The 72,089-nt window shown below is 39.9% G+C and overlaps 1 long non-coding RNA gene and 1 pseudogene across 1 annotated transcript; both read right to left on the bottom strand.

Annotated features, from left to right (window-relative positions):
* Nucleotides 1-4,794: 4,794 nt before the first annotated feature.
* LOC123596396 lies at nucleotides 4,795-14,850 on the bottom strand (annotated as a pseudogene).
* An 18,968-nt stretch (nucleotides 14,851-33,818) lies between these two features.
* On the bottom strand, nucleotides 33,819-43,000 carry LOC123582973. Its single transcript, XR_006704678.1, has 2 exons — nucleotides 42,725-43,000; nucleotides 33,819-34,360 (listed from the first exon to the last, which is right to left on the bottom strand). It is a non-coding gene; the product is annotated as an uncharacterized LOC123582973 (long non-coding RNA).
* Nucleotides 43,001-72,089: the final 29,089 nt, after the last annotated feature.

The raw sequence follows: 72,089 nt of genomic DNA, 5'->3' as shown, positions 1-72,089 counted from the left end.
TGTATCATGTGAAGGCAATGCCTGACAGCAGGTGTTAGTCACCATCATTTAGACAGTGTCTAATAGAGCCTTAGGTATGGAAGCAGGATTGCTGGCATTTCCTTTTGTCATTTTCTCTTAAGGTGTCAAACATACTTTTTTAACAGCATTTTTAATGATTTCAGGGGACAGTTTACCAGCTCTCATCTCTGAGCTGCTGACAGACTCAAAATAGAACATTCTTTCCATGTCTTTATAAACCAAGTGTTTCAAGGAAAAGAATATCAGGTATGTCATTCTTTTCAAATTATAAGATTTAAGTGAACTATGGGTCTTGTTTGCTATTTATTACAAGGGATAGAATTGAGGTTAAATCATCTAATTGGCAAAGCAGGGCTCCAGGGATCTAGCCCCAGCTGTCCAGCTGAAATAGCAGTGAGAACCAGATAAAGTCATTTTCGTTTTCTTGGAACCTCACTTTTTCATTGGAAAAGAGAGTCCTTAAAAAAGAAAGTTTAAACAGTGAGGGGGAGGAGAGCACTCAGTGGAAGAACATTTTAGAAGAACTTTGCTCGTCCAACAGTCTTACCAGTTAATTCTATTGAGTATCTCATTGAAGACCTGCAAAAAAATGTTTGTATAAGAATAAAGAAACAAACTGAATGAAGAGTAGGGAAGGGAAAGAAGAAAGAAAAAAGCAATTAGAGGAATATTGAGGGAGGATCTTACCCCCCCCCCCCCCCCCCCCGCACATACAAACACTCAACAAGTATAAAACAACCCAAGGAAGCAGTGGATTGGGCTCATTGAGGAAAAAAGGACAGAATCAAATAGGGTAAATTCAGGAACAAAAGTTCTAAGGATAAGTCCTTAGGAAGCAATTATCAAATACCCACTTAAGATTTATGGGGTTGGGGAGCTGATTGCAAAATGAGTTGGATGAATCAAAACATATGTTTCTGGTGTTTTATCTACCCATGAAGGAGCTTTAGGAATAGAAATAGAACATGGTTTCAAAATAAATATCTGAAAAGAAATTCAGGGCCCTTCTTGGCTTAGTTTTTGCTAATGACTCTAAGCAATTCAATTGGTTTCTATGTGTGTAGCAATTACTGAGAAATTAAATTGTTGCTGGAAAAATATAATCCTTAATTAAGGAGATACTGCAAATTTCTAAGTGAAATATTGGTGAAAAATAAAATAAGTAGCAACCTTTTCCTAATTATATACCTAAATGCAAAAGCACATGCTTCTGATAAAATATTGGTGGTGAGTGCTTTTTAAAAATTTAATAAGCACTTGTGAGCCTCTACTATGAGTACTAACTTAAGTACCTAGAATAGTACTCAAAATATTTACTGAAATAAATACTAAAAATTGCAGGAATATTTCCAGAAATATTCCCCATCTCTGTTATTATGGCATGTCACATGTTACTCCTTTATAAGACTAAGATAGCCTCAATGTACCTAATTTTACAATCAAAGCATTTTTTTCTCCTTTACTATCACACAATCATGTCCCCACCTAAATATTTCGGTCTTTCTTTTCTTTAGACACTGAATTTAATAACACTTGAACACTTTATTTTTGCATTTTTATATAGAAGAGATAACAGAATACAGAGTTAAGGATTGGGATGTGGAATTCATCTTTAGTAATTGTGACCTCTTCTATGGTCAGGCCACAACTATTGAATAATATTTGAGAACATTGAACAAATTAATCAGAGAATATTAGAGTTGGACAGAGTTATGGAGCTTATTTATCTTAAATAGATTATTTTACAGACTTAATAAGAACTTTTTGACTCTTGTTCAGCACTGGGTTGGCTTCTGGGATCCAAAAATGGAAAAATGTAGGCCTGAAGAGGTCCTGTGACATAGCCAAGGTCACATCCTATACCAGATACCTCCTTTTTGATCCACTTTCCACCTTCTCTGCTCTGTACTCCTGGATGCTGACCTTCATATTATATCATTATATCAGTAGGATTTCTAGTCTTCTGTCTTCTAGTTGAGATTAGAACACCTATGGAGAACACTGCCCAAAGATCAGAGAATAAAAAGAGTTATGTAAGGGTATTTATCCTCTTGTTCCTTCCCTTTGTGGTTGCCTTGAGCTGGTTGCACCCTTGGAATATCACAGAGCCCTCTCCACACAATTCACCCCCTCTGGATTCCGATAACTGCTCCCCTTTGTGTTTTCCTCAGGCTACAGGTGGCAGAAGCAATTTACAGTTATCAACCCCTGGTTCTACATTTTCCCATGTGGCTTCCCTATACTCTGCCCACATCTTTGTAAATAATTGTTTAATTAAATTTTCCTTAAACTGCCCAGTTTTAGCATGCCATCTGTTTTCTGTTGGGACCATGAGGGATATACAACTTATAGAATGATTTTGAGTTTACTTGATTTGTTATGTGCTCTGGGATGTTTATAAACCAATTTTTACTTAAAGTTGACAAATTTCTGATTGTTGACAGAGCTTTTTTTTTAAATTTTTTTTTTTTAAACATTTATTCACCTTTGAGAGACAGAGTGAGCAGGGGAGGGACAGAGAGAGAGAGGGAGACAAAGAATCAGAATCAGGCTCCAGGCTCTGAGCTGTCAGCACAGAGCCTAATGCGGGACTTGAACCCACGAACTGCGAAACCATGACCTGAGCCGAAGTCAGACACTTAACTGACTGAACCACCCAGATGCCCCTAGAGCTTATCTATTTTTAAGTCATTGACACATGCAGGAGTTGAGGTTGGGACCACGGCAGAGTCAATATGGCGGCACTGGAATTTTACTTTCAATTTGCCTAAGTTGATACTTAAATAGATGGTTGGCTCAATCATATTCTTTGATTCTGAATGCTGTCAAGTGGGGTTTCCATTTGGTGAGAGATACCTGTCCTGTCCCTCTTCTCTAAACTCACAGGAGAGGGTAAGTCATTTTGTTTTGACTGAATTGTTACCAAGTTGGATTATCAAAGCAACAAAATTGAGACCGTGTTGGCCTAGACTTGTGGAAGAGGGGTGCCTTCAGAAGTCTCAGGAAAGGCTGCTGTTTGTCTTTCCTACCCTCAGCTCTCTAAAATTCTATTTAACTGCTGGCTTATGATTTAAATCTTCCAAGAGGAGTGCCCATTCTTGAGCTTAAAGCTTTGATTCTTATTCAAACTGTATTCTCCTTGAGAGTAATACCGTGTTAAACTACTGGTGATTAAAAATGATCTCAAGTAACAGTGTTTTAGATCTTTCTGAGAAATTTGGGAACAGAGAGAAATCCGAGGGGTTTGGATACTACAATTAATGTGTAAGTGGGAGAGGAGGCCAGTGGGGAGAATAAAAAGGAGACGCTTTCATGTCAGAAAATATATATCATAAATTTGCCAGACTTAGAAATGAGGTATGATTTAAGAAAAAGTTGAGAAAACTCTTTCTCAATTATAGAACTGGGTATAATGAATGTCCATTGGGAAAATGATGAAAAGCAATTTGACTGAACTGCCTGCCTTGTTTTACTGGTCCCAGCCTTCGAAGCATTACACGTGAATATATGTTACAGTCATGTTGAATGGGATGACGTAAATAATTAATACCAGTATTTATTGACTTACCATATGCTAGGCAGTGTTCTTTTTTTTTAATATGAAATTTATTGTCAAATTGGTTTCCATACAACACCCAGTGCTCATCCCAACAGGTGCCCTCCTCAATGCCCATCACCCACCCTCCCCTCCCTTCCACCCCCCTAACAACCCTCAGTTTATTCTGTTTTTAAGAGTCTCTTATGGTTTGCCTCCCTCCCTCTCTAACGTTTTTTCCCCCTTCCCCTCCCCCATGGTCTTTTGTTAAGTTTCTCAGGATCCACATAAGAGTGAAAACATATGGTATCTGTCTTTCTCTGTATGACCTCTTTCATTTGGCATAACACTCTCCAGTTCCATCCACGTTGCTACAAAAGGCCATATTTCATCCTTTCTCATTGCCAAGTAGTATTACATTGTATACATAAACCACAACTTCTTTATCCATTCATCAATTGATGGTCATTTAGGCTCTTTCCATAGTTTGACTATTGTTGAAAGTGCTGCTATAAACATTGGGGTCAAGTGCCCCTATACATCAGCACTCCTGTATCCCTTGGGTAAATTCCTAGCAGTGCTATTGCTGGGTCATAGGGTAGATCTATTTTTAATTTTTTAAGGAACTCCCACACTGTTTTCCAGAGTGGCTGCACCAGTTTGCATTCCCACCAACAGTGCAAGAGGATTCCCATTTCTCCACATCCTCTCCAGCATCTCCTGATTTGTTCATTTTTGCCACTCTGACTGGCATGAGGTTATATCTAAGTGTGGTTTTGATTTGTATTTCCCTGATGAAGAGTGACGTTGAGCATCTTTCCATGTGCCTGTTGGCCATGTGGATGTCTTCTTTAGAGAAGTATCTATTCATGTCTTCTGCCCATTTCTTCACTTGATTATTTGTTTTTCGGGTGTGGAGTTTGGTGAGCTCTTTATAGATTTTGGATACTAGCCCTTTGTCCTATATGTCATTTGCAAATATCTTTTCCCATTACGTTGGTTGCCTTTTAGTTTTGTTGATCATTTCCTTTGCGGTGTGGAAGCTTTTTATCTTCATGAGGTCCCAATAGTTCATTTTTTGCTAGGCACTGTTCTAAGTATATTATACTTATTAACACATTTGGTTCTCTAAACAGTTTTGTGAGGAGAATATATTATTGGTCTCTGTATTGGTTTCCTAGGGCTGTCATAACAAAGTACCACCAACCGGCTGCCTGAAACAACAGGAATTTATTGTCTTAGTCTAGTGGCTGGAAGTCCCAAATCCAGATGTTAGCTGGGTTGGTTCCTTCTGAGGGCTCTGAAGGAGAATCTGTTCTAGGCCTTGCTCCCAGTTCTGGTAGCCTTCGACATTCCTTGACTCGTAGATGGTCTTCTCCCAATGTCACACTGTCTTCTCTCTGTACGTATCTAACTGTGTTCAAATTTCCTATTTTTATAAGGACGCCACTCATACTGGATGGATTAAGGCCCACCTCATCTTCTCTTGATCATCTGCAAAGATCCTACTTACAAATAAGGTCACATTCACAGGTGCTGGAGGTTATGACCTCAGCATCTATTTGGGAGACGTAATTCAATCCATACTGGTCCCCATTTTAAAGATGAAGAAGTTGATGCACAGAGCAGCCCTCTAAACTGCCCATGTCACTGAGAAAGTAAGTGGCGGCAGCAGAGTCAGGGCTCTAACCATCCCACTATATTACCTCTCATAAAGGAAGCCAGGTGCAGAAAGACTGGATTACAATACAGCCGGATGTTTGCTAGGGTGGTATGTGACTGAAAGGTTTTGCCACCTCACAGCTTAGGGTGGTGGACATAATCTAAACTGCATGAAATAATTTTAAATTGAGATTTACATCAGCACTATCTGAAGATGTGTCTGGTTAAGAACATTACAATTCCTGGGGTGCTTGGGTGGCTCCGTCGGTTAAGCGTCCGACTCTTGATTTCGGCTCAGGTCTTGATCTCAGGGTCGTGAGTTCGAGTCCTGCATCGGGTTCCACACTGGGTGTGGAGCCTACTTAAAAAAAAAACAAAAAGGAAGAACATTACAATTCCTTTTACTAGATAATCTGCTCTTTGTGTTGAAACTTCTGATGAAGACAAAAGGAAAGAAAATTGTTTTTTCACGTCTACTGGATTATTATTGAATCATACTTTTCAAATAGTAAAACGTACATGCCCTAAATATAATTTGGTGTGGATCGATAAATGTATGTACCTGTATGTTAACTATGGGACTGAAGGTGTTTCACATTAGTTTGCATCCTAACTACTTTTTATTGGGCTTTGTCTTTAACTGGACATGGTTTCTTCAGCACCTGCTTTGGTACATTCAATCCACAGCTTGTAAGTGTGTTTGAGGGATTATCATGGCCGATATTTTTTCCTCCATTGACATGAAATAAAAAGCAGGACTTGGAAAGCTAGAGAGGCACTTAACGCAAGATGAAGAGAGGAAGAAAGGTAGTGGCAGCCTGTGTGTAGGGCACCATGGCAACACCTGCTGTTTTACCCACCCTCTGCCCGGCACCTTTCTCCTCTCTCATGTCACAACCCGGTGCGGAGGAAAAGGCACCTGCCTCTGACCTTATCAGCACCTTCTTGCCCTCTGGGGACAGTCTGAAGCCGTCCTTACTGGAATGTGATGTTAGCGCTAGTGGTTCATGTGGGGAGTGAGTTTAGTGACTTCCCTGCATTCTTACAAGAATAATGGATTTCCAGGGGTGCCTGGGTGGCTCAGTCGGTTAAGCGTCCGACTTCAGCTCAGGTCACGATCTCGCGGTCCGTGAGTTCGCGCCCCGCGTCGGGCTCTGGGCTGATGGCTCAGAGCCTGGAGCCTGCTTCCAATTCTGTGCCTCCCTCTCTCTCTGCCCCTCCCCTGCTCTCCCTGCCCCCTCTCTCTCTCAAAAATAAATAAACACCGGGGTGCCTGGGTGGCTCAGTTGGTTAAGCGTCCGACTTCAGCTCAGGTCACGATCTCGCGGTCCATGAGTTCGGGCCCCACGTCGGGCTCTGGGCTGATGGCTCAGAGCCTGGAACCTGCTTCAGATTCTGTGTCTCCCTCTCTCTCTGCCCCTCCCCCGTTCATGTTCTGTCTCTCTCTGTCTCAAAAATAAATAAAAATGTTAAAAAAAATTAAAAAAAAAATAACAATGTAATTCCAGAAAGACATAGGGTAGAGAAACATCTGAGGTCATGTAGAAATCCTCCACAGAGACAATTGAACTAATGGTCCCTTAAGGTTGCTTCCAACTCTGTGATGCTAGAATTTATTTTTCAAATAAAGAAGTTAAGGCCCTGAGAAGTAAGTGATGTAAAAAATACCATGTGAACAGTTAGTGCCAAGGTACAACTGTGGGGCTGGTGAGGAAAACTTTGGTATACCCATCATCAGATCCATGAGACTCTCATGTCAGTCCTGGGTCAGAATCTGCATTCCTTCTGCCCCACTTTAAGACTTTTGTTTCCTACTCAGACTCCATGACCTTTCAAGCTCTTGTTAAGAGGCCCATTCACCAAGTAGGGGGAAACCCATAGAGGGTGGGGGTAAATGTGCCAACGTACGGCACACTGCTCCCCCTTCACTGGCATGGCCACTGCAGTCCTATTGAAATAATGGCTCACAAGGCCCACAGCCCACAGGGACCACCACCTGATGCCCCTTAGGACGCTGACTGCTGTCTTAGAAACAACTTTCCCGCTGATAACTTTGTTGTTGTCACTATAAATTTGGGAACAAGAAGAGAAACAGTATTTCATTAAAAGTTCTGATTTGTTTTGCATACCAAGCAAGAACGGAGGTATCTCAGATTTTATAAGTTGCTCTGTCAGTCAGAGAGAGACCTGTGGAATTTGCAGTGCTTTGCACTGGGGAGTAGATTGTAATTGGATAGGCGAGCTCCCCTCCCCCTTTTCCCCCCTCCCCTCCTCGGGAAGTCAGCCAGCCATAGGAGGCTCTGGAATGATGCATGTCTAATCACAGTGTGCAGTTTGCTCCTCTGTCTTAGTTCCTGTCATCAGAGTGTATATTTACCAAAAGAAGAGCGTTCCTGTAGTAAGTGTCAGCCTTGTGAAAAGTATGGCAAAGAAAGCAAGGGTGGCTGTGAAGTAAACCCGGGACAGCATGGGACAAAACTGAGAGGCAGCGTCATTTGCTGTCACTGCCTGCAGCCATTCCCTGAGGTCAAGCACCCCTGTATGGCCTCGTCCTTTCCTTCCTTCCCACAGCACCTACCAGAGAGCTCTGTACTTCTTAGTCCCTCTGTAAGCACCTGCTGCTAACTGACCTACCTTCCAGACTAGCTCCCCACCGTAGTGCAAGCTTGTATCAGACAGAGAAGGAGCAATTCTCCCATCAGACACCCTGCCAAGCTCTTAGGAGCATTTTGTCCTGGGGCTGCTACAGAGAGATCAAGGAGGAGACAGCACACTTAATCAATTTCTGAGCTTTATCCTCTAAGTATGTGTAAGTATACAGTAACTAGTAATGATTTATCCTAACACATCTTCCTCTGAATTCTAGAACATTTTCTAAGCAATACTCCATCAATCCTCTAAGCAGCTTTTAACATGGATAGGAAAATGAACATGTTTTCTACGACTCATAAACAGTATGGATGCTCTTAATAAACCCAGTTTTATAGAGACTGTGGTGATGATTTCTCAGCCCTAGCTAAGTCAGAGATATGAGTTCCCTTTGGGGCAGGCGCGCGCTGAATCGAAAGTTGTGTGCAAGTGGAAACATGACTGGATCTGTCTGATACCTGGTGCCTTGTAAACATTAAATATGTGTTGAGTGACGTGTGACTCCACAGAAAATACCTTCCTTATTTTTCAAAAGGTCCTTCTTATTTTTGAAAGGACAAACACACTACATATAACTGTAAAAATATTCCCAAGCACATACAAGAAAATGTGAAAGTCATTCTCATTATCACGTGCTTTCTGACTCTCTCTGCTGGTAATAGCTGTTAATAGTTTGTGCATGCTTGCAAACAGTTTTTCCTACATGTATATTTGTGAAATATAAAATATAAAGATCTATATAATGTGAATTATTAAGGTCTATATATCATTCTGTAACTCATTTTCATCACTGAGTAATACATGTTGTGGTATTGTAAAATCTATAAATCTAAGTTACGCTTTTTAATTGCAACATACCTTCTTGTTAGCCTAAAAGATTTTTAACCCATCTCCTGTTGATGATCATTTATGATGTTTCCAAATGTTTTCATATTCCAAAAAATGCTACAGTAAATGTTCTTGTGAGCAGAAATGTCACAATAAATATTCCTGTGGCATTCTTTGCAATAAGAAAAGAAATGTTACAATTTTTCTTGGAGAGGGAAGTGTTTTTAATGTAAATTCTTTCCTCAAGAAAGAATCCCTTTCAAAAGGTAATTCCATATATCAGTTACTTTCATATAAATGTTTAAGACCATCATTTATTACTATTCACAAGATGACACGTTGGCTTAGTGGTTCTTCTCAGATTCAGTCACATGCCTGCACAGTCAGCCTGGAGTTGTCTAGGCAGACCCATTGATCTTGGGAGGGCTCTCTCACATGTCTGGGGTTTGCTAGCTATTGTCTGGTCTGATAGCCACAGTGTTTCTCCTAGAAGCTTAGCCTGGGCCTGTTCTCTTATGACAAGACACAGGTCAATGAGGAGAGTGGAAACATGTAAGCATTTCTTCAAGTTTCTTATGTCAAGCTTGCTATTATCCCACTGGCCAAAGCAGGCTACATGGCTGAGTATGGAGTATGAGTGGGAGGGCATTGGCAAAGGTGTGAAAAATTAAGATAATTTTTCCAGTTGATTTATATACATATTCAAAAAAGTTTCCAGATACTGCCAAATTGCCCTCCCCCACAATTTGCTTTTACCACAACAAATGGTATATAAGAGGGTTTTGGAAACAAAATTCAGTCTCCCAGGGTGAAATATTAGGAACATAGTACAATTTTACTTTAATGACCTTTGTCCCTTCCTTTTGATTTCTGCTGTTATATTCTAAGACTACTAAGTTTATTATAGTTATTGCTTTTTTCCATTGTATAGTTTTCCTAAAGATTTATAACATTTTACTTTCTTTTTTATACCTTTAATTTTTAACTTTAATTAAAGCGACTTTAATCATTTTTTTTGCCTTAGTCATAATTAAAAGGGAATTAATATGTACTGTTAGTCTTTTCATAAAGCAGTTTCTACATTCCTAAGCATGTATAGTTTGAACTACAGCTTAGTTTGATGAAATTTTGTTATTAGATAAGTTTGCAAAACGTGGGCATGGGTGCTATATTTTCTGAGATCATTTACATCTAACAATCCCATTTTGTTAAAGCTTTTATACATAAACTATTTCTCCTTACTTATCTACTATCTTTTAGAATTGAATGTTCCTATGAGATCTTTGAAATATGTGATTTTTTCCCCTCTCACTCATTCATTTAATACAGATTTGTTGAGCTCCTACCATTGGGCAGGCACTATTCTAGATACTGAGAATATAGAAATAAACAACATACACACAAATATCTTTGCTCTCCTGGAGCTTAAATTCTATGGGAGAACATATATAATAAGCAAAATGAATAAATAACTAATGACCTATATCGTATAGATAAATAAGTAAATATAATTTAAGCAAGAAAAGGAGGGATATGGAGAGCCACAGTGAGGGTTATCTTTAAATGGGGCAGTCAGGAAAAGAATCCATGAGAAGATGACATGTGAAGGAGATGAGTGAAAAAGACTTACATATTTGCATCAGGAACATTCCAGGCAGCATGAGCAGCAAGTGCAAAGGCCCTGAGGTGAACATGTCTGGCATATTTGAGGAACAACATGGAGGCCTGTTTACCTGGAGCAAAGGAAGTGAGGTGAAGAATAGAAAGATGAGGTCAGAATGCTAACTGAAGTTAAGATCAGGTTGGGCCTTACAGATCATTTAAGAAATAAGGTTTATATCCTGATGAGAGGTGAAAACCTGGATGGGTTCTAAGAGAGAAGGGACAAAGTCTGACTTAATGCTTTAACAAAAATATTCTGGCTACTCTTGGGTGACTTTCAATTTGTTGTCGTTTGTTTTCCCCTCGTGGATACTCTGAGAAAACTTAAAATTTTTTTTATATTTAAAGTAGGAAAACTTTCTTAGCATATCCATATTAGTTGTGGTGGTTTCATTAATATTTCCTGTAACATACTGTATAGCTTCTGATTAACAAATTTTTGAATTTCATTTGCTGTTTAATATTTCAGGGGCACCCATTATCTGTTTGTTGAAATGCTTGTGTTTGCCCTCCTGCTGTCAGTTTTCTGTTAAATACTTCCCTATCTTTGCTTCCTATATATTTGGTATATACTTTTCTCAAAACTATCCCCCACATCTCAGTTATTTTTCTCTCATTTTCATTTCTTCCTGCTCCATATTTATTTATCGTTTCTTAGCTGTCTGTGATCTTTGACTTTTTTCATTACCTTACCCTTGAACATTTTGTATTCTGTCATTTTCTTTCCCCATCTGACATCTCATTTCGTAGATAATTTTCTTTATTTTCTGTCATAATGCAAAGTCTAAAAGTCTAATTTCTTGGGACTGTGCTCATTCTAGAATAGTTTTTTTTTTTTTTTAAACTTGTTCCATTTTATTTTTTACTTTTCTTCCTGCTATAGTATTTTTGTGTTGTTGATGAGCCTTTTGTATTCACACTTTTCATTTGAAAGGGGTTGGTGCTGTCTAGGCCTCATCGACCCACGGGCCTGGGTGGATTCTATTTTGCTCCCTTCTGTTTTCCTCTGGGTCCTCGCAGTACCCTTATCTTATAATGTGCGCTGGAGGCCAGGTGTTGATGGCTTAATGTTCTCCTCAGTTTCTGAGAGTTGGGGGATAGTTGCTGGAAAGAACAATTACACCTACAAGGGGCGTTAAGTTGCTTCTCTTTCTTTCTCCATAGTTATTATTTTTTGAAAAGGGTGTGTGGTAGAAAACTGAATCTTTTTTCCAAATGAGGTAGGAACAGTTCTGTCCCTTTAAACACACACAATACTTAGGAGGCTTGTTTCACTTAGAGTGGAAAATTATTCTGGGACAAAGTCAACACAAAGAAACAAACAATAGAAAGCAGGAAAGAGAACCATTAAGTGCAGCTCCAGAGTCCAGCAGTTCTTGGGGTCATGGTTACATGCAGCCCAGCATGGGCATCTGTCTGTCTGTCTTACACACTGAGATGGAGGTGGACGGACTGGATCAGGTAGCTGCTTTAACGTGGAAAACCTGTAGACGCCATCAAGTAGCTCCATCCAGACTTTAACAGGACAGACAAAAGGAAATCAATTCCATAGGCTGAAACCGAACAACAAAAACAAAACTACATTGTTTCTTTCCCCCAAGTGAAATCAACATGAAAGGTCCTGTGTGATTGCAAAATCCCCGAGTACAAATGGAATGAACTGAAACATCAAAGACCCCATTATTTTATAAAGAAGGTACCCGTCAAAATATTCTAATTCCACACAGTACAACAGACTGCTGTCTTAGCTACCAGTGCCAGCACCGAGGGTCCTGGGAGGGCAGTGAGGAGGGCTCCCGAACTGTCCCTGCAGCTCTGCTTGCTCCAGGCGCCGTCCTCCCCAAGGACCCCAAATCTCTGCTTGGAATTACAAGCCCAGCTCAGAGTGGGGAGATGCTTGCCCAACCGGGTTTTGTTGCATGTGCTTTTTGTTCAGGTGTGACTTCTTTCTTTAAGGAGGTTTAAGGCTGCCTGGGTTTTTGTGTTTTCAGTGCTGATGTGAAGCCCAACCGCAGGACCCTCTACCCACTGACACAATGTGCTCCCAGTGTAGGTAAAGGACAGTGTCCCCTCTGGGCAGCACAGAGTTGATAAAAAAGTAAGGAAAGCTGTCCTGAAAGCTTAGGCAGTTAAGTTAGAGGTGAGCTGGAGGCAAGGACGGTGATAAATAGGTTAGGAGTTAGAAGCCCTGGGGGCACAACATCACACATTAGAAGCCTGGGGCCACAACCTCCTGACTGTGGCTTCCAAGAACCCTGGGCAGACAGAATGGGAGCCACCAGTAAGCGCTCTCCTCCTACACCTCCACCCCAGGGTAACCCCTAGACTCATTATAATGTATTTGCATTGCTGTTTTAGCCCCCCTGCCCACCCTTGCCTTGGGGGAAGCTGCGGTGACTGTTGGGTAGAAACCTCGTAGGGTCAAAAATTCCTGGTCCCAACCTGTGGGAGGAGTCCCCAAAATGACTGGAAGCAGCCTCTATTAGAGACCACTCCCCATAACCCAAGGCCCCACTCATACAAAAAGAGAGGACCCCTGTAGCCCCCTCTGAGCCTGCCTGCTCCCCCTTCTTGGGAGCGTAGTACTGTCCCTAATAAACTGCTTTGTGCTTGCTCCCTTCCTTCTGGCTGTCTTTCTTTGAGCGTGGATGCTCCCATAAACCTTCTGTGGGGAATGCAAGAACCAAAATAGCCATTCCCACAAGGCAGGCTCTCCCAGTGGTAATGGTCCCAGTCACTAGTTTTGGGCGTCTTTCTCACTGCTGGCAGCTGACAGCGGTCCACACTCAGGGTGATGATGATGCTCTTGGGTCTTATGTCTTTAAAAAAAAAATTTTTTTTTAATGTTTATTTATTTCTGAGAGCATGAGCAGGGGAGGGGCAGAGAGAGAGGAGACACAGAATCCGAAGCAGGCTCCAGGCTCTGAGCTGTCAGCACAGAGCCCAACGCGGGGATCGAACTCACAAACCGTGAGATCATGACCTGAGCCGAAGTTGGTTGCTCAACCGACTGAGCGACCCAGGCACCCCTTGGGTCTTCTGTCTTGACCTGCTTCTGCTCTGGCTGTTCTGACTGGTCGCCATTCTGGTGCTTTGTGGGCAGGGAGGCTGACACCCATGCACGTCTGGCCAGCCTGTGCAGAGGACCCACCACTGCACCGTTCACCAGGCCATGGACGGTGGCAGGGATTGGCACCATGTGAGTTGCGTTTTGTGTTATAGTTTTTATTGGTAGCTGGCGGTAACCTGGACAGGGGTGGTCTATGAAATCTGAACGACCCGGCTAGCAGTGCCTATAGGGTGAGGCATGGCGAATCACAGGAATAGGTTCTATTTTCACCTTTACTTCTTTTTTTTTTTTTTTTTCCAACGTTTATTTATTTTTGGGACAGAGAGAGACAGAGCATGAACGGGGGAGGGGCAGAGAGAGAGGGAGACAGAATCGGAAACAGGCTCCAGGCTCTGAGCCATCAGCCCAGAGCAGGACGCGGGGCTCGAACTCACGGACTGCGAGATCGTGACCTGGCTGAAGTCGGACGCTTAACCGACTGCGCCACCCAGGCGCCCCTCACCTTTACTTCTTTGTGATCTTCATTCTCTTGCGGCTCTGCCCTAGTGGGGGGCCAGCATGGCTGCCTGAGTGACCACTGCCTGGTCAGTGACGGTGTATGTGTTCGCTGGGGCCAGGCTGGCCACGCCAGTAATAGACACTGCTGGGATCTGATGGATGGTGTGAGTCGTCTGCACGACAAGCTGCTCAGAGGTCCAGGTGGTCACAGGGGCTGTGACTGTGTAGGTGACAGGCCTGATTGCTGGTGGCAGCTGCTGCTGCTGCGTGGCAGTTAAAGGCCCAACTAGACAGAGGTGAGCCTGGTGCACTCTGGACAGACAGGGCCTCTTGGATGACAGGCAGTTGGGACTGTGAGGTTGCAGACTCAGGCTCCAGGTCGGGAGGGGGTGGGGCACGATGAACCTTCTCTCAACAGGCTCTCAGGGGTCTGGGCACCACTGGCCTGAGCAGACCGCACTCCAGTGTGACTGGGAGGGGCCGGGGCACTTCTATATGAGAGAGGTCCCCGAGGGGATCTGCAGCAAGGCACGCCCCTGTACCATTTTTTCCTAAAAGCCTGCTCTATTCATTTGCTTTCAGGGGCAGGATCTATCCTCCAGAATGAGCCTTTGCCTAGTTCTTCCTGGGAACGTGGTATTTTGATGAGATAACGATTGAGAGAGAGGCTGTGGCAGACTGAATTCTGCCAGCCCTTGTCTACCGTCCTGTAGTGTGGATAATTTTTAGTGATGTGAGTATAAATTCCATTTAGAGTGAGTTGTTTATCAGGGGCCATTGTAATTGCTTGTACGATTAACTGCATAGGAATAAGGTGGCTTTGAATCATCCTCTGGGCTGTCTCCACCAGAAGCTTCCTTTTCATTTTTTCTCGCTGCGAGTTGTCGGCCTTTAAATTGAGGTCAGCTGGTGTCACACAGCCCATTTTTGTACCCCGAAGACCCTACTGCCTGGGGGGGCGGGGGAGGGGGTTGCTGGATGGGTAGGAGTTTCCAGCACTGACGGTTCCCATGGGCTGAGATGATGAAGTGCGCCGTGGTGTCTGGAACGCCTACGGTCAGGGGGTCAGGGAGTCAGGGGGCCAGGGGTGAAGTGCCGGCCTGCGTGGGCTTCACCCCTGAACCTCCCGCTTCTCCGCCTTCTCACGTGATCTTGCCGTCGGTGCCCTGGCACCCGAACGTACACACGTGCGGCAGCTTCCGCGATCCCACGGTTCTTGCGGTTCTTGCCCGCAGCTGTTGCAGAGGCAGAGCAGGGAGAAGCGCTGTCGCCCCGGGAGTGAGGACGTGGAGGTGGCGCCGCCAGATGAAGCCCGAGGGGCCCGTGCTCAGGTCCACGGAGCCCTGCAACCTGTTGCGCCTGATGGTCACCCAGCGCTTCCTCGTCAGGTACTGGACCTCGTGGACCTCGAGGCGTGCCACGGCCCAGCCGCCTGGTGGGAACCCCCTGTCGCCCGGGGGCCTGGCCACCAACCTCGGCCTGAGAGTGCCCGGCTGCCCCTCCCACCGCCAGGGAGCTGAGGGCCGCGTGCGCTGCCGGGGCCGGCTGGCGAGCAGCGGAGGCCACTCCGTAGTTATTTTAAGGGACATTCCTGGGGACACTCCTCTGCACTGAAGGGTGTTTTCAGTTTGAGAATGTTTCACCCCAGGGTGAGTGTGTATTTTGCGTGCGTTTGGTGTTCATCTGGTTTCCAGGAACCCCTCCTTAATCTGTGGCAGTGGAGAAGAGTGTTTCAAAGAACATTCTAGGTTTCTGGGCCTTGCAGGTCCTAAACCATTGAGTTGGGTTTGTTCCAAGTTGGGGGTATCACTGAGGGTTTCCTGGATTTCTCCCCCCTGCCCCCCTTCTGCCTTCTTCCCTGGGAGTCAGGAGAAGTCATCATCTTGTTAGTTCTGGGAGCCCTAATTGTTCTGCTTCTGGAAGAAATTTTAAAGGACTGTTTGAGTTAACTGATGATATGTTCTTTCTTTATTCTTTTTCTTTCTGGTGGGTAGTGTTATATGAGTCTATGTCTCTCTGCCATCTTTCTCTAGGAGTTTCTTACATGTGCTTAATCTCCTTGAAAAGTTCTCATAAAACTTGCTTAGGTGGCTAATTTAAAGACCCATCTCAATTTTGGTCTTCATTGTGTCCTTCCTACTCCAGTGACACCTATCCTAGGCATCCGAGGAAATAAAATGGTGTGTGGTCATGATTAAGATCTTTCAGGGAATTCTCCAGGCAGCTTATATCATTTCTTTTAAAAATCTGTTCTTATCTTTGACCCAAAATATGTAATTTTATAGAGGATTAATTTCTCTCTTTTTGAATTCATGCAATTAAAATTTTTTTTTTTTTCTGTGCTATAAAACAAGGAAACTGACTGGGGATGTCTAGCATATAGTGTCCTGAGGTATATGGATTTGTTTTCTGGGGCTGCTGTAACAAATTGCCACAAACCAAGTAGCCGGAAATAACAGAAGTTTATTCTCACAATTCTAGAAATACAAAATTAACGTGTCAGCAGGGCCATCCTCTTTCTGAAGACACTAGGGAAGAATGTTTCCTTGACTCTTCCCAGCTTCAGGCAGTTCTTGGCACTTTTTGGCTTGCAGCTGCATAGTTGAGTCTTCAGACCATTACGTGGTCTTTTCCCCTGTATGTCTCTGTTTGTGTGTCCACTGCTCTTATAAGGTCCTTATTTGTCCACTGTCACCAGGATTTCTTTTTTCCTTAACGAATTGCACCTGCAAAGATCGTATTTCCAAATAAAGTCACAGTCTGAGGTTTTGGGTGGCCATTAATTTTCGGGGTATACTGTTCAATCTAGTTAAGTAGGGACTGTGGCCATTAGTGTGCAGAGAGTGAACCCCTCAGGACTTAGGAAGCACATAAATGTTGGTATTTGAGTCGTGAACCAGTAAAAGAGGATTGTAAATCATGGTTTGTCCTCTCTGTACACTCAACTACCCATTGTTCCTTCCAAGCTTGATTATGGGGTGTCTCTAGGTATGGAGTATAATTAGGTGTCAGTGGGGCGGGGGGGAATCAAGAGGAGTGTTAAGGAGAAAAGACCTTCGGTTTCATAATGAGCCCATTTATTTCTTCAGGTATAAAAGTGAAAGCTTACAGCCTGATCCACAAGAGGATCTGTAAAGTGGGAGCTGCTCTGTAGCAAATATACAAGGAAATTGAAATGGTTTTTGGTTTTCGTGATGCCTTTTCAAGTACCTCAGGTGGAAGCAGCTTCTCTTCAACCACAGCCCCAGGTCAAGAGCTGTGTTTGTCTTTCTTTCTGCAGAGGAAGTCGAGGCTTTAGCTCTTACATGGACCTGACTTGGGAGGAAGTGGGGTAATGAAGTACGGGAGATCTTACTGGTGAGGATAGTGGGGACACCAGCACTTGGCATTCTAGCTCCCGAAAAATAAACGTTTGTAATTGGCACCTTGGCCACTGTCCTTTCATCGTGATCTCTAATCACCCATGCTAATGTAGAAAAGGAGATTGAATTCTGTACTTTTGCCTCAGCTAAGAGTTCTTTTCAAAGCTCCAGCTTCTGAGAAAACTCTACCTAGTAAGACAAAGGTATTTACTCCATTGTTTCATTTGCATAGATTAGTTGATTAGATTTGAAAACTAAAGTATAACGTTGCCTAGTTAAGAGTAAGAACTTCTTAGTTACTTGAATTTTAGAAGCTTCTTGGTGAAGAAATAATTCAGGCATTAAAACTACTTTCTCAGTTTTAATTACCTTTTATTATTTGCCTGAGACTTGATCATAAAGATGTAATATAAATCTAAGTAAGCACAGGGTTTTGCTTAGGCACTAAATGGGTTATTTCAGTTACTCACGGCAGAGAAACCAGTTTCTGAACCAAGTCCTAGATGGTGGGACCCCTTCCTTGCTTGTACTTTATAAGTAGAAAGAAAAGTGAAAGCCCAGCCAAACACTCTCAGTTGCCGAGGAAACGCAGCATTTTCTGCTGAATGGAGGAGAAACCTATGAACTGTGCAGTCTTGTTGACTCACTGTAAGTCGATACCAATGATCCCAAATACGTGTTTTGTCAAACAACAGAGTCCTGTTGTCCTTTGCATAGATGGGAACCTTATACGTGGTAAGAATCCAATACTAACTGATTACTTATTTGAGAGTGTGGTATTGTCACTGTCTCCTTTTACATATTTAGGTGGTTTTACTCTCTGTATGTCCTCCACGCCCCGCTGCTTAAATGAGCTTTTATAGAGTACAGACAATGTATGGGTACAGAGTCAACCTGACTAGTGCAGTTCAAAACCACACAATTTTGAGTCTTATTCTTCTAGGTTCTGAGAGGGTGATAGAGGCTTGCTTAAAACCATGGCCCCTATAGATGAGCCTTTCCTAATTGGCCTTCCATGGTCTGCGAAGATAGATAGCTCTGTTTGCCATTCTCGAATGATAAGAAGACACATTGGCTGTGTGAACAGAAGTAAGCAAGAAGGGTACTTACTCCTCCTTGAGGATCACATGTTCGTTCTAAGCATCAGGAATAGAGCTCAAATTGAACATGGGTATCCTGTAAAATCATAGTCTGTCACCTCTTCAAATACAGAACAGTATGAAGCCTCTGTCGAGGGAAAGATGATCATACCATGATTGTATTCTCATCAAGCTTTGATTTGGCAACAGGTGATTAGGCAAGAGTTGTTAGAGGACATTGCAAGTTTGTGAAACATTAAGATCCTTCTTTAATTGGAAAAAAAAGCCTTCAGGAAGTATTAGAAAAGCTTTCTTTAATGTTTATCTGGCCTCTAGTATAGTGCTGAGTACCTGTTAGACATTCTATAAATAGTTATTCAATGATTTATTAGCTTTGCAACTAGTACGCTGTAGAAGGTCATTAGGGATGAATGGTTGTTGAGATAGGAGATAAAGATTAACAGAACAGTGAAAATAATTCAAATAAAACTGAGGTCTATGCTTTAGATGGATTAATAAGGAAATTTTTGTACATGCTTTAAAAATACGGTGATGTTTTCAAATGCTCAACACTCCTTTTTAAAAAATATTTATTTATTTTTGGGAGAGTGCAAATGGGGGAGGAGAAGAGGGAAAGGGACAGAGGATCTGAAGTGGGCTCTGTGCTGAGAGGCTGACAGTAGCGAGCCTGATGTAGGGCTCGAACTCATGGACCGTGAGATCATGACCTGAGTGGAAGTTGGATGCTCAACTGACTCAGCCACCCAGGTGCCCCTCAAATGCTCAACACTCCTAATTACCTTTTTAAATATGAATGAGTAGAATGCTTTCACCCTGTTGATCATTAGCCCTGATTTGGTTGGTTTCTCTGGATAGTCTCTTATTTTCCTCATTGATTTAAATACCTTCTGGAAGCTGAGCTCACGGATGAAAAATTTGTCCTTACCAGACAGAGAAGAATATTTCTAGGTCTAGGGTCCCTTGCTCTTTGGATCATTTAGTGTCTTTTGAGTCTAAGGTTGTGAGAAGGAAGAAGGTAAGAACATGAAGTTTGTCTAGATCTGCTTTAGCTTCTTCATTACATTGTTTTATCCCAACCTCCTTTGCTTCTTTTCTAAAATTGTCAGTTTACTGAATGATTGAGACCATATCAGTATTGCCTAGTTCTTAATTGAATTTCAAGCAAACCTTTTGCTATCAATCTATAATGGCATCGTAAGTAAAGGCAAGCCTCGGGTCTTCTGGTTTATAATGTTATTATCGACAGGATTCTGAATAGGTAGGTTCAAGACAGATATGTCCTTGTTTATTGTATACGTGCTCATAATGGAGAACGTAAGGCATCCATTTAGAAGTGGAAAGGAAGGACTTTATGCTGCTGACTTAAACTGGAGAATCAGTAGTGATTATAATCCTGTTTCATTTTTTGTCTTATCTTCTGAAATTTCAATGGGTGTTAACATTTTAGCTATCGTATTATAAAATACATTTAGATAATGTATTTTACTCTGTCTAAAGTCCAAAAAGAGGACGGAGGAATGATGTGGTTAAATGAGTGGTGGTGAGTGAAGTGATCGTGCTGATGCTATAGCTTGAAGCTGGAAGGGTGAAGAACGTGAACACGTGTCTAGTACTTCTCTATGCTAAGCTCCATGCAGGTGCTTTAAATAGAACATAGCATTTAATAATTAGAACAACTCTTTTAAGTTAACATTATTATGAGGTTGAACCAAATGAAATAGCCATTTTTGTAGGTAAAAAATGATTGCATGTTGGTGATTTCAAATGGTTCAACCTAATACTTTCTTTTTATGGAGTGAAAAGCTGACTTGTAGAGGGATTAAGTAATTTTCTCAAATCATACGGTTTTAAACCCAGGTTTTATGACTCTCAAACCATCCTTATTTCACCCGACTGGGCTGCCTTCCAAAGAGGTTTTGTCATTGCTTCTCTGCTGATGGTGGAGAAGCCATTTGGTATATCTGCACCATGGTTTCCATACCCCCCGTGCTCTATTAATACCACCCACTTACATGATAGAGTGGTGATTAGGATCAAATGAACTTCTGTAAAGCTGTTTGGGGAATATGTCCTAGAAACTTATTAACATATTCCTGTTTTTTAGTTCAGGAATGTGGCCAAAAGATACAACATCAACCAAAATGGAGAACATGTAACTTTCCTTGAAGTAAACTATATCTTTATAGTTTCTCCCCTAAAATCTCTTACATTTCTTCATAATTGGGAAACATTATCTTTTACCACAGAAACATAATTTCGTAGCTTAGAAATGTTTTGCATTTAGCAGCTGAATAGAGTAAAACTGTGTAAATGTTATCGACTCACTTCTTAGGTGTAGTTTAACATGTTCGATCAAAGAAAAGGGAGAACCTTTACTGGAATGTTTGGGAAATTTACTAACTAGGCCCTTGGACACTTAGTACAGTGTTGTTGTTGTTTTTTTAATACATAGTGAGTAATAAATATAAAATGAATACCGATATAGAAAGTAAAGGGAAGAGAGAATGAGAGGTTTAAAAACCTGTTACTATAAACTCTGCAGAATTACTGATATTGTAATGTTTTTTTTAAGTTTACTTATTTATTTTGAGAGAGAGAGAGAGAGAGAGCAAGAGCGAGGTGGAGGGAGAGAATCCCACGCAGGCTCAGTGCATACACAGCCTGATGTGGGGCTCGGACTCATAAATGAGGAGGAGATCATGACCTGAGCTGAAATCAAGAGTCAGATGCTTAACTGTCAGAGCCACCCAGGCACCCGTGTAATGTGTTTCTAGACCCGTGTATTTCTAAAGTTTAACTGAAGTGTATAGTAATTGTTGGTTGTTGGAATAAATAAGGTAATTTTGTTTGACTTGAATGTATGTGTATAGGGTCCAAATGTATATTTCTTCTCTATCTCTTGAGTGTATCTAGAGAACATAAGGGCCAGGAACTGTAGTAGATGCTACTGAAACAATACGGCAACAAAACAGACACATTCTGCCCGTGTTGCCACTCACAGTGTACTCTGTTACTTCAGAGTCTCTGCCTGGTAAATTGATTTCATGGAAATTTGAGTAAGGTCTTTGAGCATAGCTTGAAGAGGATAAAAGAGGAGGACAGTTGTCATTTGGGTTATGGTTAAGGAACATTAATAGGAACAGAAAATTATTTGGATGTTTTGTGGATGTGGGGTCAAATTTTAGCTGATGAGAATCATGATGTGTACGTGCCCAGCTCCTTCTGCCTGGAAGTGAGAATGCCGATTAGAGGAATATATGCGGTAAGACACGAGGCCCTTCCAACAGAGTGAACTTGAGCAGGAATGAGAAGGTAGTAGCTCTAGGTATGCATCACCATTTGGTTCTCCAACCCCACTAATCCTGGGAGTTTCTGCAGACTGATAATTTGCCAGATTTTCAGAAGAATATTCTGTAGTGAACTGAAAAGCTTAGCACAGGTGATGTTACTTACTTGTTATTTAATCATACACGTGTGTGTGTGTGTGTGTGTATACACACACACGTATAAAGGCTGCTCATGGCATGAAAGAGTTGGTCTACTCTTAAAGGTGAACAATTTTCTGCTCAGTGTATGAGCTTCTACTCACTTAGAATATAACATAGTTTATTGCAATTTTAATAATGATAAATTTAATATAGAAGTGATTATTAACAAGTGCTGTACCTCTAGTTAGAAGGATTTGGGATCCTGAGAAACTTAACAGAAACCCATGGGGGAGGGGAAGGAAAAAAAAAAAAAGAGGTTAGAGTGGGAGAGAGCCAAAGCATAAGAGACTCTTAAAAACTGAGAACAAACTGAGGGTTGATGGGGGGTGGGAGGGAGGGGAGGGTGGGTGATGGGTATTGAGGAGGGCACCTTTTGGGATGAGCACTGGGTGTTGTATGGAAACCAAATTTGACAATAAATTTCATATATTGAGGAAAAAAAAAAAAAGAAGGATTTGGGTTATAACCAAGTCTGGGAATACGAGCCTGAGCATATTATCCAATGTTTGACAGGTACCTAAGAACACATGAATGTGATGAGTTTGTGAGGTGGACTAGAGATTACATTATGTTGTGCAGTTAGAAAGAGAGCATCAATCAAGGCAAAGGGCAGCATCTGGGATGTGATCCAGGATATTCCTGAGTAATGGCAGGCAGGAAGTCAACACTGTCTGTATGCTATCTGTGCACATGTTCTGTATGAATCCAAGTCCTGATTTAGCCATTTTAAAAGATATCTATTGAGCAAGGCTTGGAGTGATTTATCATTCAAGTGACACCTGAACATTTGGCTTCATGGCTACAAAGATTAGTAACAGCACTTCTATGTTTATGTGGGTGTGCACTCATGTGCCTTCATACAAAAACAGAATAACATCAAGTTGACTTGTTCGAATTAAATTTTCAAGTAACTATTTGAAAAATACTTATTTTCATAACTATTTTTTAGTTTATTTTGAGAAGAGGGGAAGCGGGGGAGGGGCAAAGAGAAAGGGAGACGTAGAATCCAAACCAGGCTCCAGCCTCTGAACTGTCAGTCAGCACAGCGCCCGATGCAGGGCTTAAACCCACGAACCGTGAGATCATGACCTGAGCCAAAGCTGGATGCTGAAGCAACTGAGCCACCCAGGCGCCCCTCGAATATCATAACTATTAATGGTTTATCTCAGATGTTCTTTTATGAGGTTTCACATCCCTCAAAATAGCATTCTTAAAAGAATAATTATGGTTTATGAAGTATAAGACTAGATTCACGTAGCCTTGTTTTGTTTGCCGAGGCAGAGGTTGGTAGCATAAAATAGTACCTCAATAGAGGATATCCTACAGAGGGAGAATTTCAGTGGACACTTATTGTGAGGAAGCCAAGGGTAGAAGTTAGGGTGGAACTAGCATGAATTTCTGCACCCAGGCAGAACTTCCAAAGCTAACACTCCCTTTCCTCTCCACATTGTCCTTCTTCCTAAGAAAAGTCTTTACATAGCAGTCCAGAAGCCAGAGGAGAATATTTTTGCTCTCTGAACTTGAGCTTGTTCACATTCTTGTTCTGCTCCTACTGTGGGATATGTGATTTGGACAAGTATGAATGGATGGGGTTGGGGGGTGTATGTGGTGGTAGAGATTTCAGTTATTCTTGTGAGATTTAGCAAATGAAAATACAGAATATTTAGTTCAATTTTGAATTTCAGAGAAACAGCAACAAATACTTTGTTTAGTATGAGTGTGTTCCAAGTATTGCACTAATTTTTTTTTATCTGCATTTCAAGTTTAACTGAGCACCCTGTAATTTTTCTGGCAGCCCTTATTTAGTTAGAACTTCAGTGGAGGGGGACGTCTGGGTGGCTTGGTCGGTTAAGCATCCGACTTCGGCTCAGGTCACAATCTCACGGTCCGTGAGTTCGAGCCCTGCGTCGGGCTCTCTGCTGACAGCTCAGAGCCTGGAGCCTGTTTTGGATTCTGTGTCTCCCTCTCTCTCTGCCCTTCCCCTGTTCATGCTCTGTCTCTCTCTGTCTCAAAAATAAATAAACGTTAAAAAAAATAAAAAAAAAAATAAAGAACTTCACTGGAGGAAGCTACCACTTAAAGCCTGCTAAAGTTTTGCTATGGACATTTATTGGTGCTGTTTTTTTTTTTGTTGTTGTTGTTATTGTTGTTGTTGTTGTTTGTACAGTGATGTTTGGCCCCATGTAGATAATCAAATGTAAAGAAAAAGGGAGTATGAACCAGCACTCTAGGCACAGAGTTTCATAGGAGTTTTTTTATGGCTTGTCAAAGGCTACTTCTTTCAAGAGGTAAGCAGAGAAGGTAGCAGAGTAGGAAGTAGGCCTGTTTTCATTGACCCAAGAGTCTCCCTAGAGGAAAAGAATTAATATTCTTCAATATCTGTTTTCAGACATTTCTCTATATAACTAATGCCTGAATGAATAATGGGTTAGGTGATCTTGACTGACACCTCCTTGCAGACAGACACCCCATATCTCAGAAGGGAACTCTCATAAGGGCAAGGAGGCTCAACCGATGGCCTGGGATCAACCCCAGAAATTTTGCCCAGTATGTGCCATGGGGTGAAAAACACCAGTTTTCCTGGCAAAGGGTGTGCTATGGCAGTAACACCAAGTATGTAAGGAGGAATCTTAAGAGGCCAAGGTGTTTGCTTTTTTTGTGAATGCCACACCAGAGAGAGTAAAACCATTTCCCATACAAAGGCTCCTGTAGCAATGGCATGGAGTTGGGTCAACAGTGCTAACCTCGCAAGAATGGACAAAGGTGCAGGGTTAGCAAATGCAGCATTTGCAGTGTACCCACCATGCAGCATTTTACTCCTCCCTCTGTACTCGCTTCCCTTGTTGAGTCCTACTCATTTCCTTCCCCCCCCCACCCCGCCCCAAGGGTAAATTCTTTTAGAAGCTCATCTCCTTAGACTCTTGTTTCAGTTGAACAGGCAAATATGGTGGAATGCAGTACTAGCTCTTTTCCCTGGAGGACAACTGGCCCTTTGGCCCTAGCATAAAAGACTAGGGAGTGGATAATGGGGGTTGGGGGAAGTGTGTGATGGTGGGGAGGTATCCTGACCTTGGCCTCACCACTCTGCATTTAAATTGACTAGTATCTAGCATGTCAACACCGTCAGTCAGTAATAGTTCCCTTCCACCTGTCTGTTCGCGATGGTGCTGGAACCAGCAAGCTAGTTTTATACCTAGAGAGGAGAGGTCAGGAAGAAAGAGAGGGTAGAGGAAATTTTCTTTTCTTTGCTTCGGAGGGAATTATCAGTGTCCTCCTGGGCGGGAAGGATAGGATCTGTCAGGCGAATGTGATATTAGAGTGTGAAATGCTAACTACCTGGTGACTTTAGTCAGATTTAAAAAAAAAAAAAAAATTGGCGACCATTGCTTTTTCCTTCGAGATGAGACATTTGGACTAAATTAGTGGTTGTAATCCTGGGCACAAATGAAGGTCACCTGGCAAGTATCTGAAAAATACAGTGCTCATACCAGGATGACCGTGTAATTTATTATCCAAATGAGCATCCTTAAAGCCTAGAAGAAAAAGCGAAAAATAATTCACAGGAACTGATAGTTCCATAAAAGGTGTCACATAGGACTTTTCCCCAGGGAATATGGAATATATTTCCTAACTACTCGTTCCTAGAAATCTGACTTCATAGGTCTAGGATGGGGTGATTCTAATGAGCAGCTTGCTTGTGAATGACTGCAATCTTGTTGAAGACTTCTGCACTGTGTCTAATAGGGCCTCTGTTATGTACCTGGAGTTGGTAGTTGACTATGGGTGAGTTTCTGAATTCTGGATGTTTTGTTCTTAGTAGGTGCCGTCTACTGCTTTTTCTGAGCTCTTTTGCTACCCTTTCTCTTTTCTTACCATGACTATACAGACTAGAAGGGGGCAGGAGAAGAGGAAAATTCTTGAGGCCCATTTTACTTATTTTTTCCTTATGAGAAACTTAATTCTAAAGCAGTCTCCCTGGAACCTACCACAGAGAAAGTAGATTAAAAAAAATACTGTGCTCTCTGGGAAGAATGTGTTTACTCATTCCTGACTTCAGGTCATATTAGTGAGCAAAGATTAATGGTACATCCAATTAAGGTGAGCACCAGGAATTATATGTGCATCACCACTCTGACAGTCACTGACCACAGCAGTTCAGCACCTCCAGCTTGCCCAGGGAAGGCACAGAACAGTCAGCTCTTTCAAATGAGAGAAAAATTACATTTATTACTTAACTAAGACTCAATCTGGTAACAGATATTTTAGATTGCTCTTTATTGTTCTCTTATAAGAAACTGCACTAATTTAAAAAACTCTAAAAATATGGGCCAAGCCGTGTATCCATGCCACATCTATATCTCTGAAGGGGTGCTCCTTGGTCATCTGTGTGTCATGCCCTGCGATGCCACTTATCCACTCCACGTTATTGGAGTGAACCCAGAGCAGCCATAGGGCACAGCAGAAAAGATGACATGAGTTGATATAATTTCCTTCCTTCAGATTGTCACCTAAGAGGGGCAGGGCAGTTAGCAGGTAGAGGGGCAGAATTTAAGGGTTGGAAAGTAAGAAAGGGTGGGGAGACAATGATGGGCCACTTGCAGCCTATGGTATGAGGGATCAGAAACTAAAAGAAAGCAGATGGACGCAATGCTGCGGGAAGTGTGGTATGGGTATCAGTACTGGCCTGTGTGCTAAGCCAAAGGAAAAAAGAGGAAGCTAAGCTTTTGTACTGTAGAGTGATGTAACATTATAGTGATGTCCAAATATATAAGTTTGTGTTTTATAAAAGCATTGGTCCATGATGGATTGGGGAGCGGTGGGGGGAAGCATTCCTGGACTGTAGATGGTTTGAGAAGCACTGGATTAAAAGTGGTGGGTCATAATATAGGAAGAAGAGACCAGAGACATGGAAAAGTGCAGTCATACCAATGGCTGAATTTTAATGAACATCCATGAGTAGCTTTTGCTGAAGCCTTTGGAGCCTCCTTGAGTCCCAAACCATCCCACCATCCTGTCCTGTCTTTTTTGGGGTCTGGTTTGTGGGCTTTCTGACATTTGAGTGAGCTTCTGTTCCTTGCAACCACAGAACCAAAGAACATAAGTGAAAATAAAGGGGAACGTAAAGGACACATCTAGAAAATTGTGTTGGGTGTTCTAACTTATGTAGTAGGATTGAAGAATGAGTTTATATATTGAGTTGTCATAGTATTTATTTATGTATTTATAATGTTTATTTATTGAGAGAGAGAGAGAGAGAGAGAGAGAACATGAGTGGGGGAGGGTCAGAGAGAGAAGGAGAGAGAATCCCAAGCAAGCTCTACAACATCAGCACAGAATCTGATACGGAGCTCAGTCTCACAAACCATGAGATCATGACCTGAGCCAAACTCAAGAGTCAGATGCTTGACTGACTGAGCCACCCAGGCACCCCTGTCATACCATTTTAAATTAGAAATGCAGGATTTAATTTATTGATTTAATGACAGAAGTGTTATGTGTATGGATTGGTGGACTCAAGGGGAAGCAGGGAGGAGCTATGTAGTTCATGAGAGAAAAAAATTCATCATAAGAGGGGCACCTCAGTGGCTCAGTCGGTTGAGTGTCCAGCTCTTGATTTCAGCTCAGGTCGTGATCTCGTGGTTTGTGGGGTTGAGCCCCATGTTGCGCTCTGTGCTCTTTCTGCCCCTCCCCTGTTCTTTCTCTCTCTCTTTCTTTCAAAATAACAGCAGCAAGAAAATCATCATAAGAAAGGAGGCTGGCACAATCATTCAGAGCATAACATGAGTTTGTACTTGATCCTACCTTGACACTGACCCTGTGTTTCCTGGATAGTATTGTAAAACTGAACAAAATGTATCCTCCAGTGATTCTGCTGAGAATCCTCTTCTCTTTGATTGCCAATGAAAGACTGGGGTGCATGGAAGGCTAGGAATTTTTCCCTTGATCAGGGACACAAACACAGGGGACATTAAGGAGTTCTAGAGAGTTGTGGTGGAGAGGTTTGATACCACTGTGTTATTGATGATCAAGAGCAGGTTAGTCCCAAGTGTAAGAGAGCCTGCACAGGAAGTGGGCTGTGGGTCTGACCAGCAACATGGCGGGGGAGGGGGTGGTGGTTTGGAAAGGTGGGCGTGAGGGATTGTGGAGTACAACTAAGGAAAGATAATGCAACATCTGATGGTCTGGGATGCCAGAGTTGCAGGTAGCAGCACAAATTAGAGTCGAGGCAATTCTATACTCCTCCCCACCCCTTTGAACCAAAAAATCAAGGATATTCATAAAGAGTAGGAAGAAGTGGTGACGTCCTATTGTTTCGCAGGCAGTGCTCTTGATCTAGCTGATCCACAAAGTGGTATAACATAAGAACCAGCTGAATTATATCTGTGACTTGTTTGGGGGACAGTGGAATATACAGGCTTAGCCAGAAAGAAAGGAGTGAGGGAAATCTTAGAATTGGGTGTGAGGATAAAGTTAGGAACATAGTTTGGGGCATCAGTAATTGAGGATCAGAGATGCTAGACTCAGGAGACTGAATGTATCCTGTAGGCCATGAAGAGCCACTGAAGATGACTACAAGGGGAATACTATAGTGGAAGGACAATTACACAGTATAGATTTGGGTTGATCCTAGTGGGATGTGCAAGAAAGTTTATGCAAGGAGATGTGGCACGAAGTCTTGAAGAACTAATGGGAGCCTGGATCATGAGTGTCAAAAAAAGAATGCTAGGGCGTGATGTGAGAGATGTTAAAAAAACAAATATTAGTAAGATTGGGGATTAATTACCTATTTAGTTGGACAACTTAGTCACTTTAATCTCATGTGTTCACTTTAATTGTTATGCACAACATATATTAAGCTACAATTCGAGGGGCGCCTGGGTGGCGCAGTCGGTTAAGCGTCCGACTTCAGCCAGGTCACGATCTCGCGGTCCGTGAGTTCGAGCCCCGCGTCGGGCTCTGGGCTGATGGCTCAGAGCCTGGAGCCTGTTTCCGATTCTGTGTCTCCCTCTCTCTCTGACCCTCCCCCGTTAATGCTCTGTCTCTCTCTGTCCCCAAAATAAATAAACGTTGAAAAAAAAAAAAAGCTACAATTCGATTAGTCAATATAGTGAGTTAAATAGACCTTAACACATCCTTCAAGAGTTCTTTTTTTTTTTTAATTTTTTTTTTTCAACGTTTATTTTTGGGACAGAGAGAGACAGAGCATGAACGGGGGAGGGGCAGAGAGAGAGGGAGACACAGAATCGGAAACAGGCTCCAGGCTCTGAGCCATCAGCCCAGAGCCTGACTCGGGGCTCGAACTCACGGACCGCGAGATCGTGACCTGGCTGAAGTCGGACGCTTAACCGACTGCGCCACCCAGGTGCCCCTCAAGAGTTCTTAATGCAAAGAGGCAATCACATAAAAATATGCACTGAACCAATGCTGTAAAATCTCATTGATTTAAAAAAACAATAATTGAAAAGAGATTAGAACAGTAGACATTTTGAATTACAAAATGCTTTCAAAGAAATTCAGTTTTATTACTTTGAAGTTTATATAGAAGTAGTTTATTTAGGTTAACATGTACAAGAGGTTTTGTTTTTAATAACAGTTAAAATTTTTATCATTATTGTTATTCTTCATATATAGTGATCTAAATTTTTTTAAATGTTTATTTTTGAGAGAGACAGAGTGTGAGCAGATGAGGGACAGAGAGAGAGGGAGACACAGAATCTGAAGCAGGCTCCAGGCTCTGAGCTGTCAGCACAGAGCCGGACACAGGGCTCGAACTTGTGAACCACGAGATCATGACTTGAGCTGAAGTTGGACGTTTAACTGGCTGAGCCACCCAGGTGCTCCTATAGTGTTCTTCTAAATAGTAATTTTATTAAAAGATTTTAAGAAGTTTATTTATTTATTTTGAGAGAGAGAGAGAGAGCGAGCAGAGAGAATCCCAAGCAGGCTCTGCATTGTCAGCACAAAGCCTGATGCAGGGCTCAGCTCACAAACTAAGAGATCATGACCTGAGCCGAAATCAAGAGTCAGACGCTTAACCAACTGAGCCACCCAGGCACCCCTAAATAATAATTTTAATCGTAGTTTTGTAAACACTAAATATGTTCAATCCATTAAGGACAGTTTTAGATAAATTTGGTCTGAACTAAAGAGCGTCCTTAAAAATACGTAATTTTGTTTAAAAAATTTTTTAAATACTTTTATTTATTTTTGAGAGAGAGAGGGGGAGAGAGAGAGAGAGAGAGAGAGAGCGCATGAGCAGGGGAGGGGCAGAGAGAGAGGGAGATACAGAATCTGAAGCAGGCTCCAGGCCCTGAACTGTCAGCACAGAGCCTGATGTGGGGCTCGAACTTTTAAACTAATTCAAAAGTATAGTAAAATTCTCACTGGTTTTCAAAGAGGCTCTGACATCTAATATGTTTTGTCACTTGTCATATAATAATTAAGACTTTACAACCCAGAATAGTAGCCAACACAGATAGCTTGTCAAATTCTGTCTTCAAAGAATGAAAGGACAGATAGAACTTGCTAGGAAACCAGCTTTGGGTATTATCTCCCATTTCTTGTTATTTCCCTATTTCTCTCTTTTTCAAAATAGAATGTACTTATTGACTTAAAAAAGAAAAAGGAAAAAATACATTCACAGAAATAGATGAAGCACATATGCCTTAAAAGAAAATCTGTCATATGGTTTGCAGTTGTTTCTTATATTTATTTTTTAACTTCACATTAAGGAAGCTGACTTTCTCATGGCCTTGGAACTAGGCCTTGGCTTTCCAGGAAAAGTAATTCAAACAGAGCTATTTTATGGCAATTAGATGGCTTAAAGAAAAGCTTTTAACAACTCAGAGCTTGTCAAACAAGAAGACATTATCTAAATGTCTTTGAAAAGAAGATTTAAATTTCGTTATTACTTCTTATCCATTTGGGAAAATAAAGCTCCTGGGAGAAATGCCATTATTGTGTGTATTAACATTTTAAATTTGCACAAACAATTCTGTCATACCTTCTCTAAGCCCCATCAAGTCAAAGGGTGAAAACTGGGAATTATTAAAGAAGAATCAATCCAAAAAAATACCTGAATTCTGTTTCTCCAGAATATAATTCAATCAATTAATTGTTCATTAATTTACTTATTTATGTTGACTGTTTTGTTACCTCTATAACACATAGGACTACAGACAAATACAATAAAAACCAGAATATAATATGAATAGAAATAGCTTAGTGAAAGTCTATTTCCTTCCAGTAACTTTAGGGCAAATAAGTGAATTTTGATATTTTTGTTCCAGTAACTCTGCTTCCAAAGGCAGATTATTTTGGCTTTGGATTTAATTTTACAAAACGACATTTCCTAGCTTCATAATAAACACAATGCCATATTTCCAAGGGAATTAATCAGACCTAAGGATAGATGTTAATATTTCAGTTCCTAAAAATTCCTTTAGATGTCTCTGTTTTGCATCTCATCAGCATCCATACAGTAGGCCACTGGGAAAGACAATGCCGAAGCTGGTTTCCTAGCAAGTGCAGGCTAGCCTTTAAGGACAAACGGGGCTCTTTGAAAACAGAATTTGACAAAGTTAATGAAAGAAATATATGGATGACTGACATGCAGATACACCATTACACTTCATAGTACTTATAAGCCAAAAACAAACAAAGAAACAAAAACCCAAAAAAACAACAACAACAAAAAATCACAAAACTCTACTGGGGGAGATGTCCTTTTCTACTGAGCTTTCAGGCAATTCTGTTGCATCATACAATTTTAATACTGTTTGGGTTTGTAGTACAACCTGTGTTTTCATTCGAGGATATCCATTCAGGCTTAAATGACAAAGGTTAGGCAACAAATTTCTTTAGTCTTTGCTTTTTAAAGGCTATGAAGTATTGAAATGACTGCTTTATTATAAATGTGTGCACCTGTCTCTTAGAAATTTAAACATGCTAGGATATAGTAATATGTGTGGGAAGGAAAAAAGACATCTGAAAGTGTTATTAGGCTTGTAGTTAAATGTGGAGGATTAATTGCACACACCTTACCTTTTTTCTCTACCAAATCCCCACTGAAACAATACTAAAAGAATTAAAAAGATGCATTACCCAGAGGGCAAGGCTAACATAAGATTTTTTTGGAAGTCCCCAAAATTTTGGCAGATGGAAGAGCAGAGTGAAAAAAGCTAAAAGCTAACTGCTTGCAGATGGGGGGCCCCATGAAGCAGGTCACAAAACTCCAGAAGGCACCAGATACCTCTGAAGGAAAAAGGTAAGAGTGGAGATAAAGTTAAATGGAAGATATATATAAGGACTTCTTCATTCCTTGTAGTATTGCCCACAATAATGCAATTCCTCTCTCAGCTCTTGCAGAGCACAGGAGGTTTGCTCCCTAGAAAAATCAAACCTAAGAAAGTTTAGATCTGGGGACATCAGAAATAGCAGAATGAAAGATGAAATGATAAATTGAAAAAAGAGGACATAATATCTAAATTTTATATATTGATAAGCCCCTTGCTCTTCTCTCTCTCTCTATGCAAAATGTGGACGGTGGTCACTTAGCTCCAACAGGCAATGTATTAGTAGATTCCTTCCTGGAGTTCTTGATTGGCTCCAGAGGAACAAAAAAAATCTACATTTCCTGACATTCCTAGGTCCTGACCGCCTTGCAATGAGGCTCACCAAATGGGTTGTTCTGCCATCAGAGTTATCAATGTGAATGGTTATTCAAGGACTACTAGATACATGAAGAAAGCATCTTATATACAAGTCATAGATGACAACTAAAATGAAAGGAACTCAGAAGAAAAAAAAGTATTGAAGCAGAAGAAAAAATGATAATATTCTTAGGGACTTGGAATGTATTTTATTCTTCAAGCAATAGCAGGAAGGTATAAAAAAATTGAGAGAATACCAAAGTCTTAAATAAAAATATTTTTAGCAGAAGTAAATAATTTAATAGAAGTGTGAAAGGTAAAGCGGGGACTCTTCCAAAAAATTTAGAACAAAAAGAGAAAGAGAAAGCAAATAAGAAAGAAAATATTTTTAAAAGCTAGTGGACCGGTCAAGGGCAAGACACTCAACTATTAGGTTTTTGAGAAAGAACAAAAAGCAAAGAAAGGGAGGGAAAAAATCATAAAAAAACAATGTGAGAAGACTTCCAAGTATTGAAAGCTATGAATTTCTGGATCAAAAGAGTCCTCCAAGTACTCAGAAATGAATGATAAAAAAAAAATCAACATCAACTCATAATATGACATTGCAGAACCCTAAGGATACAAAGAAGATCCCAAGAGCAGCTGAATGGAAATAGCAGGGCCCATTCAAAAGATAGTAGTTAGACAGTGAAGTAGTCCCCTTCAAAATCCTGAGGAAAAATGAATTGGAGCCTAGAAATCCATTGTCAGCCAAGTTTTCCATCAACTAGGAATGCAGAGTAATACTTTCAGATATGCAGGATCTCTAAAAATGAGTCCTCTGTGCACTATTTCTCAGGACACTACTAGAGGTTGTTTTCCATAAAAAAAAAAAAAGGGATCAAACAGTAAGGGAGGGAGTCCACCGATCTGAGTGAAACACGCTACAAAACAGGAACAAGATAGGGGCGCCTGGGCGGCTCAGTTGGCTAAGCATCTGACTTCGGCTCAGGTCATGATCTCATTGTTCATGAGTTTGAGCCCTGCGTCAGGCTCAGATCCTGGAGCCTCCTTTGGATTCTGGTCTCCCTCTCTCTCTGTCCCTCCCCCACTTGCCTTCTGTCTGTCTCTCTCAAAAATAAGTAAACGTTAAAAAAAAAACAGGAGCAAGGTAAAGGCCTTGTCTGGATGATGGTGAAGGAAAGTGTCAGGATGATAGTTGTGTAACAGATGTGAGAACAGTCAGTCCAGATTAGAAAAATCCGCCCAGAGGTCTGTAAGAGATATGTTTTCAAAGTAAAAACACAACTGATATATTACCTGGTGTTGTGCATTTGACAGCTGAAAATTATGCTTCAAACAAGCCCAAATTAGAGATGTAATCAAAACACTATTTTTGTCTTCCATTGTTCTTTTACGTTTTTCAGTAATTGATTCCTCCCACCCTTCCTTTCTTCTGGATAAATTCTCCAGAAGTTCATTCACATAGCTAATTGGCTCACTCTTAGACAATAAAACACTCCAGTGGCAGAAGCAGTCTAGTTGTTCACCAAGCCGGTTTCTTCTTCCTTTGCACAAATATATATTGCATTTCCCAGGCTCTCTTAGAGTTAGATGTGACCATGTGACTGGGTTCTGACCAGTGGAACTCAAGACAAAGTGATTGATGACATTTTGGGGCCTGGTTCACAAAAAAATTCTGATAAAAGATGCTTTGTGTTCTTTTCCCTTCTGTCAGGCTCATGCAGAAATGAATTTGCTGGCCTGTGAAGCTACAGGTTGATGATGGTGGAGCCATAAAATTGAAAGAGACTGGATTTCTGAAGTGCTGCTTGATGCTTGGAACATAGCCACCTGCCAATCAAAAAGAGACATTTCATGGGGCCAAAAAATAAACTTCTATTGTCATGCCGTAGGAAAACAATTAGCAAAACTGTCCTCTGGAGACTTGAAAAGCAGACCATGTTTCTACTCAGCCTATAGCTTTGGGGAAAAGTTTAGGAAAAGAGTGATAGGCAATACCATGTGCTTTCAGTAATTTTACTAGAAAAGACGAGCTCAGGAAAGAATTGGCAGTTTGAAGCAGAAATGAAATTGTCTGTAGAGAAAGACCAGAAATTTGATCCTTTGAATTTGAAACTTTCCATTTCACATATGCTCTCAATATGTAAATTAGAATATCCATGATCTATAACTAAACCATAACTACAGTCATGCATTTGGTTTATCATGCAGTCTCCACCTGGCACTGAGGCAGACCAGCCGCTGTCAGTGGGAGAGGGGCAGGTGATTTTTTCTGTGCTTGCCGACCACTTGTTTGCCACTTGCAAGCTGTTACTACTGATGCTGTGGGTTTTGGGGAGTGCAGTTTGGTGGGAGAAAGGGAAAAGTGGAGAAAAAAATTTCAGATTAGCCCTGATTCTGCTGTTAAGATGTTTGGAACTGGTTTTCCTCTTAGGGCTGCTCTGGGGGTTCTGCAGGAATGCCCCCCCCCCACGCTGTGCTCACCCAGCTACAGCACCCGCAGCAGGAGCGTGAGGCTGCTTCTCTACCTGTCCACACAGCCACCATTTCCTATTGCCTCTTCCTTTAGAAGCTCAGTAGCCCTGCCAGAGAGTCCTCTTGAGCAGGGCAAAAAATGTCCCCAGGCTAGTTCTATCCATGAGATCCTCAGCTCCTCTCCCAGAAATATGTTGCTTCATTGCCCAAATAAGTCACCACCTGCCCCTCCTGCCTGCCTGTCAGATCTCAATCATCTCATGTCTCACACTCCAGGGAAGACATATTAAGCTCTTTTTTGAAGCCCCTTTTTGCCAAGGGTTATCATCCCACCTTTTTCCCTCACAGAAAGTGAAACTCAGAGCCTAGTAGTGTGCATGGGTGCGTGTGCATGCACAAACACACACCCTTCTTTGGAAATCATATCTTCATTTCCAATCTCTTGACCTTTCTTTATCCTCCTGTGGTTTTAGAACTAACTGGTTCTCTGGTATCTCTTAAAATCTGTACTTTGGTTTGAAATTTTTTGCATAGGAGATTTCATATGTAGTATATTACAATGACTTAGCTGGCATTTTCAATTTAACAACCTGTTACACTGTATTAGAAAGAGTTTTATACTTCCGTTGGAAGATTATGGGAGAGAATTAGTGATAAGCACAGAGAAACCAATTATATAATAGGAATGTTGAAAATCAAGCAGGTTTTAGTTCCCTATAAAACAAAAAGCTGTGTAAGAAAGGAAACTAACTGCCTTCCTTCCACTCCATGTCCCACCCACACTATGGCAAGCTACTCCTCACCATTCAAGGAATGCAATAATGGGGATGGGTTATCTTAGTCCTAAATATTTTTTGCAAATCTGTTTCCTATACTGTAAAGAAGCATGAAGATGATGGGTTTAAAAGGTGACCTTTTCTACATTAGAGTGCTCATTCTAAAATATTAAAAACAAGCTAAAATAATGCATTCCTTTGTGTAATTTGGTATCCTTTTTTTTTTTAAAGGAAAGTTTAGATGTGGTTAATGGGCTCTTTGTCCCATTTCTTTTATTTATTTATTTATTTTTTTTTAATTTTTTTTTTTCAACGTTTATTTATTTTTAGGACAGAGAGAGACAGAGCATGAACGGGGGAGGGGCAGAGAGAGAGGGAGACACAGAATCGGAAACAGGCTCCAGGCTCTGAGCCATCAGCCCAGAGCCCGACGCGGGGCTCGAACTCACGGACCGCGAGATCGTGACCTGGCCGAAGTCGGACGCTTAACCGACTGCGCCACCCAGGCGCCCCTCTTTTATTTATTTTTTATGAAGCTGTTTAATTCCAGTATCGTTAACATACAATGTTATATTAATTTCAGGTATACAGTATAGTGATTCAACAATTCTAATTATCACTCAGTGCTCATCATGATAAATATACCCTTTAATTTTCATCACCTAGTTTACCCATTTCCATAACCACATCTCCTCTGGTAACCATCAGTTTGTTCTCTGTAGTTAAGAATGCGTCCCAACATGTATAGCACTGCTGTCAACAATAGCCAAATTATAGAAAGAGCCCGAATGTCTATCGACTGATGAATGGATAAAGAAGAGGTGGTGTGTACACACACACACACACACACACACACACACACACACACACACTGGAATATTACTTGGTGATCAAAAAGAATGGAGCCTTGCCATTTGCAACAATGTGGATGGAACTAGAGTATTATGCTAAGTGAAATAAGTCAGAGAAGGAAAAATATCATGATTTCACTCATGTGTGGAATTTCAGAAATACAACAGATGAACATAGGGGAAGGGAAAGAAAAATAAGATAAAAAGAGAGGGATGCTGGGGCGCCTGGGTGGCTCAGTCGGTTAAGGGGCCGACTTCAGCTCAGGTCACGATCTCGCGGTCCGTGAGTTCAAGCCCCGCGTTGGGCTCTGGGCTGATGGCTCAGAGCCTGGAGCCTGCTTCCGATTCTGTGTCTCCCTCTCTCTCTGCCCCTCCCCCGTTCATGCTCTGTCTCTCGCTGTCTCAAAAATAAATAAAACGTTAAAAAAAAAAAAAAAAAAAAAAAAAAGAGAGGGATGCAAACCATGAGAGTCTTAAATACAGAGAACAACCTGAGGATTGCCGGAGATGAGCTGGGTGGGGAGATGGGCTAAATGGGTGATGGGCATTAAGGAGGGCACTTGTTGGGATGAGCACTGGGTGTTATTTGGAAGTGATGAATCACTGGGTTCTACTCTGGAAACCAGTACTTCACTGTATGTTAACTACCTTGAATTTAAATTAAAAAAAAAGAATCTTGGTTTGTCTTCTCTTTTTTCCCCTTTGCTGTTTTGTTTCTTAAATTCCACATATGAGTGGAATCATATGGTATTTGTTTTTCTCTGACTGATCTATGTCATTTAGCTTTATACTCTCTAGCTTCATTCATGTTGTTGGAGATGGCAAGCTTTCATTCCTTTTTATGGCTAAATAATATTCCATTATAGATATACACCACCTCTTCTTTATGCATTCCTCTATTGATGGGCACTTCCATAATTTTTTTTAACATTTATTCATTTTTGAGAGACAGAGACAGAGCATGAGCGGGGAAGGGGCAGAGAGAGGGAGACACAGAATCTGAGGCAGGCTCCAGGCCCTGAGCCGTCAGCATAGAGCCCAAGAGGGGACTCGAACTCACAAACTGCAAGATCATGACCTGAGCTGAAGTCGGTCGCTCAACTGACTGAGCCATCCAGGTGCCCCATTCCATAATTTGGCTTACATGATGTGGCTACTGTAAGTAATGCTGCAATAAACATAGGGGTGCATGTATCCCTTTGAGTTACTGTTTTTGTATTTTTTGGGCAAATACCCAGTAGTGCAATTACTGAATCCTAGGGTAGTTCTATTTTTAACTTTTTGAGGAACCTCCGTAATGTTTTCCATAGCAGATGCACCAGTTTGCATTCCCATCAATGGTACGTGAGGGTTCCTTTTTCTCTAAATCCTCACCAACATCTGTTGTTTCTTGTGTTTTTGATTTTAGCCATTCTGACAGGTGTGATGTAATATCTCATTGTAGTTCTGATTTGCATTTCCCTGATGATCAGTGATTATGAGCATCTTTTCATATGTCTGTTGGATGTCTGAATGTCTTCTTTAGAGGAATGTCTGTTCATGTCTTCTGCCCATTTTTTAAGTGGATTATTTGTTTTTTGGGTGTTGAGTTGTATCAGTTTTTTATGTATTTTGGGGACTAACCCTTTATCAAATATGTCATTTGTATCTATCATCTCCCATTCAGTAGGTTGCCTTTTAGTTTTGTTGATTATTTTCTTCTCTGTGCAGAAGCTTTTAATTTTGATGTAGTCCCAATAGTTGATTTTTGCTATTATTTCCCTTGCCTGAGGAAACATATCTAGAAAAGTGTTGCTGTGGCTGATGTCAGAGAAAATGCTCCCTGTGCTTTCTTCTAGGATTGTTATGTTTTCAGGTCTCATATTTAGGTCTTTAATCAATTTTGAGTTTATTTGTGTGTATGGTGTAAGAAAGTGGTCCAGTTTCATTCTTTTGCACGTAGCTGTCCAGTTTCCTCAATACTATTTGTTGAAGAGACTGTCTTTTTTCCCGTTGGATATTCTTTCCAGCTTTGTTGAAGATTCATTGACCGTATGTTTGTAGGTTCATTTCTGGGTTTTCTGTTCTGTTCTATTGGTTGCGTGTCTGTTTTTATGCCAGTACCATACTATTTTGATTACTACTGCTTTGTAATATAACTTGAATTCTGGAACTGTGATACCTCCAGTTTTGTTTTTCTTTTTCAAGATTGATTTGGCCAGTTGGGTCTTTTATGGTTCCATACAAATATTGGGATTATTTGTTCTAGTTCTGTGACAAATGCTGTTGACATTTTGATAGGGATTGCATTGGATGTGTAGATTGCTTTGAGTAGTAGAGACATTTTAACAACATTTGTTCTTTCAACCCATGAGAATGAGACGTCTTTCCATTTCTTTGCCCCATCTGGAATTTCTTTCATCAGTGTTTTATTTATAGTTTTCAGAGTACAGGTCTTTCAACTCTTTGATTAGGTTTATTCCTAGGTATTTTGTTATTTTTGGTGCTATTGTAAATCGAATTGTTTTCTTAATTTCTCCTCTACATTGTTGGTATACAGAAATGCAACAGATTTCTATACATTGATTTTGTGTCCTGCAACTTTACTGAATTCATTTATCAGTTCTAGTTGTGTTTTGGTGGAGTCTTTCAGGTTTTCTGTGTATAATATGCCATATGCATATAGTAAAAGTCATATGCAAATAGTAAAAATTTTACTTCTTCCTTACAAATTTGGACACCTTTAATCTCTTTGTTGTCTGATTGCTATTGCTAGTACTTCCCCATACTATTTTGAATAAAAGTGGTGAGAGTGGACATCCTTGTCTTGTTCCTGACTCTAGGGGAACAGTTTTTCCCCATTGAATAAGATGTTTGCTGTGAGATTTTAGCGTAAGGACTTTATGTTGAGGTATGTTGTCTTTAGACCTACTTTGTTGAGGTTTGTAATCATGAATAGATATTGTATTTTGTCAAATGCTTTTTGTTTGATTTTTTAATATTGAACCACCCTTGCATCCTGGGAATAAATCCCACTTGATTGTAACGAATATTTTTTTTTTTTTAATGTTTTGCTGGATTTGGCTTGCTAGAATTTTTGCATCTGTGTTCATCAGGGATATTGACCTGTGGTTCTCTGTTTTGCTCAAAAACTGTCTTTGCCCTTCCTACCTCGTCAATGTGTTCTCTTCTCTACCTTAGTTGTAGAGTTTTTTCTGACAGTCTTTGAGTCTATTTCTGGGTTACTTACAGTGATGTGAGTGTTATCTAGTTGTATCCATGGGACATGTGACCTTAGGATCCTTCTACTCCACTGTCTTCCCATCCTCCCGGTCCATGCCATTTCTAATAATAGAAACCTCCAGTTAAGTTCTCATAGCTCGTTTTCCCTGACGTCTAATCGTTTCCCAAGCATAGTCAATCCTATGCTGCTTCCATGGCTGACACTCTAGAAGGTTGAAGTTAAGAATGGCTTGCCAGATTATCCCTTAATCCTGAAATACATTGTAAGGCAGAGGTAGGAAGAAAATGAGCATATTCACAAATAAGAAAGGCTACATCTTTAAAGGTTCCCTCACTTTTTTCATCTGTAGAAAATCCTTACTTTGCAGGTTAGGGTTTTCTATCAGTTGAGTTAAGGATCATTGTCACTGCTTTTCTCAGCTCACATAGGCAGTCATTTGCCCCATTTTCTGTGACTATCTTACTGTTAATAGCACATCTCACGCTGCATTGTCAATCATGTGTTCAATGGCATCCTTCTACTATAAGAGAACTCCTGTTAATGATCCTGTTCATTTTCATCTCCCATGTCTAAGAACAACGCCTGAAACAAAGGACCCAATAAATGTTGAATGAGTGAATAAGTGATTGAATGAGTAATGACAGAACACTAGATGAACGCAAATATAATTCACTTTTGTCAACATTTTGAATTTTATTATAATTGTTTGTACGTATTTATTTCTTCCTTTCCACTGTGAGCACTAGAGGGTATGAATCCTGTTTTAGTGGCTCTAGTACGTCGCACTGTGCCTAGTGCCTAAAATGTGGCAGTTGTTCATCAACGTTTTCAAAATGAAAAAATGAATTCATTCATTTATGAGATGTGTAAGAATAGGCACCTACTGTCTGTATCTCATGCTTTCGTTATACCAGTTCTTGTCCTTTTTAGGGACTCAATACTATAGTTGAAATAAAAAAAAAAATTTGGGAGCAGATCTCTTCTGCTACTGCCTTCATCACCTTCGAAATACTTATTTTGTTTTTTAAGATAATAACATTTGCTTTTTCTTATCTTGTCCTTTCTTGTTTTTTCTCTCTCTTTGTAGGTAACCCAGATTTTGAACGAAGACCGTGTTTATAAGAGTAGTTAGAATAAGCCTTCTATAGAAGTGATACTTTGGTTTATAAGCCCCAGCTTTTTTGTCCAGTCAGTGCTGTTGGTATTGAATGACTTAATGAAAATGCCTGGGGCTTGCGGATTAAAGAGCTAGGTTATTACATGGGCTTCTTTCCTGAAAAATATTTATTGCAGAATGTTCGTGGCACTAAGTAAAAATAGATAACATAGTAGCATTTTCAAAGCCCTGATCTTATATGCACACAAGTGCCCTGCTCTTATTTTAACCCTGGCTTAGCACTGCTCAACCACAGAAGTACCAAATCTTCCTTTTGGGGCAAAAAGAACAAATTGCTTTTTCCTTGTTCATAAGACAGATGGAGTATCCAAAGATTGGCTCTATGTTGCACACTCTGAAACCAGTCTTAGGCCTATGGTCTGTTTTTCTGTACAAAAGGAAACCACTGGAAGGATACATTTTAAAAATCAGATTGTTACAGGTAGTTGAAAATTTAGTTTGCCCTCAGCTTAAAAAACAAAAACAAAAAGAAAACATTGTAGCCTGAAAAGCAGGAGGAAAGGAAAAATTTGAGCATATCAACAGGGACTAAATCTGTCCTGCTCAATTGTGCAACAGAACAAAATGAGATGAGTATTAGTGGCAGTTGAGAAAAATAGCTTTTCAAATTCAGTTTTTTTTATGAGAGTAATTTAGGAAGTGTAGTATAAGAGTCATTAAGCACAAAATACCATAAATGTCAGTGTGAGTTGTATTCAGCTTTTGTTTGGCTCACTGAGTGACATACCATACCTTAAATCTGATGAAGAAGCTCTTTTGAAGGCTATAAAGGGAGAGGCATTAAAGCAAACTCTTCAAGCAGCACTGGGTTCTTTAGGGTTAGGGGTCCCTAAAACAACATTTGCCCATCTCATTGAGGAGAGAGAAGAGAAAAGAGGAAGCCTTTGCTTCCAACCCCATGAATGAAGCAGTATTAAGAAGAACCTTCTTATGAGCCAGCCACCCATTTGCCATTGGAAAAACAAGAGGGACATGGGCAGGGATGCCTGACTGGCTCAGTCAGTAGAGCATGCAGCTCTTGACCTGAGGGTGGTGAGTTCAAGCTTTATGTTCGGCATAGAGATTACTTAAAAAAAAAAAAAAAAAAAAAAAAAAAAAAAAAAAAAAGAGGGATGTGGGCAGGAACAATGAGCTTGTGGACTACAGTTTCAAGGAGGGAGGTAGGAGGAGGAATGAAACGTGAATCACCAGGCTGTGACAGAAGGAAATGTGAGTTTAAACACAGCTGTTTGCTCAGAGACTCCTGCAGGATTATATCCGTTATTGTGTTGGGATGGGATGAAAAGAGAGGTGTTCCCCTCCCCCTCACTTCTGCCAGCCCTAAAAGTTATGGAGTGTGAAGCATGAGCTCCCTTGTAAATATTGGTTTGAAAGTCTCACCAACTCTAGAGAGTTTAAAAACCAGGGAAATGCACTATAAATCTAAGATCTCAAGGGAAAAGTATATTTTTATGAGTCTATGTTTATTGAATGCTTGCAGAGAGCAGTACGGTATGACCATTTTAACCTCTGTCCAAATGCTCCCTATTTTTGACTCGCGTAACTTCATTTTAATTGCATCACATGCCTTGCCCTTAGAATGAAGCCTTAACACTTCATACTTGTAGTACATCACCACCCCACTCTTTCTTTACCTGTACTTCTCCAAATCTGCACAGGAAGATATGGCAGCACCATACAATCTAACCTTACCATAACTCTTTTATGTAAGATTTTTGCAGCCACTTGGTTCCTCTGAAAATTTTCCATGGTAGTCTCACTGTCAAGCCTCTATTTGCTTTGTAATGCATCTTCATCCAGACTTACAGTTGTACCTCAAGATCTGGCCACATTGAGCGGGGCCTCTAAAGTTTGGGTCAAGTCAGACTTCTGTAGCCTTCCTTAGCTCTCCAGCTCACACAGATGCCCCCTTTCTCTAAATCTGGAGCCTCTGTGCTGCCCTCCGAGACAGCTGTGTCTGTCCTCCCCAGTTACTAGACATTTTCTCAAGTATTTTCTGGTCTCCTTGGCTGCAGATTCCATTGTATTCATCACAGAGTTTTGTTTGTTTTTACGGAATTTTGATGTGTTGTGTGGCAACATCTGTGCTGAGTGTGTGTGTGTGTGTGTGTGTGTGTGTGCGTGCATGACTGGGAGAGAGAAGAAAAGTTTTCTTTTTTCTTTTCTTTCATTCCAAAGCATACTTGTTTATTCATTCTTCCCTCCACTCTTGGCAGAAACATCAGTGAGCAACCTCTACCACCCCCCCCTTTCCACATCTGGGGACGAGAATGGGCAGACACCCTATAGTCCTGCATCATTCCTCTGTGCTGTTCCTCTGCTTGCATAACTTTGGCTCAGAGACAGAGTGAGCACAGCTGGCTGAGTGGTTGCCTGAGGTCAGTAGAGTGATCTACATGCTCAGTCAGTGTCAGGCATTCTAAGATGCACTGAGGCAGAGGAAGAGTTTCTAGTTAGGAAAACATAAGATGATAATTCAGAATTCTTCTGTGTTTAATGAGGCAGAATCCCTTTAAAATCGTAGCATGTAGTTTATGGTATCAATTTCATGTATTCACTCATTATTTATTTATTAATTCATCTGTCCCATATTAAGGTCTGTGTGAATAAATTTAGTAGGGAGGTATAGCAGTTATGTGTTGCCATAATAATGCTGCATGGCAAACAGTAGCATACAACAACACACATTTATTTAGTTCATGATTCTGAGTCAAATGGATAGTTTTTCTTGTGTAAGCCAGGCTTGACTGATGTTAGCTGAGCTTACTCATTTACCTGTTATCAGCTGGCAATTCAACAGGGCACTGGCAAGTCTGGAGCGCTTTGGCTAAGACAAATGAGACAACTTGGACTCTTTTCATGTGGTCTCTCATCGTCTGGCAGCTTACCCTGAGCTCGTTCACATGATGGTGAGGATCCAAGACGTCAAGGGCAATGAACAAGATCTCTTGAGACATAGCCTCAGAACTGACGCAGAATCACTTCTGTCATGTTCTGGTGGCCAAAAGTAAGTCTAAAGTACAGCCCAGATTCGAGGTAGGGGTGGAGCAGATGGGGAATAAACTCCATCTCTTCAGGGGAAGAGCTGAAGAGTCATATTGTGAAGGACATGGGCCCTGAGAGATCTTTTGGGCCACCCACTTGATCTACTGCAAGGAGCTGGGCACAACGCCCGGTTTGAATATAATGTGATGAGGACTAAAAAGGAGCATGTGTGCAGTGGAAAAAATATTTTTTATAATGTTCTTCTACCTTCATTAAATTGTTTTTAAAGGAACAAGAGGAAGAAGGGTATAGGAAAGAGGCCAATAAACGATTTCAGCTCTCTTCCTCCTCTTTGCCACAATACACACAAAGACACTTACTGTGGGAAATCTCAGTGGTGTTCAAGACTTGCCTGGGGCAGCCACTCCAAAGACGTAGTACTGAGCCATTTGGAAGTCAGATCTGCCTGCAGAGGTAGTGTGAATCCTGTATTGTTTCTCCAGCAACGAAGGTGCTATTTGGAAACTAAGCCCTTACTGAAAACTTCAGGTACTTTCCTGGGTCTTCAGGGAAGGCTTTTCTGGGTTACTTTTTGGTTTCTGGAGTCACTATTGGATGCTAAGCTTCATTTCATTTTCTCATTCTGCATTTGTCACTTGGTCTCATTAGATTTCTGGGTCTCACTTGTCTGTCTGATTTAGACTCTTGTAAACTCCCAAGGCAGAGATGGCTGCCTGCTATATTTTACAAAACTTAGTAAATGCTAGCTAGCTATGGCTTTAAATCAATGAATCTTCCACTTACTTATCTTGTAACTCAGAACTTTCTGCATCATACCAATAACCTCTCAAAATGTCAATTTGCTGCTTACCTTTGGGTGTTGGTACAGGAAAAGAGTCAATTAATTGTTCTCAACTGCAGTCCCTGTGGGCATCACTGTAGCCCACAGCTCTGGAAAATGAAGAAGTGAGGGGAGCAATTCATGGTTGACGGAACTAGCTAACTCCAGAGAGGTGTTCGAAACTCTTGAGTTACAATCTTCTTGTCCTTTTTTGAACTTCCAACACTATCCTGTTTTCAGAAGATATAAACTGAAAAGAATTGGAACTTTCTGGTTCTAAGGGCGTCATCTTACTGGAATGGGGTTGCAGCAGCATTTTCTCTAGAAATACTTAAGAATAAGGTTGGGTGCCTGGGTGGCTCAGTCAGTGAGGCAACAGCCTCTTGGTCTCGGCTCAGGTCATGATTTCACAGTTTGTGAATTCGAGCTCTGCATCGGGCTTTGCGCTGACATTGCGGAGCCTGATTGGGATTCTTTCTGTCTCCTTTCTCTCTGTCTCTCTCTGTCTCTGTCTGCCTCTACCCTGCTTGCATTCTCTCTCTCAGTAAATAAATAAACTTTAAAAATTTTAATAAAAGAAAGAAATATTTAAGAATAAGGTAGGCAAACTCATGTTTGCTGGCCTGGATGAATTCTGTGATACCACATTCAGAAAACATTTTTTGAGGTTACTGGTTTTCCTTTGTTCTTTGCTTTTGACACACTCATTTTAAGTCCACTTTCTTAACAAAGAGTGTACATGAATTTGTGTACATACATACACATGACACTCAGAATAAGAAGCAAAGCTAGGGGTGCCTGGGTGGCTCAGTCGGTTGGGTGTCTGACTTCGGCTCAGGTCATGATCTTGCAGTTTGTGAGTTCGAGCCCCGCGTCCAGGGGCTCAGAGCCTGGAGCCTGCTTCCAATTCTCTGTCTCCCTCTCTCTCCGCCCCTCCCCTGTTCACGCTCTGTCTCTCAATAATACATGAGTGTTAAAAAAAAATTAAAAAAAAAGAAGCAAAGCTAAAATATATTCTGACAGCCTCTGGTTGAAACTATTTATTTTCCAGGCAAGTAAACAGAATCAAACAACAACAACAACAACAAATCTTGCACAATATCTAGCCAGTTGCCAGTTGTGTGAGAGGTATCCTGACTCTCTGTATATTCAAACTGCACGGTTTATGGAAACTTCCATTTTACACATAGAATGACTTAGAATTAGTGGAATCATCATCCAGAAACTTGTACTGTAATGTTCTGTTCTGTTTTGTTTTGAAAGAAAGACAGCACTTTACTTTGAAAAAGACCTACACTCTGCTTGTGGAAGCAGGCATCAGAAGGGGTGCACTTTGTGAGTTACCCTCAGGTGGTAGATGGAGGGTTATCTCTTGTACTGTAGTCTGTCGGAAGGAATGCTGTGTCCCAGCCAAGTGCACAGTGGCACATGACATAGAGGCAGAGCCAGCTGAAGGAGGAGGCCTAGCATGTGTTAATCTACATTTATCTATAATTTAGACCATAAGCAGGTCTTCTCAGCCCAAAAACATTTCCACCTTTAGATGCTTCCCATTTTGCCTGGGAGAGTTCTGTTTTATCCCTGTTGTCCTGGCATGCTTAACTTTCACTTTAAAAAGTGTCCCTGTTTAGACAATACACTATTCAGTCACCCTTGCTATCAATATAGTGGGAATGACACTACTTCTTTATGTCACCTAGGGTTTCCATTCTTCAAAGTTCCTTACACGTACTTAATAGAAGTAGTATGTAGAGATCCCAAACCTCCAAAAAAACTTTATCATACATTGCAAATAGGAAACGAGGCAGGATTTGATGAGTGTGAGGGGGATAATGAAGGAGAGTCTTGAAAGGGAAATCACGAGGCTACCAAAGGCAGACTCCTTCTACCTTCCGCTGGTGCCAGAGCCAAAGTTCAGTGGGAGACCAGTAACCTTGCAGGTGGTGGAAGGCCAACAAAGTTTATTGCTCAAACTGCCTTGATTAAGAGACAAATGCTTCCTCATTCTCTATGCTGAAAGAGCCAATACAAATTTAAAAGTACTACCAAGGCCTCGGGAACTTTTTTCTTTTCTTAAAAAAAAAATTTGGTGAATATTTTGTTTAGAGTCTTAACCCTTTTAAGATAATTTAATATGTATTAAAAATTCCCCTCTCCCACCTTCTCTTTTCTTTTCAATTTATGTTGAAGAACTTGTGTAGAGTGACCTGTAGAGTTTCTTAAATTTACTCTGTTTAACATGGACATCTGTCCTGTGAATCTCTTGTAATTTGGCAGCTGGAGCCCAAAACCTGATCAGAGTATAGGGGTGTTGCTCTCTTCCCTCAAGGCAAATACTGTCTGGACTGTACTTTTCTGATGTTAGTAGTCATTCGTGTCCGTTGCCTAACTCAGAGGTGAGCAAAGCTTTGTGAGCCAAGTGATCCCCAGCTCCTGTTTCTGTAAATAAAGTTTTATCAGAATGCACCTGTGGACATTTGTTTATACATTATCCATGCTGCTTTTTCTCTAATAACAGAATTGGGTAGTTGTAATTGTGGCCATGGGCCCTGCAAAGCCAACAATATTTATTATCAACCTTCTTGTGGAACAGCGTGTTGGTCCCTGGACTCATTCATTCATAAATTCATGATTTCAACATGGCAGTAACGCTATTCTATATGTTTGTGTGTTTGTGTGTGTCATCTTTTAAAATACAAAAGACCTCCAGAAATCATACTGCTACTTCCATTCTAATATAGGATTACAGGATTTTTACTTAAACACTTTTAAATTTTTATGTCCTTTCTTAAACATCAAGAATCTTAAACATCAAAAACACAGGGATTACTGAATTTTTTTCACTTGTGGATATATATCTTTTTATTGAGGTATAATTTATATGCAACATTATATTAATTTCAGATGTACAACATGATTCAGTGCTTGTATACAGTTTTGCCAAATGATCACCATAAGGAGACTACTTAACATCTGTCACCACAATTAGAGAATTTTTTTGTGATGAGAACTTTTAAGACTGACTCTCTTAGCAACTTTCAGATTTGCAATACAGCATATTAACTATAGTTGTCATGCTGTACTTTACATCCCCATGACTTACTTATTTTATAATTGGGAGTTCATACCTTTTGACCTTTACCCATTTTGCCCATTCCCCCATCCAGTCCCCTCTGCAATCACCAGTTTGTTCTCTGTAACTATAAGTTTTTGCTTTGTATATTTTGACATTCTGTTGTTTGGTGTGTACACATTGAGGATTGTTACGTGTTTTTGGAGAATTTACACCTTTATCATTATGTAATGCCCCTTTTTATCATAACCTCATAACTTTGCTTTTTCTGAAGTCTGCACTACCTAAAATTACTTTCATCTTTTCTTGGATTAGTGTTAGCATGGTTTATTATTTTTTTTAATGTTTATTTATTTATTTTGAGAGAGGGATAGCATGTGCTTGCATGAATGGGGGAAGGGCAGAGAGAGAGGGAGAGAGTCCGAAGCAGGCTCTGTGCTGTCAGCACACATATGGGGCTTGGTCTAATGAACTGTGGGGCTTGGTCTAATGAACTGTGACATCATGACCTGGGCCGAAATCAAGAGTTGGACACTTACCCATCTGAGCTACCCAGGTGCTCCAGTATTAGCATGGTTTATTTTTCTCCACTCCATTCACTTTAATTGATATGACTCTTTATATTTAAAGTGGGCCCTTATGGGCAACATATAGTTGGGTCTTGTTTTTTGCTGTACTCTTATGCTGACAATCTCTGTTGATTAAAAATTTGGTGTATTTAGACCACTGACATTCAAAATGACTATTGAGGGGTGCCTAGGTAGCTCAGCTGGATAAGTCTCCAACTCTTGAGTTTGGCTCAAGTCATGATTTCATGGTTTGTGAGTTGGAGCCCCACATCAGGCTCTGCGCTGACAGCAGGGAGCCTGCTTGGGAGTCTCTCTCTCTCTCTCTCTCTCTCTCACATCTTCCCCACTCTCTTTCTCAAAATAAATAAACATTAAAAAAATAAAGTGACTATTGATATTGTTGGATTAATATCTTCCATATTTGTTACTGTTCTCTATTAGTTGCTTTTGTTCTTTGTTCCTGCTTATTTCTACTTTTTTTCTGACTTTTGTGGTTTCAATCGAGCATATTATATAATTCCATTTTTTCTTATTGCTTAACATATCAATTATACTTTTTAAAAACTCTTTTAGTGGCATACTAGCTTTTGCAGTATACATTTACAAGTAAATGTCCATTTTTAAATAGAGCTGTATTGCTTTGTGGGTAGTCTGGCTACTTTATAATTACAAAATAATCCCAGTTTCTTCCCTCTCTTTACCATTACTGTTGTCCATTTAACTTATACACAAGTTTGTATGTGTGTGTGTGTATATATATATGTATATATATGATATACATGTATATAATATGTATACAATCAACTGCATTTTTGCTATTATTATTTTGAGGAAAATGTTACCTGTTAGATCAATTGAGAGTAAGAAAAATAAAAGTTTTTATTCTGCGTTGACTTATTCCTTCTCTTATGCTTTTCCATTTTTTATGTAGACCCAAGTTTCTGGCCTATATCATCTTCCTTCTCTCTGAAGAACTTCTTTTAACATTTACTGCAAGCAAGTCTATTGGCAACAAGTTCCTTCAATTTTTGTTCATCCGAGAAAGTCTCTATTTTTCCTTCTTTTGAAAGATAATTTCATAGGTTACAGAATTCTAGGGTTTTTTTTTCTCTCAGCACTGAATATTTCACTCCACTTCCTTCTTGCTTTCCTGGTTTCTGAGAAGAAGCCAATGTAATTTATATCTTTGCTTTTCTATAGCATTTTTTTTTTTCCTCTAGCTTCCAGCAGGATTCTTTCTTTCTTTTCCTCCTCAATCACTCCCTCCCCTCCTCTTCCACTGAAGCATAATTGACATGAAGTGTTCTACTGGTTTCAGGTGTACAACATAATGATTCAACAACTCTGTAAATTACTCAGTGTATACCGTTGGAAGGTTATTTCTTTGCCTTTGATTTATTTATTTATTTTTTTACCATTAGAATATAACATGCCTGGGTGTAGATTTTTTGGGGTATTTATCCTGATTTGAGTTCTCAGAGCTTTCTGGATCTGTAGTTTGGTATCTGACATTAATTTTGGGAAATTCTCAGTTGTTACTGTTTCTTGCTGTCTTTCTATGCCTTCTGGTATTCCCATTATGTGTATGTTACACCTTCTGTAGTTCTCCCAAACTTCTTGACTATTGTGTTCCCCTTTTTTTTTTTCTTCAGTATTTTTTGTCCTTGATTTTACATTTTGGAAATATCTATTGAGATACCCTCAAGCTCAAAGATTCTTCCCTCAGACACGTCCAGTCTGTTAACGAGTCTGTCAAAGACATTCTTCATTTCTGTTATAGTATTTTGATCTCCATCATTTCATTCTGATTCTTTCATAGAATCTTCATCTCTCTGCTTACATTGTCCATTAATTATTGCGTTCTTTTTACTTTATTTATTAGAACTCTGAGCATATTAATTATAATTGTTTTAAATTCTCAGTCTAATAATTCCAGTCATCCCTGCTAGATGAGTCTGGTTGTGATGCTTGCTCTGTCTGTTCAGATTGTGTTTATTTTCTTTTTAGTATATCTGTAATTCTTTCTTGATAGCCATACATGATACACTGGGTAAAAGGAACTGCTGTAAATAGGCCTTTAATAATGTGGTGGTTACATGTGGGGGAAGGGAAAATGTTCTATAGTCCTGTGATTAGGTCCCTTTTTTTTTTAATTTTAAAAAATATTTATTTATTTTTGAGAGAGAGACAAAGTGTCAACAGGGGAGGGGCAGAAAGAGAGGGAAACAGAATCTGAAGCAGGCTGCAAGCTCTGAGCTGTTAGCACGGGGCCCAATGTGGGCTTGAACCCATTAACATGAGATCATGACCTGAGCCGAAGTCAGACACTCAACTGACTGAGCCACCCAGGCGCCCCAGGTCTCTGTCTTTTTTGAGCCTGTTCCTATTTCTCAATTTTTTTCTCCTTTTTGAGTGGGACGGGATTAGCTAGAGTGAGCTAGTATGGGTATTTTCCTTTTCTTAGGTTAGTATTTGATAAAGCCCTAATAGTTTAGGCTCTGATAAAATAGTTTCTCCTGAGGACAGACCATATTAAGAAGAACAGAATGCTCTAGAGTATTTCAAAATGGTTCATTTTACCTGCCCGCTGTTAAAAGTGTAAGGGGATTTTTCTCTTATATTCACAGTAAGAACCTGGTCGAGCTTCTAGAGGCAAAACTCACAACACTTTGGTGCCCTCTATGACTGGAAACCCCTACAGTTTTTAGATCTCAGATGTGTGTATTCTGAGCCCCCAGCAATTCATCAGTTCCAGTTCCAGTTTCCTCCCTGGTGCAGGTTCCCACAGAGGTTCCTGCTTGAGGGTTTCTGCTCTGGTAAGTGTGACTCTGTATCTTCCGTTTTGTGCTTCAATTTTGGGGACATCAGTTTTCCCTGTGACATCACTTCTTTGATGGATATGAGAAAAAAGTTGTTTTTACTTTTCACTTTGTTCAGTATTTTACCTGTGGCTAGAACAGAATGATGACTTTCAAGCTCCTTACATGCTGGACTGGAAACCAGAAGTCTAGTCCTTCTATTTTAACCCTCACTTAGTATTTATAATTTTTTTTTTAATTTGATTGAGAGTAGGAGTGGGAGAGAGGAGCAGAGGGAGAGAGAGAGAGAGAGAGAAAATCTTAAGCAGGCTTCCCGCTCAGTGTAGAGCCTGATGTTGGGGTTGACCCATGACCCTGGGATCATGATTTGAGCCGAAATCGAGAACCAGATGCTCAACTCACTGAGCCACCCAGGCACCCCAATCCTCACTTAGTCTTAACTCTGTAAGTAAGTGTATATTTAATCATCATCATAGTTCTACTCTACCAATTTGGGTTGTCTAAATACTTTTTTCTGAGATATCTCAGAATGAGCGCATGAGATCAATATCCTCTTAGTTCTTACATATTGATAATGGTTTTATCTTTTGTTTTGAGAGTTAAATTTTGCTAGTTAAAAATTCTTGGATTACATCTTTTTTTTCTTTAGTATCTTAAATATGTTCTTCCATTTATTCAAGGGTATTAGTCTGCTGACAAAAAGTTTAGTGGTAACTATGGCTGGCAGACCTTAGGTGATCTCCAATACCAATATTTTTTTCTCCTGCTATCCATGTCTCTATTTAATCCCCTTCTCTTGTATGTGAATAGACCTGTGACCTGCTTCTAGCCAACAGAATATGGTAATCTAGCCAACAGTTAAGATTAGGTTGCATTAAATAAAGTTCATCTTTGGCAGATTGAAGGAAGAGTCTTCTTTTGTTTTTGTTTTTGGCTTTGAAGAAGTAAGTTTTCATGTCATGAGAGGGTCTACAGAGTGGGCCATGTGGCAAGAAACTGTAGGCAGCGTCCAAGAGCTGAGAGAGACCCTTGACCAATAGTCAGCAAGAGAGCAGGGACTTCAGTTATACAACCGCAAGGAACTAAATTCTTCTAACAACCTGAATTAATCTGAAAGCATTTTTTCTGCTAGTCAAGCCTCCATTTTAGAACACAGCCTTGCCTATACCTTGATTGTAACCTTGTGAGACCCTGTGTAGAGGACTAAGGTCTTTCAGATGAACCCACGATAGCCTTGATCAAAAGCTTCTGAAGCCAATCTGGCAGGCAACAGTTTACCTCTTTTATTTGGTTGATGTGACAGCTTTCAACTTGTCAAGGACTTGGGCTCAGATTTGGCCTATCTGCTGACTGCTTCAAAGATATCAATGTTGCTCTGCCTTCTCATTAAGATTGGCTCAAATAGAGGTAGGCTGATTATTCATTTGATTTGTTAATGAAACTCACTAATTACTTAGTGGAAAGTTATGCTTTGGGAAATTAACCTCTATCACATGCACAAACTTCATGATTACCATATCAACAAAGGAATCCAGCCAGGTTGGATCTAGTCAAGATGTTTGGTGAACTTTATAGGGTAACATAGGGTACCTGGAAGATTCTGTCTGCATTTCATCATCCTATGGCATGTTCGCAGCACTGTTTATGACACTAACTCCTAACTAAATCTTAAAGTTTAGAGTGTGTAATAGGGCCACAATTCAAACAATGTGGCATTGGTGTGCTGGCTGCATTTTGTTCAGTTCTGAGATTCTGTATGACCTTAGTAGGGCAAGGATCCTCTGAGTTTGAGACCTCATTCAGTTAAATTCATTCATTCACTCATTCATTCAATATATATTTATTGAGTGAACAGTAGACAATGAGTGAACTGTTTAGAGATGAAGTGGGGACTTGGGGGATATTACTGATGATGCACTCTGAAGACAAGGGGACTTTGGAAGATGGGGAGGGGCAGGACATAGGATTATCTTCAGCAAAATACAGAACTTTGTAGAGATGAGGCTAGGTGATCAACAATGACCTGGAAATCTTGAGTGACTTGTGGAAACTGCCATAAACTTGGAAAAGGTACGTGATGGGATTAGTTCTGATTACTCCTTAGGCATATTATAGAGGTAGGGGGATGTGGTGAAGGATAGAGAGGGCTTCACCAAGAGGCTCCTTTTCACTCCTTCATATCTCTCAAATTAAAACTCTCAAAACACCTTCTTTGGGCTAACACAAGTATATCTTTTTTGAAGATTGGAGACATTTTTAGACTTAAACATATCATCTTGTTTAACCCTTCTTTACTATTCAAGTTAGAAAACTGAGACCCAGGGTCATTATTTTCTCAATTTCATTGAAAAAGTTAGGGTAAGAACTAAGTACAGTAATCTGGGGACCAGTCCTCTTTCCACTATATCAGACATAAATAGATGAAGTAGAGAGGCATACATATAGAAGGGATAAGGGGTATTTATTACTTTAGGGGCAGTAAGTGCTCTCCAGTGAGATGATAGAAATAAAAACTCCTTTCCTCAGACCTACTAAAGTACTGACTCTAGTAGCATTTATACAAATGGAAGAGGTGAGGAAACTTGGCATACCCAGTTAGGCAAAGGAGGTGGAAGGATGGAGACTCAGGAGAAATCTAAGCAGAGAGGCAGAGAAAGGAAGGGGCTGCCTGCTTGTCCCATCCCCAAGGCCATTTCTTCTCAGGCTCTCCTATAGTCAAGCCTCTGTCCCAACATCCACTAGCTAGAGAGCATTGCAACTTGCATTGCAGGGGGAAGTTAATGTCAAATACTTCCTCTCCAATAAGGCAGTGAGAACAGAAGAGCCCTAAAACTTTAGCCTTGCAGAATTCTGATTTAGTGGCTTGAGGAAGGTGAGCAAGAGAGAAATGTCTGTTTAAGGATATTTTTACTCCCATAGTCATTATTTTGTGTAGAATCCTTTAAGAAGATTGCCTGCCTCCTCCATGCCCAATTTCCAGAAGTTTGACAGAGATGAATTGAATATTACTTGAAATGATTTTTTAAAAACAAAATAAAATCTGGTCAACTAAAGCTGAACTAAAGGAAAAAATGCTCAAGGAAAATTGTCCCTCTTCAGTAAACATCTAATGACATATCTCTAGTGTCATTAATCACCACAAAAGAAATCAATATTTCATTTTATTTTTAAGTTTGCATCCATTTCAAAATCCCACCAGGGCCTTGATCATTTAAAATAATTTTATTTAATTGAGGCTAATTTTTTTTTTAATGTTTGTTTATTTTTGAGACAGAGAGAGACAGAGCATGAATGGGGGAGGGTCAAAGAGAGGGAGACACAGAATCTGAAGCAGGCTCCAGGCTCCGAGCTGTCAGCACAGAGCCCGACGCGGGGCTCGAACTCACAGACCGCGAGATCATGACCTGAGCCGAAGTCAGACGCTTAACCGACTGAGCCACCCAGGCGCCCCGAGGCTAATTTTTAATAAGCCTCTCAAGTGTTCCTGACAGGTTCCTGAGTCAATCAGTAATTTTATAAATTTTTATTGTTAAGCTTGATAAAGATAATTTTTCTGTGCCTCTGATGATAATACATTCTGCAATAAGAAAGTCAAAGCTAAATAACAATAAAAATTGGTTTTATTTACTTTTAATGTTTGTGTGCAACTGTAACAGACACTGTCTATGCCTACCACATCCTATGGGATAGCTATTTCAGTGTGCTCAGCTCACTTCCATATGCCAGTATCAGCTTTTATGTGCCTGAGGGTTTTCTTCAGAACCACAGAAACTAACTTCATCATGTGCATGACAGACCAGCGTTACCACTGCTGGAGAATGAATACCTCCCAACTCCAGGAGTAAACCGCAAGCAATGACTCATGGGAGTTTCAGTATAAACATCCTAGTTCCCACGTCTCAAGGGTGGGGTAATTTTGAGGCAGGTGTCTTACATCACTTCCCAGTGTTAAACTCTAGTCACTGTGGAAAGACATCCATATCTCATCCCCTGAGAAGTTTTGTGTACGTTACAGATATTTTTTTCCTACAGAAAAACTTTAAAAAGGATTCTATTATATATTCTCTTTTGCAATTTGAATTGTTCATCATCGTTTCATACTTGAATTGTCCATCATCGTTTCATAGAATATGTACAAAATTATAAAATTTGCTACTCCCCGTGAGTGTATGTGGGTTAGTTCAGTTACTCTTTACTAGGCTTCTTCATTTGGATCACTCTTCTTAAAAATATGTCCCCTAATTTTCATTTATAAGAGGACACTCAGTTTCAGTAAGGGGATTTCTTCATTGAATTCTAGATAAACACATAATGTAAAAAAGATACACACATTCACATATATACATACGTGTGCAAGGCAAGTATTAAAATATTTAATAATAGTTTCAGCATGGGTATTCACCAGTCAAAGGAGATGTCAGTCATAAGAAATCTGTCTTCTTGGGTGCCTGGGTGGCTCAGTCGGTTGAGCATTCAGTTTCAGCTCAGGTCATGATCTTGCAGTTTGTGAGTTTGAGGCCCACATCAGGGACTGTCAGTGTGGAGCCCACTTCGGAATCTCTGCTCCTCCCCTGTGCTCTCTCTCTCTCTCTTTTTCAAAAATTAAAGAAAAAAAAGAAATCTGTCTTCTACATTGACTAAAATATATCAATTGATGCACAAACATAGAAAAACTTTTACAACAAACACAACTTATATGAACGTTACCTATCCAAGCATAACATCTAGCTTCATTAAGTTTCTCAGTTTTTTCTGTCATAACTTATCCTAATTCTACCTTTTATTTTTAGAGATCTTAGCTAGATATGAAATTCTTGTATTTGGCTTCAGCCTCACCTTTAACTTGGTCCCAAACCAGCACTCCTTAAACTCCAGTTAACAGATTTTTCTTTTTGAGAATTTTGTCATTTTCCCTTTGGACAGTGGTTCTCAACAGCTTGCTGTTTTGTCTCCCAGGAAATATTGGAGATGTCTAGAGACATTTTTAGTTGTCACAGCTTGGGGAGAGGTGGTGCTCTGGATTGAAAACTCTGCATTAGGATGAGGGTGTCAGCTCACTCCTCCAAGCTGATCCCAGGTGGTTGGTAAACTATACATGTATAACCACAGTCACAGAAGATAAGTATTAAATGCCTCACTTTCTTCTCCTCGAGATAGTTGAGGTGAGTAGCTGCCTTGAAAAGCTCTAGCAATGGCTACAGGATAATTGATTTTCCCACCCTGCTGTAAATTGAATTCTGTCTCTTCCTTCCCCCAAATTCATATGTCGAGTTCATATGGTAAGTTCATACCTAACTCAATGTTAAGTTTTAAACCCCAGTACCTCAGATTGTGACCTTATTTGGAGATAAGGTTATTGCAGGTTAATTCGTTAAGATGAGGTCATTAGGGTAGGCCCTAATCCAGAATGAATGGAGTCCTTATAAAAGGGGAGATTTGGACACACACACACACACACACACACACACACACACAGTACACATGTGAAAAAGAAGGCAGGGATTGAGGTGATGTTTCTACAGGTCAGAGAAGGACAAAGATTTCTCATAAACCATCAGAAACTGTGATGCTTTGTTATAGTAGCCCCAGCAAACATACTGTTTCTTGCTGGATTAGGTTTCATCTAAAAAGGCCTACTTAAAATACATGTTATAATCTTTATTATGTCTTATGTATTATTGGGTCATATCAGTGAATACTACTGCCCCACAGAGATCTGGCAAACAATATTGGATTATAAGGTAACATTCAATATGGTATAATTTATAATATCTATAATATATGTTATATCTATAAAATATCTGTTATATAATATATATATAATACTATATAATGTATATATTATAACATATAAATATAAAATATAATGCAATATTTGGATAAACAGACTATTTCAACATTAAAAGATAGTAAGATATTCCCCATTCCTTTCTTCTGCCATTTGCATATAGGGAAGCTACACCAGAGCATAGCATTAGTGAGATAGTTTTGTGTGTATGTGGGTGGGCTGCAGGAGGAGGAGAAAAGGGGTAATAGTCTAAATCCATATTCTCATTGATAGAAAAGATGGGGTTTAAGATAAGTGATGAGGAAAGTTGAGCAGGAAGTCAAGTTGATGTCTGAGAAAAATCCCATGGGAGGAAGTGAAAGCATCAGAGTCTGAACTACCATCTCCTATCTTCTGCGTTTTTTCCCATTACACCACAGCTCTGGAAATTCCTATCTACAATTAAAATAAGGGAGTTTAGGGAAGACTTGAATTTTCACGAGCCGCTCATAAAAAACAAAAAACAAACAAACAAAAAAACCCCCCAAAAAACCAACCCAGGGTACCATTCTTTTTTCTGTATTGACATGATTGTGTGTGGCCAGTACATGGCTCAGAGACAGATGTCTAAATTTGTTTATTTTGGATGCGTCAAGGACTCTGCTTTAGTAACTAATGAGGGTTTCTTTGCCTTTGCTCAAAGGATGAATGCAGCCATCATGGTGTATAGGATTTTGCAGAGATTTGTGAAGTCTGCTGGAATAGACTTTATCCATAACAATGCCAAACGTGATGTAAGCATTGTGTTATTTTGTTTGGAAAATTAGAACTTTGTCTATGAAAAATAGATATAAATCAAGTACAATTGCTAAAGGGTTAAATAAAAATGATGAAAATATTTCAGACTCAAATGTTTTGGAAGATTTTAAAAAGACTTTTGTTTTTGTAGAAATCAATTTTGTCACATTACTGAAAATCTAGAGTATGATTAAGCTAATTAACATTTTTTTTTAAATTTTTTTTTTCAACGTTTATTTATTTTTGGGACAGAGAGAGACAGAGCATGAACAGGGGAGGGGCAGAGAGAGAGGGAGACACAGAATCGGAAACAGGCTCCAGGCTCTGAGCCATCAGCCCAGAGCCTGACGCGGGGCTCGAACTCACGAACCGCGAGATCGTGACCTGGCTGAAGTCGGACGCTTAACCGACTGCGCCACCCAGGCGCCCCGCTAATTAACATTTTAAAATCTGATTGGAATAGAAGTTTTAACTCTCTTAAGAGAGATATAGATTCAGATATTCCAGTTACGTGCTAATAATTAAACATTACGAACTACTGAAAAAAACACTTTCTTGAAGGAACTCTACTTGGCCACACTTTGTTACCTACTTTTGAATTATTTTCTATACAAGAAAGTAGTAAAATTATACATCTTAAAGTACTTCCCATCAAACTGTCCTTCCCTGATTGGTAGATGTCAGAAAGGTTTACATTATCAATTAAAATATAATAGGTGCATATTCCTAGACATGCATGGATGCACTCAACATTTTTGCATATTTTTTTCTGGGCACTAAGTGTGATGTTATAAACAGTGGAAAAGAGAAGTTTGAGGCCAATTAATGAGCTTATATGGTTTGTTGAAGCTTCATGTCAAGACAGTTTGTTGAAGATTCCTGTACCTTTTTCTTTAGTCCGGGAAGACACAGAGAGTATTAATCATTTTTTTCCTGAGAAATGAGTGCAATTTGTAAGTGTGACACGAACACTAGATTTGTATATATAAGTAGTCTTTGTACAGTGGTGTGGGATCATAGAAATGATTGTGCAAGTTGAGACTGTGCAAAGTAATCTTAATAATCAGTGGGAGAAATTGTGATTGTTTCATGATTTTTCACCGTTTTTGTCAGGGCATTAAGAGCTTTCTTACTGTTGCTTCTAACTGTATAGAGAAATGGAAAAAAATAGTAATTTTAACATTTATTTAGTACACCGTAATGCAAAACATTACAGACATTACACAGAATCTCAGTTCTGGCATTTCAAATAAACGCAGTCTGAATTTTAACAAAACTCATTTTTAATCCCTTATGCCTACCTCCCTTGCCCAGTATTGTCTGCTATCTTTGTCATTTAGAGTCTTTATTTTTCTATCTAGTCTCTTAGGAATTCATTAGTAGTCATTACCATTGCCTCATAGTACCAAAATGACAGATTCTATGCATGACTGACTTTCACATTACATTTTCTAGGGGATGTTAGTAGTAAGTCTTTGGTTTGGCACTGGTTCTTTCCCACGTATTTAGAAAGATATTCTAGCTGCTGTTTTGTACTTGGTGGTTGAAATTCCTCAGAAACATTTTTTAATCTTTCCATCTAGTGAAAGATGGAGACCAGATAAATCATGAGTCAGTGCTAATAATGTAGAGACTGACATTTGTAATATGTTTTATGGAACAAGTATTTATTCCTTTCACTTGACAACTTTTGGGTTCTGGATTTTTATCACTAGCCAAACAGTTTATTATAAATTGTTCTCTTTTCTATACTGAAGCAGACTTTCTTATGAGAGTGTGGATTTAATGACAGTAAATATCTCATGAAATGATTATATATGCATCTTTCACTACATCGTGTGTTCCTTTCAGGGCTACTCCTTTCATGGGCTACTCTTACTCATTTTTATTACTAATAGTGTGCCTGAAATAAATTTGGTCCTCATTAAATACTCAAATAATTGAAGACTTAAGTGAAAAAAAACTTAAGGTTCAAATTTGGAATTAAGATAGTATTCTTGTTAAACAGTCTTGTCCTTTTCAATTCTGGTAAAATTATTTAAGGTTAGGCATCATTCCTTTCTCAGGAAACCATGGCTTAGTAGAAGGAACTGTGGGCTTGGATTCAGAAGACATGAAATCAAAGCTTAGTCTTGTTATTTCCTTAAACTTTCTGAAATAATTTTCTTGGGATTCCTGGGTGACTCAGTCAGTTAAGCATCTGACTCTTGATTTTGGCTCAGGTCATGATCTCATGGTTTGTGAGATCGAGCCCGTATCAGGCTCCGCTCTGATAGTGTGGAGCCTACTTGGGATTCTCTCTCTCCCTCTCTTTTGGCCCCTCCCCTGTTCTCTCTCTCTCTCTCTCTCTCTCTCTCTCTCTCAAAAATAAATAAACTTAAAAAAAAAAAAGACATTAAATCAAAGCTTAGGCTTGCTATTTCCTCAAACTTTCCAGAACAATTTTCTTAAACATTAAATGGTGGTATAATACATCTATCTGACTGTTAGGAAAAATAAATGAGGTAACAAAGGTATTGCGCTGTGTTAATAGGCAGGTAATAAATACTTCAAAGAATACTAGAAACTTCTTTCTTTGATTTTCACTATCCATTTTTTAAGATATAAGAATGAAGATTTATAGGTATTTAATTTGTTTCAGGAAAAATTTCTTTGTACATTTTTTAAAAACCTTTTGACTTTTGAAAATCAGTGCAGTGGTAGGAGTTTTTTTTTTTCCTTAGCATCAAATGATCTGGGAGGCTTTTGGTTCTGACATTGATGGACCAAGGTGCTAGTGGTTGACTCCATTGCAGAAAACAACTATGAAACTTGGATATAATACAAAGCAATTACTTGGAGAATGAACAGAAGCATGCTTGCGTACACACTCAGAGGAGGGAACTATGAAGTTTCTAGTAAGTTCCTCATTTTTTAAACATTTTTTTGGTCTGAGACTAAGTACAGTCTGCACGGATCTTGCAGGGGAGGCAGGAACAACAGTGGGAAAACACCGGTTTTCTGGCCAAGAGAACCAGAAGACTGAAGCCAGAAAAATACGGCTTCCGGAGAGAGTAGGGGAATCCCAGAAAGTAAAGAGCCAGAGAAGGGATCCAAAAATTCTATCTGCATATCTGACTTTTCTCTCGTCCGTGCATATATGTTCAATAGACTGAGAGCAACTCAGCTAAAGAGGAAAAGTCTGAAGAGACACTGGAACTACTTCCCCCAAATTAGAATCTCAGTGCTATAATAAAAGAAACAGTATGTGTTGAAAAAAAGAAACACAACCCCCCAAAACCCCAAGTTCAGAATCTCCACAATGTAACATTGAAAATATCCAGCATGAAGTCCAGAATTACCTCACATGTGAAAAACCAAGAAAATGGAACACATTTTCAAGAGAAAAAAGAAAATCAAATAAGTTTAGTCCTAAGATGAATCAGATTTTAGAACTAGCAAAGATTTTTAAGGAGCTATTAAAACTATCCTTAATATGGTAAAACCAAAATATGCTCACAGTGAATTAAAAGATATGAAATCTCAGCATAGAAATAGAAGTGTTAAAAAAGCAAATTGTATAGATACAATAAATTTCACCAATTTGTCATGATGACTAAATGCACATTTGGTAATTCATCTAGCACAATGCCTGGAACAGATTTCCTCAACTTGCCTCTTTTTTCAGACATCCAGTCATGATGTTATAATAGAACAGTCATTATTTTGGGTCCAACTTAGCTTTGAGGGTCAATTCTTTAATTGCCGCACAAGCTCCTGGCCAGACCAGATATTATTATTATTATTATTATTGCTTAAACAGTAAACATTTATTACCTTATAGTTCTGTAGCTCAGAAATATGACACTGAGGCTCAATGAAGGTATTGACAGGGCTGCTTTCCTTTCTGGAAGTTCTAGTGGAGATTCATTTTCCTTGCCTTTTCTAGCTTTGGAGGCCACCTACAGTTTTGGCTTATGGCCCCCTTTTCCCATCCATGAAGCCAGAAATGACTGAATCCTTTATCATACTGCTGTCTCTTCTGATCTCTGTAGCTTGGGAAGGTTCTATGCTTTTAAAGATTCTGTGATGTGATCGGTCCTACCTGGATGATCAGGATAATTTCCTTACCTCAAAGTTATTGACCTTAATCACCTCCACAAAATTCTTCTTGTCACATAAGGTAATTCATAGGTTCTGGGGATTAGAATGTGGACCTTTTTTTGGGGGTGGGGACATTTCCTTCATTCTTCTTCTTGACATCTAAAGGGGAAGGTATCAGTCTTCTGTATCTCTTGCCTGTTCTTTCATGTTTTCATTGTCTTTGATCTTTTGATTGTTTTATCCCTTGTCTGTTTTTTAAAATTAAATCTTTATTTTGGGACAGTTTTAGCTTTACACCAAAATTGTGAAGATAGTATAGGAGTTCCTTATCCCTTGCAACCTATTATTAATGTTTTACATTAATGTGGTATATTAGTTAATATTAATGAACCAATATTGATACATTATCATTAACAAAAGTCCATACTGTATTTGGATTTCTGTGATTTTTTTGATTTTTCCCTAATGTCCTTTTTGTTGTCTTCTTTCCTGGGTCCTTTCCAGAATAACCAAGTTATATTCAGTCATCATGCCTTCTTAAGCTTTTCTTGGCTATGACAGTTTTTCATAGCCTTGAACATTTTGTTTTTGATGACCTTGAAAATTTCAAGGAGTATTGGATAGATATTTTGTAGAATGCACCTCATTTAGGATGGGATTTACCAGATGCTTGTCTCATAATTAGACCGGGGTTGTAGACTTTCAGGAAGAAGGCCACAGAGATGAAGTGCCATTCTCATCACATCATATCACAAGTACATACTGTCAACATGACATCAGTGTTGATTTTAGCCTTGCTCACCTGGCTGAGGTGGTTTTGTCAGGTTTTTCCACTTCAAGGTTCTTCTTTTTCGCTCTTTCCATACTGTCCTCTTATCTTCAGTCCACACTTAAGGAGTAAGGAGTTCTGTGAAGGTTAAGTATCAGCCTCAATTACTTGGAATTTTTCTGCAAGGGAGTTTCTTTCCCCTTATTTACTTATTTATTTAATCAGTTATGTACATCTGTATGGACTCATGGATATTTATCTTATATTCTAGGTTATGATTCAATATTACTTTATTTGGTTGTGCAGTATTTCTCAACTTTGGCCATTTGGAGCCCTTCAGTCAGTTCCTATGTCCCTGTAATATACTCCCATCATTGTGGGATTTTATTTGTTTGCTTGCTTTTTTTTTTTTTAATCAGCTCCTTCCTTTCTTGCACTACATGAGGCTACTAGCTTATCTTGTGTACTTCTTGCCCTAGTCCTAGAATCAGCCATTTATCCAAGAAGCCCTGGTTCCTTTTATTGGAGAATGGTATGTGAAACCAAGATCTTTGCACTAAATGTGCTTGTTGCTACTGATGTATTGTTGCTCCTAGGCCCTTTCAGCTGACAAGACAGGGAAATATACAGTATATACAGGTGACTGTATATGTACATCTATACATATTTCTATAAGTAATCATCTATATTTGTATTAACTAAAGATGAGCTTGTACTTTACTCCATCACCACATGGATCACTCTAACCTCCTCCCCTTTCTTATCTGCAATCTCACACTCCAACAATGAGAAGCCTGGCTGCCGCCAGTACCACTTGTTTGAACTACTCAACATCTATACTTCCCATATTTTTCTCTGTAAATTGTCCTTCGTGCACTCCCAGTCAACGTAGTTTAGTAGAGTTGGTCCTGCTCATTGGAAGAATGGTTGCATTCATTTACCCGGCCCTGGCTAAATAACAAAACCATTCTCTGTGGAGCTTGGGTGCTGGTTCTGTGAGAAACAGATGGCCCAGATAAGTCCAAATTTTAGGACTTCTGGAATAAGTAGAAAGGAGAAATTTTCTTTCTGCTGACCGTACAGCTGTGACGGTTGACGTCTAATCACAGGGAAAGTCTGCCTGAGAAGGAATTAACATAAAGAAAGGTTGAAAAAAAGATGAGTAGAGGTGTGCCTGGATGGCTCAGTCGGTAAGTGTCCAACTTTTGATTTCAGCTCAGGTCATGTTCCCAGGGTTATTGGGTGGAGCCCTGCATCAGGGCAATGCAGAACCTGCTTGGAATTCTCTCTCTTCCTCTCTCTCTGCCCCTCCCCTGTGCGTGCATCTCTCCCTCTCTCTCTCTCAAAATGAGTAAATAAATATTAAAAAAAAAATGAGTGGAGATTCCTTCCTGATATTATCTGAGCACCTGGATCTACACGTACCTCCCTGTGAACTTTTCCATTGTGAGCAAGTGACTTTCCTACTTTGCTTAAGCCTGTTTTATTTGGATGTATGCCCTTTGTAGCTAGAATCTGTGCCCTTTACCCACCTAGGTTTAACAGGATTTTATTAAGTGTATGATCCTGAGGCACTGGAATGCAAAACACCCACTAGGATAATTTCCTTTAATTCTGCAGATTTCAGTAAATCCAGGGTTAACCTTTAATCTGTTGAGAACTATATCCTGATACTAGCATTTCCTTTGTGTTAAAACTAAGTAGAAATTTTATGTTGGCAGGATAATTTTTAATTCAGGCTACTAGAAAATAAAATACCATATCTGTCTTTATAGTACACTGGAGCAGACTAGACATCACTGAATTTTTGCCCCCCCCCCAACCCTTTATGCATATTTTCTTGCCTTTTATTTATTTTTTTAGTTACCATTTGTCTTGAGAACATATAAGCTGTAAAGTGAGTCATTTCCTTCTCAGTGCATTCTTTTTCAATCTGATGTCATTATTAAATTCCACAATTATAAATTGTCAGTTACCCTAAGTTCCTGGTATTGTTTAGGTCTCTGTTTAGCTGCATTTTAAAATTAAAGCATTCACTCTTAGATTATTTAAACAACAGGACAATTACAGTTTTCGTTATTCTGTTAACCTCTGTACCATGTGTGAAACTTTTGCCGTCTTTTAAAAATTTTATTTTATTTTTTAAGTTTTGGAATGTTGGAGCTAATTCTCAACTAGAGGAAATGTTTGAAGTAGTTCTCAAACCTCAGGATGCTGACAACAGGTGAGAGAATCTTTCAGTTATTTGGTTCTTTTGACTGAACGGTTTGGAAACTTCAGTGCTGGGAGAATGCGTTTATTCATGTCCCTGACGTTCCCTTCTGAGTGAGGGGACATCCATCGCTGTAACATCTCTGACCTCTCCTCACACTCTCACTCTCTTGGGCCTCCTAGGATTCACCTGATGATGAGTGTGGGAAGTGGATGGACACATGCATTGCTCTCCCTTTTGCTCTGTTCTTCCTCCTGACTAAACTCCTCCAGGGACCATGTGCCCTTTCCAGTCTTGGCCATCCAGAATGCTAGGGGACAAGTCCCTGCTCCCTGATGAGTACCGTCTTGCCTTTACTATGCTTGTCATTGACAGCCCTCTTGATAAGCTTTAGATGGCTATTTTATTCCTCAAAAAAACTGTTTCTGATCTAGGAATGTACTTCTAAACTGTCAGATCTTATAAAGAAAATATGCATCTTTTTCTGACACGTTCTCTGTGATTCTAGGTAATACCTAAGACAATAACAGCAAAACTCTGTGACCCAATCAATGGCAGTAAAGTTTAGCAAAGCCTCATTTTCTAACTTCTTTCCCCTCATTTACCCCCTGCTGAAAGATATATCTGGAAATATGGGGTGGTGGTGGTTGCCTTAAGCCAGGTGAGCTGTCTCCTGGGTAATATCCTGCAGCTTCTCCCTTCATCCTAAGGGAAAAGAGCTGGTGATGCTGACTGCATGAGACAAGATATGAGAGAAACATGGAAGGGAGCCCTGTGTTATGAGAGTTGCTTTGGATCCTGTGGAGAAGGTGATAAGGGAGTTTGCACTGATGAAAGAGCAGAAAGGTTGGGAAGTGATGGACTAACTCAAGGGGTCCTGAGTAAATGAGGTTAATTGTTTAGAGATGATAGAAGAAGAGATGTAACACACTTGTATTTTCTTTGTTGCTGTAGACTTTAAAATATTCTTTGGAGTGAAGGGGCTCACTCTTAAATTGTGCTTGTCCTTCTGTGGTATCAATTAAAATGAAGGCATGTAGTTGACACTGAGGGTTTTTTTTTTTTTTTTTTTCCTATTTTTACTCTGTTTGCAATGTCGTTATGTAAGGTGCTTTGGGCCAAAAGGAATTGAGTGCTTAAGGAGCCAAATGAGTCAAGTGAAGATCATGACATTTTCCAACCTTAGGAATCAATATTAAAAATAATGATTATGCAGTGCTTTAATAATCCCTCCCCTTTGAAAAATGGTGATAGAAAATAGAAAATGTGGAAATACTTGAGAAGCAAGTCCAACATTCCACAGAATATGGAAAAATGTGTCTTTACCATTCATCTTCCATGCTGCTGAGGCTTTCCTGTTAGCATCATCTAGGGATTCTTGGCAAAACAGTTGGATCTATGGGCAGTGTGTACTCTCAGGTGTAGTGAATGTGCCAAGCCTCAAGCCTCGTGCAAACCTAGTGTCTGTTTTTGGGCAAAACTCTCTTGCCTTTGACCCTGATGGAAGAATAGCTGTGTGACTCTAATGATTCTTACTCTTATTCTAATGAGACGAAGCTGGTTAGATTAGGAAGAGTAACTGACCTGAGGGCAGTTTGTCTAAGACTAGCCAAGGTACTGTTATTTGTGGGTTCTACTGTAAGGGAAAAGAAAAGCCAATATAATCCTCTTTATCAGGCATTCGAACTAAGTTTTGGTTGGCATTGTTGTTTGAGGTTGAAAATTGGGACGTATGTCCATAGTAGATAGCAACTGTGAATACTCTAAAGAAGCCCATTGACAGAGATGGAATGGATACACAAAGAGAAGCAGAGAAAGGCACTCACTATTGACACCTTGAGAAGATACACCACTAAAGATAGAGGAGACCACAGGAGTGTCCAGTCCTGAGAGTCCCCTCGGTTGTTTACGGCATTCTACTAACATGCCCATTCCTGTCCATGAGTCTGCTTTCAATAAGTCCTGTTTTCCTTGGAGTTAGTTGAGTATCTGTTCCTTAAATCCAAACCAACAAATAATATTTTTCAACACAAAATGAAATAACACATGTTTACTGTCAAATGTTCCTTCAGCTTTCCCCATTTTAGCCTTAGTGGCAAAGTATGTGCTTCCTTTTATGCATAAATGAACAAGACCACAAAAATTATGTTCTTTTTGAGGAACATTTTTTCAGTATTTTAAAATGGAAATATCTCAGGTGTTTCAGGCTGCTGTGGAAGTTTCTGTTGGAATGCACATGTGCAGCAAAGCATGTTATATTTTCTTTTGCCACAAAACCTAGTGGGATAAGTGTTATTTTTCAAAATTTTCTACAATTGAATTTAATCGGAGCTATTACAATATATACCTAGTGTCAGAAAACTTAACCTGGTTAATTCTGTAAACCCACACACATCAGTATTTTCTCAGTCATTTCAGGCTCCCCATCTTTGGTGGTGTTTATGGTTTAGGGGGCATTGGGCTGCTCTGTTGTATGGATTCTCTGCCATGTACCCCATTCTGTATGGACTTTGCTGTTGATATTCATTCTTATACCCACTGAAATATGCCTGGACCTGTTTTGGTCTCCTTATGCATAGCATATTCTAGTACTTCTCAAGCTATCTGTAGGGAAGGATGTTTTTCCTTTTTGTTTGTTTGTTTGTTAACCAGTCCTAGTATGCATCTCATATGACATGAGTGCCAGTGGAACTGGTGCATGAAGAAAATGTGAAGGGAATCCATGTACTGTTTCTAACCCATCATAGGTTACAATATGTTGTCCTGTCTGTACTCTGAAGGTGTAAGTGGTTTAAATCCCATTGTTCTAATATGCTCATGAGCAGGAGATCGAATAATGATGGCTCTTGGGTAGAAATATGTGCCAAAGGATGAGCCTGAAATATTGCTTTCCTTCTCATGTGATGGACAAGGAGAAGAGTTTATGTGGCATCCAACTCACATCACTGGTAGAATCAGCTACTTTCCTTTAGAGCTTCCTGGAGCTACTGCAAATAAATTACAGAATAATTGGGATATCTAGTAATCTGTGTACAGCAAGGTATAATATCTTGTGGATCACTCCACCCCATTCTCGAAGTGATAGAAGGTCATTGCTATGAGAAACACATTGTTAAGTTAATTTGATTTTGATTTATGTTTCATAACTGGTAGAATGTCTGTTTCTCCATGTGGAGGGATAACTTCTTTCCTCTTTTATTTTGAAATGCCCAGAGCTTGTTAGCCAGGTAGGATGATTCAAGACACAAAGCCAATTATTTTGGCAGCTTGGTGCTGAGGGCAGGGACTTTATTGCCAGCATGATCACTGGCTGAATCAGGAGACTCCTAAATTGTTCTCTTATGCCAAAAAAGAAAAAAAAAAGAAAGAAAAAGAATTTAGATAACTGTGTACATTAAAAAACAGCTTGGAAATGAGGAAAGTATGTTTGTCTCAAGATCTGATTAGGAATGGCAGGATTATAGACCCAGGCTCCAAGTAAAGGGCTTATTCCACCAGAAGGCATAGATAATAATGTCTCAACTTGAAAGTATGTTGTGGCACCTGTGAGAACTGAATATGCTCAACAGAAACCCTGTCTTCTTGCTATCCCTCCCCTTGCTTCTCTTCCCTCTCTCCTTTTCCTTCTTTTTTTGGGTGGGGGGAACAACTAATCAGATGGACCAGAGTTGGGGCATTGTCTCTGCTATTTGTGATTGATACAGCTTAGAAAAAATGATGTAATCTATATGCCTTAGTACCTTCTCCTTATTGCAGATAATAAAACATGTTTGCAAGGTCATTGTGGGAATACCTGAGAAAAGATATCTCTAGTGGGGTACTGTGAATTTGGTCTACTATAATGTATATTTATATAGTAGTTTATGGTGGCTGGGGTTTTAAAAATAAAGCTCTCTTATGGTATGCTGTGATTAGTGTGCTTCAAGCAGAGGGCTAGTGTAAGTCTAGCTGAAAACCCTAGGGAAGTGATCCTCTGCAGAACTGAGCCGATGGAAGTTGGCTTCATACCACGAGGGTCTCTAACACTTCTGTTGCTTTGTTGGAATATTACTAAAACCTTAAAGGGTCTATGGCTTTATAAAAATCCAAGATGGTAGCATAAAGACTCTCATGTGATTTAAGACTTTCTCTTCCGGGGCGCCTGGGTGGCGCAGTCGGTTAAGCGTCCGGCTTCAGCCAGGTCACGATCTCGCGGTCCGTGAGTTCGAGCCCCGCGTCAGGCTCTGGGCTGATGGCTCAGAGCCTGGAGCCTGTTTCTGATTCTGTGTCTCCCTCTCTCTCTGCCTCTCCCCCGTTCATGCTCTGTCTCTCTCTGTCCCAAAAATGAATAAACGTTGAAAAAAAAAAATTAAAAAAAAAAAAAAAAAAAGACTTTCTCTTCCATAGTCCTTTTTGAGATTTACCTCTTATCACCCAGGGATTCTTGCCTTTATCGTTTTGTGTTAGTGTTCTCCATTTCTTCCTCATGCCTGCAAGTCTTTGTAAACTAGGTTAGTATTGGCCTCTGCATTATAGGAACCATGTAAAAAGACTGGGTCTGTGGACAGAGCTAGTTACCTTGACTCTGATTTCTCACTTGCTTTATGCTGTGATGTTGATTCCTTCAGAATGCTGGTGAGGAAACTGAAGCCTAGCCAGAGGTCTTATAGCTTTTAAGTGGAGGTGCCCATTTGAATACAGGTCTGTTGACTTAAACTTGGGTGATCTCCCCCAAATATCATGCCTGGACTTGACTTTGCCTTCTGATAACTTGGTCTTCCAGGCTCTTTTCTGTCTACTTATATACTGATTCTCTATTTAAAAAAAAATAATGTTTGTTTATTTTTGAGAGAGAAAGAGAACGTGAGCGGGGAAGGGGCAAAGAGAGAGGGAGACAGAGAATTCAAATGGGCTCCAGGCTCCGAGCTGTCAGCACAGAACCTGAGCAGGTCTCCAACCCACGAACCGCAAGATCAGGACCTGAGCTGAAGTCGGACGCTTAACCCACTGAGCCACCCAGGCACCTTCTGATTCTCTATTTTAATCCTCATTCTCATTCTTCAGGCATACCATGATTGATTGCTTACCACATTTAGTTCTCTAATACTTTCTGACCCTTTAAGCCTGTCTTTGGCTTTCCTGCTAAAGTCCATCATACTGTTAATCAAAATCTGCTGTGCACTGGTAGCCCTCCGTCACCCAGCTGCCATGTTTGAAGGCATCCTAGATTTGCAACTTATGCAACATTTGGAAATCTTTTTCTCTCAGATATAATACTGAATTTCTTTTTGGCAGCACCTCTCTGTATAATTTTGATTAATATGAATTTTTAAAAGTCACCTCAAAGTAACATTTGCCACAAATTCAAAGTTAGAAATAATGTCAAGTTTAAATAAAAGCAGGAGAGTCTAAAACTCATGAAAGCATTTTGATTTAACTTTCTAACAGAGTATGAGTCAGTTCCCAAACACACTTTGTTCTAGGGAGAATTTCTTGTGCATTTGACTATATAAATTGGTAGTTACTTTAGTCTTGTTAAGTGGTCAGCAGCAGTGGTAGGGAGAGTTGGAAGAGTTAAGTGGCAGTAGAAAACGTGGGCCTATTCATGCAAGTATTGAAGTTGTGATAGAATAGAAGACTCAGATCACATTGTAAAACTTCTGTTCCTTTTCTGAAGTCAACTATTAATTTACAAAACAAAACAAAGCATAGAAAGCTGATTGTCCCATCACACTTTACAGTGAAGAGGAATAGAACAAAACATTTTCCAAGATGCTTACAAATAATTCAAAGTAAAGTATAGATTAGAATTTTAACAAAAGAATAAAATTTATAAAAATGTGGTTTAAGCAGTAAAGGGAGAAAGAAATCAGTTTGGAAGATAAAGCCAACTGTTGATTTAAAATAATTAAAACTAAGTATTTGTTACTTTACAGATTATAACTAAAGGTTACAGGGTGTTTTACTCTTTAAATGGAATTGTTTTCCTAACTACCAATTGCTTTATGGCTATGAACTGTCAAATAGAGCCTGTTAATGGAGTCTAGTTAGTTCAACGGAAATTGAAAGAAATCTCTAAAAAGCACAAAGAAAAATGCTGATTTGGATTTGTCTTTTTATGCAACTGGAGGAAAGCAAAAAAGAATGATACTTAAATTTTAGTGTTTTGACATGCCTCCAGCTTTTGTTTAGATTTATTGCGTTTTTCCAACATCAGTGAATTTCCAATGTCATAACCTCCAGCATAGAGTGGCAGTCACCTCTTACTGAAAAAGTTTTCAGTAAGTTTTCAGATATGAATTATTGTTCTATAAGGCAGGAGTTACAGGAAAGTACTGACTCTCTACCATTTTCCCAGGTGACCATTTGAGGAGGGGGAAAGAAGAGGCAGAGAGACAGGAGGAAACTGCCTCACTGCCTTACTTGTTTTATCACTTCTGCAACAAAGTTTTCCAAAACGCTTTGTTCCATCACTGCTGTTTATATTCTTTTGGATTCTCTAGATGTTGTAGTCAAGAAATTCAGAATGCATAAACATTGAGAACTGATTATTTACTTCCAGCATCTCATCAATATCATGTAAAATGTTTATTTTGACCACAAATTGTCTAAGAAGCTTGGCTCATAAAAATGATTCAAGTTTGGGAAGAGTGCTCATGATCACCCAGATTACTTGAAACTGAAAAGAAAACTCAAATAAAATAATGAAGATTTTTCTCCTCATGTGAGTAAGGTTTTTTCAGGCCATGTTGATAGAATATTTACTCAAGTCATTAAGAATTAGTAATAGTTGCACAAAACTCTTCTCAAAAGGAAATTGCATGCCCCCCAGAGAGGTTTTAGCATTTGGAATGAAGCAAAAGAGTATCAGAAATTTATGAAACATTGCATAGGTCAAAACAGGGTGAAGAATGGTAAAGTTAAAGCCTTTCTTAAATATTATAGATCTTCTTCCTAAAGGGATACTCAAGGTCCCCATTAGCTAGGTCTCCAGTTGTAATGCATATACATTTAAGTATACAATGAAGATCTCAGCTTACTCAGACTTGATATCTTTGATAACATATTTACCAGGTTTTCTGGGCAAGGTATTAGTGCCTGGGTTTGTCTGGTGGGCCTAGACTGTGAATCTCAACTGGAGAGATTTTTCCTCTCAGGGGAC

The sequence above is a fragment of the Leopardus geoffroyi genome, chromosome B1 (genome assembly GCF_018350155.1).
Source record: "Leopardus geoffroyi isolate Oge1 chromosome B1, O.geoffroyi_Oge1_pat1.0, whole genome shotgun sequence".
In the NCBI taxonomy this organism is placed as follows: domain Eukaryota; kingdom Metazoa; phylum Chordata; class Mammalia; order Carnivora; family Felidae; genus Leopardus; species Leopardus geoffroyi.
This window is presented reverse-complemented; position numbering and strand designations above follow the sequence as displayed.